This window comes from Oncorhynchus tshawytscha, linkage group LG10 (genome assembly GCF_018296145.1).
Source record: "Oncorhynchus tshawytscha isolate Ot180627B linkage group LG10, Otsh_v2.0, whole genome shotgun sequence".
NCBI classification, from domain to species: domain Eukaryota; kingdom Metazoa; phylum Chordata; class Actinopteri; order Salmoniformes; family Salmonidae; genus Oncorhynchus; species Oncorhynchus tshawytscha.
This window is the reverse complement of record NC_056438.1, coordinates 15,837,297-15,904,759: the sequence shown is the minus strand read 5'-3', so window position 1 is coordinate 15,904,759 and position 67,463 is coordinate 15,837,297. Positions and strand designations below refer to the sequence as shown.

General features: G+C 43.2%; 1 protein-coding gene across 1 annotated transcript; it reads left to right on the top strand.

The window, feature by feature from the left end:
- Nucleotides 1-8,550: 8,550 nt before the first annotated feature.
- LOC112259832 (protein NDRG2-like) lies at nt 8,551-50,672 on the top strand. The gene is made up of 16 exons (XM_042329502.1): nt 8,551-9,013; nt 36,745-36,838; nt 38,859-38,900; nt 39,130-39,235; nt 39,509-39,629; nt 39,713-39,775; nt 40,286-40,346; nt 42,467-42,553; nt 43,526-43,582; nt 45,143-45,246; nt 45,745-45,783; nt 45,912-45,963; nt 46,070-46,117; nt 46,696-46,731; nt 46,847-46,898; nt 47,342-50,672. The coding sequence occupies exons 2-16, from the start codon at nt 36,764-36,766 to the stop codon at nt 47,503-47,505; spliced, it is 1,107 nt and encodes a 368-aa protein (XP_042185436.1). The 5' UTR covers nt 8,551-9,013; nt 36,745-36,763; the 3' UTR covers nt 47,506-50,672.
- The last annotated feature ends 16,791 nt before the right edge of the window (nt 50,673-67,463 follow it).

The following is a 67,463-nucleotide window of genomic DNA, read 5'->3' as shown; positions in this document are numbered from 1 at the left end:
TGTTTTTCCCTTTCTGTGGAACTACAGATGCAGGATCTTAATTTGATCACTCTTATGTTGCTGAGAATTTACCTGCCCGGCAGGAAAAGCAAATGTATAGTGTATTTAGTTTACAAAAATGCCACTAAAGTTTGTAATTTCGACTTTGCAATTCCAGACTTGATTTGCCCTAATGAAAAATACATCAACTCCCTCCATTCATTATAATCCACATAATAATTCACATTTCCTGTTGCTGCAGGATTATTTTCCTTCTTTAGCAAACTGGCTCAAATGAAGATCCTACATCTGTACATTAACCCCGTTTCTCTGTAACAAGGACAGCAGGAACAGAGTGAAGCACGGGGAGGTTAAATGGCGATGGGGTAGGATGGAGCCGAGGGAGGTGGGCAAGGGGTGGTAGCGGGGTTAAACTAAACAGATTAACAGGAGCCTGCAGTTGATCAGGGGCATCAGAGAATGAGGGGAGCAAAGCAATCAGTCTGAAACACCACATCCAGAACATCTTCATCAACAATCCTTTGAGGTAGAGGAGGCAATATTCTGAAGATCTAAGAAACCATCAGGGCAAAAACACCAGGAGAGAGGGAGAGGGAGAGAGAGAGAGAAACGACCAAGACGGGAAAATTAGGAGTCAGTTAAACGGATTGAACTGGGACCTTGCAACAAGATCAGGGATCAAGTGGAGCAAAGCTCAGAGTAAAAGAAGAGGCAATATTCAAACACAATGATGATGAAGGAGATTGTCACGCTTAGGCCCAAAGTCCTGGTGATCGTCATGTGGAACAAAGAATCAGAATTCACTGACTTTGAGTTTGCTGTGATCATCTGAAGGACGAAAGAGAGAGAGAGAGAGAGAGAGGGTGTGAGTGAGAACTTTTGTGAGTGTAATGTTTACTGTACATTTGTTATTGTTTATTTCACTTTGGCTTTTTATCTATTACACTTGCTTGGCAATGTAAACATATGTTTCCCATGCCAATAAAGCCCCTTAAATTAAAATGTAATTGAGGGAGAGAGAGAGAGAGAGAGAGAGAGAGAGAGAGAGAGAGAGAGAGAGAGAGAGACTGGAAGGATATCTGCCTGAAAGACTGGGATGGAGGGACATTGTCAACAGCTGGGATGAGATTTCTGACTATTCACTTGGCAGAAGAAGGACATGTTGTTATGAGGCTGGGTTAGATGGAAACATATATCATCAGTCAGACTGAAACAGGACTCTTCTTTGTTAGACAGAAGTCTAACAACAGCTCCAATCTCATCATCACTACACTATAATTGACTACAGCCCTGTCCAGCAGGCAAACCTGGGTTCAAATAGTATTCATAATATTTCAAAATGCTTTGAGTGTTGGATTAATCTGGAATGACAGACGTGCGGGTGGATGATTTTCACTTTTGGGAATGTTACATTGGTTCCACTTTGCCAGGTAAAGCTTTATCAAGCACAGAGGAGAATTTGTACGATTTCTAATACTGTTTGAACCAATGTCTGGTGGATCAATACTGTGTGAGGACTGTTATTTGTTCAGCACACATTCAGATAATGAAGTGGGGAGGTTGGTGGTTGGGGAAATGAACTACATGGACATATGGATGGACTGCTCAAAAAGCTAACAGTTGAATAATCGATCAACGGTTTGATGTTTTTTAAAGTCCCGCACATGATTTTTAAAGCCAAGCACGCATGCACACACACACACTTTTCTCGTTATATATTGCTGTACTGTCGGAACTAGAAGCACAAGCATTTCGCTACACTCGCAATAACATCTGCTAACCATGTGTATGTGACCAATCAAAATTGATTTGAAGCACACAGTGCTTGCTTCTCAGTGCCAAAACAATTCCTACATTGTTCCATTTTCACTTCAGGTGGCTTTGTTCCCGGCTCAACAGTTGGTCTGCGACATCCTTATCAACAAAATAAATAAAACACCTTTTATTTCCCTGCTCTAAAGCCAACGGCTGTTCCTGTTTTTCATTGTGTGATTAAGTAAGCTATGGTACCTCGTCAAATTGGACTGTTGATGATAATGTATTATTTTCTTGACTGTAACTAACACGGCTCATTTGTTGACATGAAGAGTTATACACTGACTTGGCAAACTGCGCTCTAAACTGAACTGGCATGTTTTCCATTGGGAGTTTCCATGGTTGACTTTCAAACCGTTTCCTGTGAATGATATATGACCTGTCCATGTCATAGTGACCTCTGTGGGATGGGACTCTAAAAACCACCTTCTGACACACGGTCAAGGTCACTGCATTCATTTTGATGGGATGTTGAACGGTTCGAAAGGATTTAGGTTTCCACTATCTGTGTGTCCTACGCTTCAAGGTCGATCACGTTAACTGCCTGCAAATTCTAATGCATTGATATGTCTCATGGATGTCACTGTTAAAATGAAGGATGGATAAGGCAGTCTATTTCCCAATCTTAATCGACCCCTAAGCCCTTTCAACCGAATTGTGGCTGCTTGAGGCTGATAAGACCAGTTGAATGGTTCTTGTGAGTTTACAACTGTAAATGACTGTGTGTTAGATGTTTTTTATAGCTTTTTTTTTGTTTTTTTGAGAACTGAAATTATGTCTCATCAGATGCTGCTGTTGACTGGAGTTGGAGGTAACTGGAGGGAGACTGGGAGAGGTGTTTGTGGTGCGTCATGGCAACAGAAATGAGTCTGTGGTGTGTCACTGTAACTTAATGGGGATCTGTGTGTGTGTGAGAGAGAGACCGAGAGAGAGGGAGAGAGAGAGACCGAGAGAGAGAGAGGGCAACACAATTAGACCCAACCAAATCAAGAGAAAGCAAAAAGATCATTACTTGACAAATTGGCAAGAATTAACCAAAAAACTGAACAAACTGGAATGCTATTTCGACCTAAACAGAGTACACAGTGGCAGAATACCTGACCACCGTGACTGACCCAAAATGAAAAAAAGCTTTTACTATGTACAGACTCAGTGAGAATATCCCTGCTATTGAGAGGCCGCCGTAGGCAGACCTGGCTCTCAAGAGAAGACAGGCTACGTGCACACTGCCCACAAAATGTATGACCATATAAGATACACATATTTCCCTCAGATTACACAGACCAACAAAGAAATTGAAAACAAATCGAATTTTGATAAACTCCCATATCTATTGGGTGAAATATCACAGTGTGCCATCATAGCAGCAAGATGTGTGACTTTCCACCTTAAGAAAAGTTGCCTGGCTACCCAGACTCCTTGCTCCGGCCACGCCCACAGACGTTAGTTTCTTCTCCGCAATGAGTCTGGATCTGATTCCCTCCCTGACCCTTCACCGAATTCGAACCCATTCGGGGCCATCTGATTGGTCCAGACACCATTGGGTTGGGCCAGAGCCAGACCACACGTGGAAGCATCAGTGACTAGATCAATAGAAAAGTGGTCAGATGAAGCAGATGCTAAGCTACAGGACTGTTTTGCTAGCACAGACTGGAATATGTACCGGGATTCCTCCAATGGCATTGAGGAGCACACCACATCGATGATATCGTCCCCACAGTGACCGTTCGTACATACCCCAACCAGAAGCCATGGATTACAGGAAGCATCCACACTGAGCTAAAGGCTAGAACTGCTGCTTTCAAGAAGCTTATAAGAAATCCCGCTATGCCCTCTGACAAACCATCAAACAGGCAAAGCATCAATACAGGACAAAGATCGAGTCGTACTACACTGGCTCCGATGCTCGTCGGATGTAGCAGGGCCTGCAAACCATTACAGACTACAAAGGGAAGCACAGCCGAGAGCTGCCCAGTGACATGAGCCTACCCGAAGAGCTTAACTACTTCTATGCTCGCCTCGAGGCAAATAACACTGAGAGTACCAGCTGTATCGGAAGACTGTGTGATCACGCTCTCCGCAGCCGATGTGAGTAAGACCTTTAGACAGGTCAACATTCACAAGGCCGCAGGACCAGACGGATTACAAGGACGGTGACCAACTGGCAAGTGTCTTCACTGACATTTTCAACCTCTCCCTGTCCGAGTCTGTAGTACCTACATGTTTTAAGCAGACCCCCATAGTGCCTGTGCCCAAGAACACTAAGGTAACCTGCCTAAATGACTACCGACCCATAGCACTCACGTCTGTAGCCATGAAGTGCTTTGAAAGGCTAGTCATGGCTCATATCAACACCATCATCCCAGAAACCCTAGACCCACACCAATTTGCATACCGCCCCAACCGATCCACAGATGATGCAGTCTCTATTGCACTCCACACTGCCCTTTCCCACCTGGACAAAAGGAACACCTATGTGAGAATGCTATTCATTGACAACAGCTCAGCGTTCAACACCATAGTGCCCTCAAAGCTCATCACTAAACTAAGGACCCTGGGACTAAACACCTCCCTCTGCAACTGGATCCTGGACTTCCTGACGGGCCACCCCCAGGTGGTAAGGGTAAGTAACAACACATCCACCACGCTGATCCTCAACAAGGGGCCCCTCAGGGGTGCGTGCTCAGCCCCCTCCTGTACTCCCTGTTCACTCATGACTGCACAGCCAGACACGACTCCAACACCATCATTAAATTTGCCGATGACACAACAGTGGTAGGCCTGATCACCGACAACAACGAGACAGCCTATAGGGAGGAGGTCAGAGACCTGGCCGTGTGGTGCCAGGACAACAACCTCTCCCTCAACGTGATTAAGACAAAGGAGATGATTGTGGACTACAGGAAAAAGAGGACCGAGCATGCCCCCATTCTCATCGACATGGAGCAGGTTGAGAGCTTCAAGTTCCTTGGTGTCCACATCACCAACAAACTAACATGGTCCAAGCATACCATGACAGTCGTGAAGCGGACACAACAAAACCTATTCCCCCTCGGGAGACTGAAAAGATTTGGCATGGGTCCTCAGATCCTTAAAAGATTCTACAGCTACACCATCCTGACTGTTTGCATCACTGCCTGGTTTGGCAACTGCTCGGCCTCCGACCGCAAGGCACTACAGAGGGTAGTGCGAACAGCCCAGTACATCACTGGGGCCAAGCTTCCTGTCATCCAGGAACTCTATACCAGGCAGTGTCAGAGGAAGGCCCTAAATATGGTCAAATACTCCAGCCACCCTAATCATAGACTGTTCTCTCTGCTACCACAAGGCAAGCGGTACCAGAGCGCCAAGTCTAGGTCCAAGAGGCTTCTAAACAGCTTCTACCCCCAAGCCATAAGACTGAACATCTAATCAAATGGCTACCCAGACTATTCGCATCCCCCCTCCCCACCACTGCCACTCTCTGTTGTCATAATTGCATAGTCACTTTAACTTTACCTACATGTACATACTACCTCAACTAACTGGTGCTCCCACACATTGTACCGGTACTGGTACCCCCGCACATATGGACCTTGCATTGTGCACGGGGGCATTGTCATGCTAATAGAGGAAAGGGCCTTCCCCAAACTCTTGTCTCAAAGTTGGAAGCACAGAATCATCTAGAATGTCATTGTATGCTATAAACCTTCTTAGGGATTAGGTATCCTGTCAACAGGATGGTAGGTAGCCTAGTGGTTAGAGAGTTGGACTAGTAACCGGAAGGTTGCAAGATCGAATCCCTAAGCTGACAAGGTAAAAATCTGTTGTTCTGCCCCTGAACAAAGCAGTTAACACACTGTTCCTAGGCTGTCATTGTAAATAAGAACTTGTTCTTAACTGACTTTCCTAGTTGAGTGAAGGTAAAAACAGGACAGTTGTAAATCATGCAGCGCTGTGTCGTGATCGCAAATTTTACAGAAACAACAATGTCGGTACATATACGTGTCTTACATTGGCTGAAAGCTTAACTTATTGTTAATTTAACTGCACTGTCCAATTTACAGTAGCTATTACTGTGAAAAAATGCCATACTATTGTTTGTAGGAGAGCTCCTAACAACAAAACACTTTTTTATTAGCGATAGGTTTGATAAATTTACCTCTGAAGGTGAAACGTGTACTTACATTCTGAAATCTTGCTCTGATTTATTATCCAAAGGGTCCCAGAAAAAACATGAAGTTTCGTTTTGTTTGATAAAATCATTTTTCATATCATAAAAAGGTCCATATAGCATGCAAGATCGATTTTGTATTTCCACTCGTTCAATTTGCAAAGAAAGGAATATGTGAAAATCTAACCCTAAACGTTGTTTCAACCAGTCAAATCACGTTCGTATTTATTCCTCAGAGATCCTAAAACGTAACAAGACTTCACTATATCATTAGGATTGTAGTGTATATCCTATAGGACACCAAATTTGGTCAGAGAGTGACGCCTTCATGGAGTGCCGATGACGCGGGCTGTCTTCACTTGATTAACTTTGTCAAATAAGCAACAATCGGGGTCAAACAAAGCTAGCTAGATAGCCAATGAGCTGGGCTTTACGGGAGTAAACATTCGCTAACCTTGTGCGACAGTAAGCCTTTTTGTTTTGGAAAAAAATTACAAGAATAAGGAGACGTATGAAGTTATGAAAACTGGGTGTTTTGCAAATGTTGAACTTACAATATGGCTACTAATACTGGAAAAGTCCAAGTATACAGATTTGACGATATTCTTGTAGAAAAATGTCATGTAAATGTCTCCTTCACGATTTGCCCAAATGTACCTGGGTGACTTCACACTAAATGTCATGTAGCTTGCTCATACTTCAAGTTATCAGTCTGAAACTTTGCACATCCACTTTGTGGACACCATCGGAATTACAACCAGAGTGGTAGCTAGATTTGGGACTTTTTTGTTGCATTTCAAAGATGGTGTTTTAAAAAAAAAGTTGTCTGTCTTATATACTCCTACATTCAATTCACATTTCCACAAACTTCAAAATGTTTCCTTTCAAATGGTACCAAGAACATGCATATCCTTGCAACAGGGCCGGAGCTACAGGCAGTTAGATTTGGGTATGTCATTTTCGGCGAAAATTGAAAAAAAGGGGGCTATCCCTAAGAGGTTTTAAGATTTGCCTTCACTGGAACTAAGGGGCATGGCTAGAACCATGACAAACATCCCCAGATCATTATTCCTCATCCACCAAACTTTACAGTTGGTACTATGCTTTGGGGCAGGTTGAGTTCTCCTGGCATCTGCCAAACCCAGATTCGTCTGTTGGATTGCCAGATGGTGAAGCGTGATTCATCACTCCAGAGAACGCTTTTCCACTGATCCAGAGTCCAATGGTGGTGAGCTTTACACCATTCCAGCTGACACTTGGCATTGCACATGGTAATCTTAGGCTTGTGTGCAGCTGCTTGGCCATGGAAACCCATTTCACAAAGCTCCCGATGAACAGTTCTTATGCTGACATTGCTTCCAGAAGCAGTTTGGAAGTCGGTAGTGAGTGTTGCAACCAAGGATAGACGATTTTTACGCTCCACGTGCTTCATCATTCTACGGTCCAGTTTTGTGAGCTTACCACCTCGTGGCTGAGCCGATGTTACTCCTAGACGTTTCCACTTCACAATAACAGCACTTACAGTTGACCAGGGCAGCTGTAGCAGGGTAGAAATTTGACAAACTGACTTGTTGGAAAGGTGGCATCCTATGACAGTGGCACGTTGAAAGTCACTGACCTCTTCAGTTAGGCCATTCTCCTGACAATGTTTGTCTATGGAGATTGCATGGCGGTGTACCCGATTTTATACACCGGTCAGCAACAGGTGTGCCTGAAATAGCTGAATCAACAAATGTATTGGGGTTTCCACATACTTTGTATATATAGTGTATATTATGAAATTGCAATGTAAAAATGTACAATTAAATCCTGTGTAGCACCTTTAAAAATTGTGAAATTCTCAGACTTAAGTATGTAGAGCAAGACAGAGCAGCAGAAGAATTGTGCGACTTGTCAAGCTACAAGAAAATGGCAACCAGTGAGGCACAAACACCATTGTATATACAACCCAAATGTATCTGTTTATTTTTTCCGTTTTGTAATTCAACATTGTTACAACACTGTACACAGCCATTTCAAATGTCTCTTCTTTTAAAAGTTGTTTAGTGTAATGTTTACTTGTCGTTTTTTTCACCTTTGTTTATTATCCATTTCACTTGCTTTGGCAACGTAAACATATGTGAATTGAGATTGGGAGAGAGAAAGATTTATTGGGTATTGTATACCCAACATGTCACACCCCAATCACATAAAATCGAACAAAACAAAAAGTCCTCCAAAAATAGCGTCATGTTTTAACTCTCCAATGATCGATAAGTTTAGTAGCCTTCAGTAAATCCGTTTATCTCAAACCATTCCGACACAACACTTCTGTACTAAGCTTTCTAGGACCCAAACACCATTCCCTGCCTCGCTTTCCTACCCGGTAGCATACCCCTTTGACATCCTTCACAAAAACATCCTTTGCCATTTCTCTGTTTTACTTTGTATATTTGTTATATTTGCACATCCCCAAAGGCACTGTTTTTCGAATCATCGTATCTACCTCAAAGCTGTAACCAGAACCTTGGAATGCGTGGGCGTTTTGTTCCACAAGCTATTTCAACAACGGGCGCCTACCATCACCCGTGAGAGGGGGGGGAGCCGAGAGTTAGACGAAGAGCTTTCGCCAATATCACATCGCCATTTAGTCGTTAGATAACCATTGTAGTTGTCAGTTTAGGATAGTTTTGCTATTTGAACGCTTTTATTAAATATATGCGAAATATTGACCTCCTAACGGATACTTTACATAAAAGCATAGTTGTCCCTCCCCTAAATCGTAGTAAAGTAACGTTATCCGTGTCTCTTGATTGACGGGTCCATATTTATTTTCCTGAAAGAACGGTAAAAAACATTTTTTTTTAAATAAAGCCCTGTGAAACTGAAGAACGGTCAGCGAAAAATAACGGAGGTGGAAGAAATTGAAATATCAAGAAAGATTGTTGGGAGCATCCGAGGGACAAGTGTGAAAACAAGAAATCACTGAAAAAGAGACAAGAGTTGTGTCTTTTGCATATTTCTTTAGACGTCCTTATTTTGTCAGAATTTGTTTGTTGACTTAGGGTGAGTACACTATTGTTATTTCACTAAATAATTGTTAATAACATAGTGTTAGTGTTTCGTTTTCTCGTGTCATTTTAGGCAAGTCTTTTGTCATCATTTTCAAATAACCTCAACAGTCGTGCAGCAATGCAAGTAAAAAACAACACGTTTAGAACAAAAGATTTTGATGGGCAGAGTGAGAACATGCCATTTATTCACCAAATTCGTACATAAATGCATATTATTTTACATTCTGCAACAGTGTGCATGATGAGAATAGTGTTAGTTTGTTATGATCATTTGAGCGGTGACCCCAGTCTTTACCCCGCTGAGTCAAAACATCCACTGGTAATAGGCCAGCAAATGCAAATAAAAAACAACCATTTAGGACAAAAGGTTTTGATGGACGGAGCGAGAACATGCCATTTATTCACCAAATTCGGGTATATAAATGCATTTTTTTTTCCTATTCTGCAACAGTGTGCATGCTGAGAACAATGTTACAGTTTGTTATGATCATTTGAGCTGTGACCCCAGTCTTTACCCCGCTGAGTCAAAACATGCACTGGTATAGGCTACTTGTAAACAGTGCCTGGTTTAACATGGCGCTCTGTTTATTTTCACAAACAAAGGGATATAGGGATAAATATGTCATATTTTCACGACGGCTAGAAGGGATAGGTGTGTGTGTGTGTGTGTGTGCGCGCGCGCGCACTTGTGGCGCTGCCATTGACGGTCTTTGTTCAGTGTTTTCACTCCCCAGACAGAAATAACCCCCACCCCTCCCCCCCATATAATATGGTTATACCTTCTGTTTTTGTCTGTGTATTTGTGTGTCTCGGGCTGGGGGATGGGGATAGACCCGCGCGAGGCTCTATGCGCGCGGTGTGTGCGCGAACCACGGGGGAAATGTGTGTCAATGTCAAATGGAGGTGTGTCGCGCTCTGCTCCCCCAGCATGAAGACTCATGTGCGTTTATGTTAATTTTCGGACCTTTCAGAGATTTGACATAGTTAGATTACAGCAAATGAATATATATGTGCTGCAGCCACAAACCATTGCATTGGCATGACGAAAATCAAAGTGTTTTGATTCAAAGAATGACACAGGCAATAGGACAGGCTTCAGCTGTGCGTGCACATCTAGGCCTATAGGCTGCCTCCTTGCTCTGCTCACGGCAGCCACAGCACAGGCTTCCACAAGCACACACACACACACACACACACACACACACACAGACACACAATGAGTCATACAGCATTTAAAGACATATTCAATGTTGTTCACACACACACCACACACACACTTGCTTGCAAACATATTTGGCATAGAGATATTGAGACATTGGCATTCCCAGCAGTGTGTAGTGGGTGGGGTAGGTAGGCTACCTAAGGTCCATTTGGAGTGACTTATTTTTGTCTATATCGGGGTAGGCTATGTGTCTAGATCGGGGTAGGCTATGTGTCTAGATCGGGGTAAGGCTATGTGTCTAGATCGGGGTAGGCTATGCGTCTAGATCGGGGTAGGCTATGCGTCTAGATCGGGGTAGGCTATGCGTCTAGATCTGGGTAGGCTATGCGTCTAGATCTGGGTAGGCTATGCGTCTAGATCGGGGTAGGCTATGCGTCTAGATCGGGGTAGGCTATGCGTCTAGATCGGGGTAGGCTATGCGTCTAGATCGGGGGTAGGCTATGCGTCTAGATCGGGGTAGGCTATGCGTCTAGATCGGGGTAGGCTATGCGTCTAGATCGGGGTAGGCTATGCGTCTAGATCGGGGTAGGCTATGCGTCTAGATCGGGGTAGGCTATGCGTCTAGATCGGGGTAGGCTATGCGTCTAGATCGGGGTAGGCTATGCGTCTAGATCGGGGTAGGCTATGCGTCTAGATCGGGGTAGGCTATGCGTCTAGATCGGGGTAGGCTATGTGTCTAGATCGGGGTGTTGACTGTGTCAGTGTACATTAACTGTCTCTTAACTGTGTTCCCTGCTAGCTGTGTTGACAGTCAGTGAGTTTTCTGTCTGTATCCATGTGCAGTAGTGAATATCTCAGTATTTACACTGTGTTCCCTGTGGCCCAGGGCCAGACACAGATAGGCCAACCAGTATAATACCCTGTCTGTTCACACACACACACACACACACACACACGCTGCTCTTACAGCCACTCAACACAATCCTATTTATAACCATCACAACCCACCATGCTTCCCTCCTTCATTCATGTTTCCCGTGCTGGGTCCATTTGGCTATGGGTTGTAGGGTTGGACCTTGTGTTGTTTTGGTGCTGCCCTCAGGTGTGTGTGAGGGGGAGAGGGTGAGAGTGTGTATGTGTGTTAGGGGGAGAGAGTGTGTGTGTGTGAGAGAGAGAGAGAGAGAGAGAGAGAGAGAGAGAGACACGTGGTGTTTGTGTGGGACTGAGGCTGGTGTGTGTGTGTGTGGTGTGTGTGGATCCATTTTAGACCCCCCCCAATGTATCTAATGATCTCTTTCACAACTCCTATTGACTCATGTTTTGTAATCCAGTCTCAACATGTCATGGCATTTTGAAAACACCATCACAGTTTAACTAAGGTTTTTTACAATATAGCACCACATTAGGCTGCTGTAACAACACCCATTAGTTCCTGTATGGATGCATCCCAAAGAGCACACTAAGAGTTCCCTACACAGTCCCACAGGGCTCTGGTCAAAGGTATGGGATGTGTTATATGAGTTTTGGTACTCCAGCCACACAATCTGTTATTCAGACAATCATATCTCCTTTTCATTTACGTGTCATTTTACATAACCAACCCATCTCCAGCACATGAATCTCTGTATTGTTAATTTAAAGGCTTTACTGGTAATTGGTGTCCATAACCACACACACACACACACACACACACACACACACACACACACACACACACACGACTGGTTGAATTAACAGCATGAATGTAGATGGTTGCCATCCAGAACAAGACAACAACAGCAACTCAGTATTCCAACTCCCCGAACTAAAGCGTTCAGAGAGTACTCTGTGTGAAAGTAAAACAGGTGTTGTCGGTGCCTCTGCTAGTCTATAGACAATAAGGCAAAATGAGAAAGGGAGACACCTTCCTATTTAGAGAACAGTAATATGTTCCACATATCCTCTCAGAAAAAAGGATGCATCGGCTAACAAATTACTCTGATTTAAAATTAAATAAAATGTTATTTGTCACATGCGCTGAATACAACAGGTGTAGACCTTACAGTGAAATGCTTACTTACATGCCCTTAACCAACAATGCAGTTTGAAGAAAAATACTAACACAAAAAAATTAAATAAAAGTAAAAATAATTAAATAGCAGCAGTAAAATTAAAATAGCAAGGCTATGTATAGGGGGTACCGGTACAGAGTCAATGTGCGGGGGCACCGGTTAATCGAGGTAATATGTACATGTAGGTAAAGTTATTAAAGTGACTATGCATAGATAATAAAACAGAGAGTAGCAGCAGCATAAAAGAGGGGGGTGCAAATAGTCTGGGTAGTCATTTGATTAGATATTCAGGAGTCTTATGGCTTGGGGCTAGAAGCTATTTAGAAGCATCTTGGACCTAGACTTGACTTTCCGGTACTGCTTGCCTTGCTGTAGAAGATTGAACAGTCTATGACTAGGGTGGCTGGAGTCTTTGACATTTTTTTAGGGCCTTCCTCTGACACCTCCTGGTATAGAGGTCCTGGATGGCAGGGAGGTTGGCCCAAGTGATGTATTGGGCTGTTTGCACTACCCTCTGTAGTGCCTTGCGATCGGAGGCCGAGCAGTTGCCATACCAGGCAGTGATGCTCTCGATGGTGCAGCTGTAGAACTTTTTGAGGATTCGATGTCCAGATAAGCTCTCTATTTATTCTCTACGTGCATGGTGGATACCCTACGCTCCTGTGACCGTCCGGGATTCGAACCCCGGTCCTGTGTTGGCCCACTGAGCAAAGCCTCCCATCAGTTTTCTCAATGTACTACCAGTCCATAATCACAGCTCTCTACATTTTTTTTACTGTCTAGTCAGTAGCTATCAAGCCCTATCAGTAGATTACAGATCACATTGCCGTTGCTCATTTCTGAAAACGTTGTTGTGATGCCACTGTCTGATGTAAGCTACAGTCAAATTTGTAGAGATCTGATGGAAATTGTGGTTTAAAGGTAAATGGTTTCTGTTGCGATCAGCTATATATATATATATATATATATACAATATTTATAAGCGATTGGACTTCACGGTGTTCTTTACACTGTAGGTATTAAGTATTAATGTCAAGCTTTCATAACAATTGGTAATCGGCATTTTTGGACACCGATCATGGCCGATTACATTGCACTCCACGAGGAGACTGCGTGGCAGGCTGACTACCTGTTATGCGAGTGCAGCAAGGAGCCAAGGTAAGGTGCTAGCTAGCATTAAACTTCTCTTATAAAAAACATTAAATCTTAACATAATCACTAGTTAACTACACATGCTTGATGATATTACTAGTTTATCCAGCTTGTCCTGCGTTGCATATAATCGATGCGGTGACTGTTAATTTATCATTGAATCACACCCTACTTCGCCAAACGGGCTAGGGGGCAGTATTCGGAAGTTTGGGTGACTGAGGTGCCCAAAGTAAACTGCCTGTTACTCAGGCCCAGAACCTAGGATATGCATATGCATGGTAGTATTGGATAAAAAACACTCTAAAGTTTCTATAAAAGAATGTCTGTGAGTATAAAATAATTGATTTGGCAGGCAAAACCCAGAGGACAATCCATCCAGGAACTTTTCTTTTTGAGGTCATTGGACTTTTCAATGCTTTTCTATGGGAAAGTCTAATAATTAGGACCCAAATTGCAGTTCCTATGGCTTCCAATAGATGTCAACAGTCTTTAGAAATTGTTTCATGCTTGTTTTTTGAAAAATGAAGAAGTATTCTTTCTAAGTTTCTCTCAGAAGGACTCTTGTCTATTGGCGTGCATGAATGAGTGCGCGCTCCTCGTTCTTTTTCTCCTGGATTGAACACCGTATATTCCGTCTTAAATTTGATCGATTATTTACATATTAGGGTACCTGAGGTTGGATTAGAAACGTTGTTTGAATTGTTTGGACGAAGTTTACAGGTAACTTTTTAGATTCCTTTGTAGGCATGTTGGGCGAGTTGGGACAGGTGGATTTATAAATCACACACCAAATAAACTGACATTTTTGGGATATAAAGAATGACTTTATCGAACAAAACAACCATTCATTGCGTAACTGGGACCCTTTGGATTGCAAAAAGATAAAGATCTTCAAAGGTAAGTGATTTACTTTATCACTATTTTTGAGTTTTGCGACACCTGTGCAGTTTATGAATTCATGTTAATGCAGGAAGTGGGTGAGGCTCTGTCCTCAGATGATCAAATGCTGTGATTTCGCCGTAAAGCCTAGTGTAAATCGGACTAAGAGGTTCGATTACCAAGATTCTAAGCTAAAGAATGGTGTATAACACTTATATTTTTATGAATGTTTAATAATACTACTTTTGTATTTTGAATTTCGCACTCTGCAATTTCACCGTATGTTGTTGAGGTGGGACGCTAGCCTCCCAATGATCCGAATGAAGTTAAACGTTAGCTTTTTTACATGGCACATATTGCACTTTTACTTTCTTCTCCGACACTTTGTTTTTGCATTATTTAAATTGAACATGTTTCCATATTTATTTGAGACTAAATTGATTTTATTGATGTATTATATTAAATTGAAATAAGTGTTCATTCAATCTCTCTCTATATATATATCTCTCAGCCAAAAAATATCAGCCGATTTATCGGTATCAGCTTTTTTTGGTCCTCCAATAATCGGTATCGGCGTGGAAAAATCATAATCAGTCGACCTCTAATAGGTATGGTTTACTGTATATTGGGTTGGTATCATTCACTCTCTCACTATTGTCAACCACATAACATTATACAAGCACGATGTGCATTTGATTTGTAGAGACTAATTTAGATTCAATTTGACATTCACACTGAAGTTAGGTGTTTGATTTATTTTTGCTTTGCTGACTTACTCACTATCTGGCAGCGTGGTGGCCTCCTATAGCTACTGTTCATATCTGGCTATCTGGATCGGCTACAGATGCAAGACTTTAATTTGATCACTCTTTTTTTTTTTTTTGATGATGAGAATTTTCCTGCATGGCAGGAAATGCAAACAGGTCTATTTGAGTTTTAAAAAGGCTTCTGAAGTTTGTAATTCCACTTACATTTTTAGACTTGATTTGCTCTAACGAATAATGTGTCAATCCCTACAAAAATGTGAATTATTTATAATCCACATAATCATTCACATCATTCACACTTCCTGTTGCTGCGTGATTATTTTCCTGCTGTAGCAAACTGTCTCAAATTAAGATCCTACATCTGTATAGCAATATCCCCTAACGTGAAGGTCAAATATGTTTGTGTGTGTGTTTGGAGGGAAGGGGTGGGGGTCTGCCTGTGTGTGTGTGTGTGTGTGTGTGTGTGTTGTGTGTGTGTGTTTGGAGGGAAGGGGGTGGGGCGTCTGCCTGTGTGTGTGTGTGTGTGTGTGTGTGTGTGTTGGAGGGAAAGGGGTGTGTGTGTTTGGAGGGAAGGGGGTGGGGGTCTGCCTGTGTGTGTTTGTCAAGGAAGTGTTTGTAGCACTGTGGTTAGCCCTGGTTTGAATCATTGTAAATGAGTGATATTCATGAACAGGTTCACCATAACGGTCTCACAGAAATGAAAAGAAAACCGTGTGAAGACTTGAGTGACACACAGAAAAGATTGATATTGAGAGAGAGAGTGGAGGGAGAGATAGCAGTCCTTTTCTACAGTTTTTCCTTTAGAAGCATAGGCAAACTACATTTCCGAGAGAGAGCGGGAGAGAGAGCGAGCTTTGGCACCTCTCAATATCTCCATGGTGGCTAGAGTCGCTTGTTCTATTCCTTTAGACATTTTGTCCTTCTTTCTCTCTCTCTCTCTCTCTCTCTTTGTTTTGCCTCTTCTCAAAGGCATACTTGTTCAGAACCGAACAGATCTTTACTCTCACACGCTTGCAGACACAGAAAAGCTTATACAGACACACAGTATGGAAGACAAAGAGCAGGTTGCTTTATCTGTGTCAGCTGGAGACCACTCTGCAGAGCTGCCTCCAGGGCAAGATTCATGACAATAAATGACAACCTGCAAACACATAGCGGACGTGTTGGAAAAACAACAACCCCCTGAATACTGAAGACTGAGATTTGAAGCAATATCTTCATTATAATGATCCAATATACAGTATATCCATGTAGTAATCTCAATTACTGTGTGTGTTTTAACCCTTCACTTCTGCTTAGATGTTTGTGCTATTCTTAGAAGATCAGCACAGCTGAGGAATTATTTTGGGAGAGAGCTCTGTTTATTATGGGCAGTAAAGATGTAGGATCAGATCTCCATAACTTCCGGCAACGACAGAGATGGCCGCCTCGTTTCGCTTTCCTAGGAAACTATGCAGTATTTTGTTGGCTCACTCGAGACACGCTATCGGAGTCGGTACAGCCAGCTGGTTTCTTCACGCATCGCGCCGACAGAAACCAGCATCTTTCTGGTAAGAAGAGGGGCGGGGGGGTATGCCTTATGATTAACGAGACGTGTGATCATAACAACATACAGGAACTCAAGTCCTTCTGTTCACCTGACTTAGAATTCCTCACAATCAAATGTTGACCGTATTATCTACCAAGAGAATTCTCTTCGATTATAATCACAGCAGCAAATACCCCCCCCAAAGAAGACACATCAATGGCCCTGAACAAACTTTATTTGACTATGTAAACTGGAAACCACATGTCCTGAGGATGCATTCATTGTAGCTGGGGATTTTAACCAGGCTAATCTGAAAACAAGACTCCCTAAATTCTGTCGATTGTGCTACCAGGGCTGGTAAAACCCTGGATCATTGTTATTCTAACTTCCGCAACGCATATAAGGCCCTCCCCCGCCCTCCTTTCGGAAAAGCTGTCCACGACTCCATTTTGTTGTTCCCAGCTTATAGATAGAGACTAAAACATGAAGCTCCCGTGCTCAGGTCTGTTCAATGCTGGTCCGACCAATCTGATTCCACGCTTCAAGATTGCTTCAATCACGTGGACTGGGAAATGTTCCGTATTGCGTCAAACAACAACATTGACGAATACGCTGATTCGGTGAGCGAGTTTATTAGCAAGTGCATCGGTGATGTCGTACCCACAGCAACTATTAAAACATTCCCAAACCAGAAACCATGGATTGATGGCAGCATTCGCGCGAAACTGAAAGCACGAACCACAGCTTTTAATCAGGGCAAGGTGACCGGAAACATGACCGAATACAAACAGTGTAGCTATTCCCTCCGCAAGGCAATCAAACAAGCTAAGCGTCAGTATAGAGACAAAGTAGAGTCGCAACTCAACGTCTCAGACACGAGGTATGTGGCAGGGTCTAGAGTTAATCACGGATTAAAAAAAGAAAACCAGCCCCGTCGCGGACCAGGATGTCTTGCTCCCAGACAGAATAAACAACTTCTTTGCTCGCTTTGAGGACAATACAGTGCCACTGACATGGCCCGCTACCAAAACCTGCGGACTCTGCTTCACTGCAGCCAACGTGAGAAAACATTTAAACGTGTTAACCCTCGCAAGGCTGCAGGCCCTAATGGCATCCCCAGCCTCGTCTTCAGAGCATGCGCAGACCAGCTGGCTGGTGTGTTTACGGACATATTCAATCAATCCTTGTCCCAGTCTGCTGTTCCCACATGTTTCAAGAGGGCCACCATTGTTCCTGTTCCCAATAAAACTAAGGTAACTGAGCTAAACGCCAACCGCCCCGTAGCACTCACTTCCGTCATCATGAAGTGCTTTGAGAGACTAGTCAAGGACCATATCACCTCCACCCTACCTGACACCCGAGACCCACTCCAATTTGCTTACCGCCCCAACAGGTCCACAGATGACGCAATTGCAACCACACTGCACACTGCCCTAATCCATCTGGACAAGAGGAATACCTATGTGAGAATGCTGTTCATCGACTACAGCTCAGTATTTAACACCATAGTACCCTCCAAACTCGTCATCAAGCTTGAGACCCTGGCTCTCTACCCCGCCCTGTGCAACTCTGTACTGGACATCCTGATGGGCTGCCACCAGGTGGTGAGGGTAGGTAACAACATCTCCACCCCGCTGATCCTCAAAACTGGGGCCCCACAAGGGTGCGTTCTCAGCCCTCTCCTGTACTCCCTGTTCACCCACTACTGCTTGGCCATGCACGCCTCCAACTCAATCATCAAGTTTGCAGACAACACTACAGTGGTAGGCTTGATTACCAACAACGACGAGACGGCCTACAGGGAGGAGGTGAGGGCCCTTGGAGTGTGGTGTCAGGTAAATAACATCAAACTCAACGTCAACAAAACAAAGGAGATGATTGTGGACTTCAGGAAACAGCAGAGGGAGCATCCCCCTATCCACATTGACGGGATAGTAGTGGAGAGGGTAGTAAGTTTTAAGTTCCTCTGTGTATACATCATTGACAAACTGAATTGTCCACCCACGCAGACAGCGTGGTGAAGAAGTCGCAGCAGCGCCTTTTCAACCTCAGGAGGCTGAAGATATTCCGCTTGTCACCAAAAGCACTCACAAATCTTTACAGATGCACAATCGAGAGCATCCTGTCGGGCTGTATCACCACCTGGTATGGCAACTGCTCCGCCCACAACCGTAAGGCTCTCCAGAAGGTAGTGAGAAGAGGTCGACCGATTTATGATTTTTCAACGCCGATACCGATTATTGGAGGACCAAAAAAGCCAATACCGATTTAATCGCTGATTTTTAAAATGTATTTGTAATAATGACAAACACAACAATACTGAATGAACACTTATTTTAACTTAATATAATACATCAATAAAATCAATTTAGCCTCAAATAAATAATGAAACATGTTCAATTTGGTTTAAATAATGCAAAAACAAAGTGTTGGAGAAGAAAGTAAAAGTGCAATATGTGCCATGTAAGAAAGCTAACGTTTAAGTTCCTTGCTCAGAACATGAAAACATATGAAAGCTGGTGGTTCCTTTTAACAGGAGTCTTCAATATTCCCAGGTAAGAAATTTTAGGTTGTAGTTATTATAGGAATTATAGGACTATTTCTCTCTATACCATTTGAATTTCATATACCTTTGACTATTGGATGTTCTTATAGGCACTTTAGTATTGCCAGTGCAACAGTATAGCTTCCGTACCTCTCCTCGCTCCTACCTGGGCTCGAATCAGGAACACAACGACAACAGCCACCCTCGAAGCAGCGTTACCCATGCAGAACAAGGGGAACATCCACTCCAAGTCTCAGAACGGGTGACGTTTGAAATGCTATTAGTGCGCACCCCGCTAACTAGCTAGCCATTTCACATCACATCGTTACACCAGCCTAATCTCGGGAGTTGATAGGCTTGAAGTCATAAACAGCAGAGCTGCTGGCAAAACGCACGAAAGTGCTGTTTGAATTAATGCTTATGAGCCTGCTGGTGCCTACCATCGCTCAGTCAGACTGCTCTATCAAATCATAGACTTAATTATAACATAATAACACACAGAAATGCGAGCCTTAGGTCATTAATATGGTCGAATCCGGAAACTATCATCTCGAAAACAAGACGTTTATTCTTTCAGTGAAATACCGAACCGTTCCGTATTTTATCTAATGGGTGGCATCCATCAGTCTAAATATTCCTGTTACATTGCACAACCTTCAATGTTATGTCATAATTACGTACATTTCTGGCAAATTAGTTCGCAATGAGCCAGGTGGCCCAAACTGTTGCATATACCCTGACTCTGCGTGCAATGAACGTAAGAGAAGTGACACAATTTCACCTGGTTAATATTGCCTGCTAACCTGGATTTCTTTTAGCTAAATATGCAGCTTTAAAAAATATATACTTCTGTGTATTGATTTTAAGAAAGGTATTGGTGTTTATGGTTAGGTACACGTTGACGCAACGACAGTCCTTTTTTGCGAATGCGCACTGCATCGATTTATATGCAACACAGGACACGCTAGATAAACTAGTAATATCATCAACCATGTGTAGTTATAACTAGTGATTATGATTGATTAATTTTAATGCTAGCTAGCAACCAAATACTTATTTTCCACCATAATTTGCAAATAAATTCATAAAAAAATCCTACAATGTGATTTTCTGGATTTTTTTCTTCTCATTTTGTCTGTCATAGTTGAAGTGTACCTATGATGAAAATTACAGGCCTCTCTCATATTTTTAAGTGGGAGAACTGGCACAATTGGTGGCTGACTAAATACTTTTTTGCCTCACTGTACATTGAAGCAACATCTCAAGACATCAGTCAGGAAGTTAAAGCTTGGTTGCAAATGGGTCTTCCAAATAGACATGACCCCAAGCATACTTCCAAAGTTTTGGCAAAATAGCTTAAGGACAACAAAGTCAAATTATTGGAGTGGCCATCACAAAGCCCTGACCTCAAACCTATAGAAAATGTGTGGGCAGAACTGAAAAAGCGTATGCGAGCAAGGAGGCCTACAAACCTGACTCTGTTACACCAGTACTGTCAGGAGGAATGGGTCAAAATTCACCCAACTTATTGTGGGAAGATTGTGGAAGGCTACCCAAAATGTTTGACCCAAATTATACAATTTAAAGGCAATGCTACCAAGTACTAATTGAGTGTGTGTAAACTTCTGACCCACTGGGAATGTGATGAAAGAAACAAAAGATTAAATAAATAATTCTGACATTTCACATTCTTAAAATAAAGTGGTTATCCTAACTGACCTAAAACATGGCATTTTTACTTGGATTAAATGTCAGCAATTGTGAACAACTGAGTTGGAATGTTTTTGGCTAAGGTGTATGTAAACTTCTGACTTCAACTGTATATAACCGGCCATGTATTCTTTGAAGCACAGCCCTTCCTTTGCGTTGTATAACAAAGTTGAACCTGGAAGAACTGTCTGAGATTCTCTGAGTCGCCCTCACTCCCTCTACAAATCTAAAATCTTATTTAGCTATTAATACCCCTCATGTTGCATACCCTTGAGAACAAACACACACACACACTACACAGCAAACAGTTTAACCTTTAACATCTCAACCTTTCACCCTAAATTCCAAATTTAGACTACCTCAGTGTATGTTGTTTGTCAGACTCATAGGCAGTAGAGAAAGAGAAGCCAGATGAGAAAGGGGAGCCCCTGCCAACGTGATTGTTTACCCTGCTTTCCATTACACTGGAAGCTTGTTGTTGGATGAAGAGAGGGAGGGAGAGAAAGGGATAGACGAAAATGAGCTGGAGAGGGAGGGAAATGGAGCGATAGGGAGGGGGAATAACAAGGGAGCAAGGGGTGAAGAATAGGGGGTTAGTAATAAAATACAGAGAGAGAAGGTGACAAAGGTGGAGAGAGAGTGAAAACAGACAGATAGACAAAGGTATTAGAGAGGGGGAAAAGAAAGACGGATGCAGAGGGCAAGAGAGAGAGCTAGAGAAAAAAAATATATATTATTGCGAAAAGAGAGCGTGAGATCCAGGTGCTCTGATAGTTATTCAGCTCATGTCTGACTGCAGGTGTTTTAGAGACTGACTGGCCTCTCAGAGGGGTTGAACAATGCAGGGTGAGTAAGCCACACACACTTCCACACACACCTGGGTGTGTGAGCTGTATCTGTACAGTCGTGTTATCAGCACCCAGCAGACACATAGCAGTACAGGGACACGCCTCAGTGAACAGCAGGACGTATAGATCAATGTAGAGACCGAATATCCTGGATCCACCCAGAAATAAGTTAAAATAATGGAAAAGTAATGTACGACTCCAACTCTGATATTCTCCCACAGGGATTCACTTACTGTAACAGTGCTTTTTCATAGAAAAAAATACACAAAATAAAAAATAATAATTCTTGATTTCGTTCGGCAGATACCTCTGTTAGGGTAATTCTATTAGAATGGATGGCCATAACTCTGGTCCTTGAGGGCTGTAGAGTCCACAGGTTTTCATCAGGCTCTGTTCACTATGGCCTATAATAGCCTATGTTTGTCGTCTGTTGACTACAGGCCAGGGGTATGTCGTCTGTTGACTACAGGCCAGGGGAATGCTGTCTGTTGTCTAAAGGCCATGGTAATGCTGTCTGTTGTCTAAAGGCCAGGGGAATGCTGTCTGTTGACTAAAGGCCAGGTGTGTGGAGTTGGCTCTCTAGCCAGTCAGTCAATGATTGATCAATGAAGGGTGAACAGAGAACCAACAGAGACCGGGAAGGGACACAGCAGATCTCAAGGGCACTGACCTGTATTACCTTGTATCAAAGCAATATTTACTGTAGCCACATAATACCATCTACTCCACAACAGAAAGATGTGATTTCTGGAAAGCTAAAGAATTGCATCCACTTGAGGAAGATGGGACTCTGTGTAGGGAAAAACAGCCACTTGAGGAAGATGGGACTCTGTGTAGGGAAAAGCATCCACTTGAGGAAGATGGGACTCTGTGTAGGGAAAAGCATCCAGAAAGATGGGACTCTGTGTAGGGAAAAGCATCCGAAAGATGGGACTCTGTGTAGGGAAAAGCATCCAGAAAGATGGGACTCTGTGTAGGGAAAAGCATCCAGAAAGATGGGACTCTGTGTAGGGAAAAGCATCCAGAAAGATGGGACTCTGTGTAGGGAAAAGCATCCAGAAAGATGGGACTCTGTGCAGGGAAAAGCATCCAGAAAGATGTGTTTCCTCAGATTACTTACTGATCTTTTAGCTGTGTTTCTGTGTTCTTCTCTTCTGATTCATGATCCTCTTCTATTGGCAGAACCAATCGAGAGATCAGGGCTCATATTTGTCAAGCGTCTCAGAGAAAAAATGCTTTGCTTATCTAGGATCAGTTTTGCGATTTAGATCATAATGAATCAAATTATTATGGACAGGGAGGACCTGATCCTAGATCCGTTTATCTACTCTGAGACGCTTGATGATCACAGGCCCATATCTGTGTCACTACTGTTGTAGCACTTGGTAGTCTCTGTAGTGGAAGAAGTCTATCCAGTTGGCAGAGTACTGAGGTAGAAATGGTCCAAAAGGTTGTTGACATTTCGCATATTGGTCCAAGGCTGCCTGATAGCAGTTCAAAGACCTGGCACCGTGGCAGTCGAAGCTCACTTGAGAGAGCTGAACTATTTTATCACTGAGTAATATTGTAGTCCTTGATGGTGAATCAATAAGTGTTTACTTCACTGAAGCTACACTTACAGTATTCCTCATACCTGCGTTGCATTCACTGGAGAGCATAATAATAGAAATATCAGATAGATCAGAGAGAAATATACTATGTAGAACAGATATGCTTCTATGGAGTGAGCATATGGAATTGGCCATTGTTACCTTGTGTTGATTTTATAGTGTACAATTTCTAGTGTTGATTCAGGTGTTAAATTAACACTAATTTGTGTAAAATAACCCCAGTGTTGGTAAGACAACCAGCGTTAAATCAAACCACGCCCGTCATTCTCATATTTTCCAGCATGCTCTATTAGTTAGATTTTTGAATTCTTTCTTTCAATATCTATACTTATTGCACCCGTTACTGAAATGGTTGTTCCAGTTTAGATACTTTAGGGCATGGTTTTCCAAACTAAGTCATGGAGACCCCAAGGCGTGCACGTTTTGGTTTTTGCCCTGGCCGTCATATTGAAAGCTCAGAGCCAACTTTGCTATTTTATGATTTTGTCTATTTTCACAAAAGGTATCCGCTATCATTTCTTACAACCAATTTGCCAATGTACAGCCACTTGATAATAAAATGGATGACCTCCGATCACGGATTTTCTACCAACCGGACTCTCGAAACTGCAATAGTCTCTGCTTTTCTGAAACATGCCTCTTGAACAAGATAAAACTCGATGGCCTCCCCATTCACCGTGCGGACAGGACAGTGCAGTTGGGAAATTGAGGGGAGGAGGGGTTTGCCTGTTCATCAACAACAGCTGGTCTGCTAACTCGTTCACCCGTCTTGGAATACCTGATGGCCAAATGCAGACTCTTTTACCTCCCGAGGGAGTTTTCAGCTGTTATCGTGACTTTTGTATACATTCCACCTCAGGACAAGAAAAATAACAAGCTGGCATTTAACGAACTTACCAGGCTATAACCACGCAGTTATAGCCTGCACATTGACGTCGGTCGCCAGTTTACGGTGTTTCTTCCGACACATTGGTGCAGCTGGCTTCCGGGTTAAGTGAGTACTGTGTCAAGAAGCAGTGCAGCTTGGCAGGGTCGTGTTTCGGTGGACGCATGGCTCTCGACCTCTGCCTCTCCCGAGTCCGTGCGGGAGTTGCAGCGATGGGACAAGACTGTACCTACCAATTGGGGAGAAAAAGGTGTACAAAGTAAAAAATAAAATGATTTAAAAAAAATATATATATATATATATATATTTTTTTTTATATGAAATATGAAAACATTTACAAAAAACAACTTATATCCAGAGGCTGCTATTCTGGTTGCCGGTGAATTTAATTCCACGTCGTTAAGAAACGTGATACCCAATTTACATCAACATGTCTCCCTCACCACTAGGGGCGATAAAGTCCTAGGACACTGTTATTCTACCCACAAGCAAGCATGCAAGGCCCTCCCTTGTCGGCCATTCGGCAAATCAGATCATGACTCCGTACTTCTGATTCCTGTTTACAAGCAGAAGCTCAAACAGGAATTACCTGTCACTCGCTCTGTTGTGAAATGGTCTCCAGAATCCTAGATTATGCTACAGGATTATGCTGATTATACTGATTGGAATATGTTTCGGGACTCTGCCGATTACATCAATGTGCTAACCACTTCCATCACCGGCTTCATTAGGAAATGCATTACCGACATTGTCCCCACAGTGAAGGTTCGCTGCTTCCCCAATCAAAAGCTCTGGATTAACACTGAGGTTGGCGATAAACTAAAGGATAGGGCTGCCGCACACAGGGCTGTCGCAGGCAACCTTGAGGCTACGGCTGAGGACAGAAACGTAAAGTACACAATATGACCTCCGCAGCGCAAAAGGTCAATATAGGAATTAGGTGGAATCATACTACATAGGCTCTGATGCCCGCTGCATGGGGCAGGAGCTACAGTCATTACGGATTACGAAGGAAGACCCAGCCATGATCTGCCCAATGATGCCTTTCTACCAGACAAACTCAATGCATAATATGCACACTTTGACAATAACAAGATCGTGCCGGATGTGAGGGCCGCCACTGACTCAGAAGATTGGATGATCTCGCTCTGAGGCCGACGTAAGTGAAGTCTTTAATCAGGTCAACCGATGGTATTCCAGGGCGCGTTCTCAGGAGCATGTGCAGAACAGCTGGCAGACATATTCACGGTAATTTTCAACCTCTTGTCCCCGTCTATAATCCACACATTCATGTCCCCATTCTTGTCCCCCAGAACACCATTGTCCCCTCCAAACTCGTCACCAAGCTTAGGAACCTGGGACTGAACACCTCCCTCTGCAACTGGATCCTGTACTTCCTTCCAGGCCAACCCCAGGTGGTGAGGGTAGGTCACATCAACTCCGCCATGCTGACCCTCAGGAGTGTGTGCTGAGTCCCCTCCTGTACTCACTGTTCACCCACGACTGTCTGGCCACGCATGACTCCAACACCGTCATCATGTTAGTTAACGAAACGACGGTGGTAGGTCCTGATCACCGGCGACAATGAGACAGCCTACAGGGAGGAGGTCAGTGACTGGAACAACAACCTCTCCCTCAATCTCAGTATGACCAAGAAGCTGATAGTGGACTACAGAAAACGGGGGTCGAGAACGCCCCCTTCCACATCGACAGGACTACAGAAAACGGGGGTCGAGAACGCCCCCTTCCACATCGACAGGACTACAGAAAACGGGGGTCGAGAACGCCCCCTTCCACATCGACAGGACTACAGAAAACGGGGGTCGAGAACGCCCCCTTCCACATCGACAGGACTACAGAAAACGGGGGTCGAGAACGCCCCCTTCCACATCGACAGGACTACAGTGGTGCAAGTCGAAAGTTTCAAGTTCCTTTGTGTCTAAATCACTAGGAACTTAAAATGGTCCACACACACGCTTACAGTCGTGAAGAAGGCGCGACAACGCCTCTTCCCCCTCAGGAGGTTGAAAAGGTTTGGCATGGGCCCTCAAATCCTCAAAAAGTTATAGAGCTGTACCATTGAGAGCATCTTGACTGGCAGCATCACTGCTTGGTATGGAAGTAGCACCACCCACGATCGCATAACGCTACAGAGGGTGGTGCGGACAGCCCGGTACAGACCGGGCTGCTTGCCATCCAGGACCTCTATACTGACTACACACATGCACAACAACTCACATACAATCATCATGTACGCACGCTTCTGCTACTCTGTTTATCATATATCCTGATGTCTAGTCACCTTACCCCTATACATATCTATCCATCCAGTATCCCTGCCCATTGTAAATATGGTATTGGAGCTGACCGTGTATATAGCTTACTTCATTGTGTTCTTCTTATTTTATAACTTGTGTTTTTGTTCTACCTTGTTATTTTTAGTATTACATTGTTATTGATTACTGCATTGTTGGGGTTTGAGCTTACAAGAAAGGCATTTCACTGTACTTGTGCATGTGACATTGAAACTTGAATTACACATCACTTTGCAAGTCAGGATAATGTGACTTGGAGGTCTGATGTTGCCTGTAAATCATGAGTTTCAGGCCACTCTATTAGGGTAAAACTAGGCCCTCAAAATAAGTCCTTATGAAATATGTGTTGTATTGTGTTAAACAATCATTAAAATGAAAGGATTTTTCTTTTTTTTCGTTTGGAAAAGTTTTATTGTTGCATTTCCTTTAAAACAGCTCCTATTTTTGCACAATTTTATACACATAAAAAACGGCATAAGTATAAAACACAGTATTTGAATTTTACATTTGTTAAAAAGTACATGTTGTTAAAAACAATAGAAACAACCGTGTATAAAAGTACTTTTTCTTGTAAAAAAAACATTAAATTCTGTAAAAGCCATTTAAAATGTGTACAAATGATTTAACAAAGGTAAAACATTTTTAAGACATGAAAAACATGTCAAAAAGTCACTTTGTTAAAAGGCTCTCTTCGTTCCTTTGCCAGGAACAGGGTGAGTCCTTATCAAACTTGCCTCCTGCTCCTCCGAATCAATTACCGCCCTGTCTGTCGGTGCCCAGAGGAGATCCCTCTCCAAGGCGCTGCAGCGCTGTCAGGCCTTGGCCGCCGGGGCCTTGGGTATTGTGGGGAACCCTTCGCTTGGGGTCGAGGCCCCCTTTCTTCTGTACCACCCCAGGGTTTCCGTGGCTACCATGGCCACTGCCTGGGGGGTGGTCTCTACTCGTTTCGCTACCAGCAGGTTGCGGGAGGACCACAGTGCATCGTTCAGACACGTGAGGATAGGCCAGAGCTTGGTGAAGGCCTTCGGCGGAATAGGCCTTCGGCCCACCCCATATAAGCACGAGCTGGGGTGTTAGATCCTCCCCTCCTGGCAGAAACAGGGAGACCAGGGGGCCTGCTTCCTTCCACAGGTCCCTGGCGGCTGACCCCTGGTCGGGGGCATGCGGGTGTCCTCACCGTGCCCTGGGAGTGCAAAACGGCCCTGACCGGGAGGATCTCATGGGCAACCATCCAGGACAGGTCCCGATGCCGGTTCAGCAGAGCAAGATGGGCCACTTGGCGCCAAACCGTTGTGGTCTTGGCTGTAGCAAGCCCGTGCACTGGACACTGGTTCCCGCTCCTGCACAAGAGAGAGAAGAGAGCGGTGTTTAGTTAAATCCGTGACTGGCTCTTTTTCCAGTTTAAAATTTCTTAAGAACTTTTGGAGCTGGATGTAGTGTGTGGAGAGCAGGAAAGAGACTGGGGCTCGGAGGTCGACCGGGATCATCCTCAGGGTTCTGAGGTAAGATCCCATCCAGAACTGCGCGAGGGCCTGGGTCTTGTTGTTGACCGGGGAGGTGGCAAGAGTGAGATGTAACGCTGTGTAGCGGCTGCCCAGGAACAAGTAGAGGTCAGGCAAGCCTTAATGATAAAATATTTGATAAGGATCTTACTTAGTGAAGGTCACAGTACTGAAAATGGATGAATGCAACAACAAAATCTCTCTTCACTAATAAATACAGTCATGGGTGGTAATGATACAATTCACTCGAAAGGCAAGGCACTCTGGGGAAATATTCAAATAAGGCTTTACACAAAGCAATGTGTTAATTTAACACTGAAAAGTGTGGACCTGTATAGATACTGGACCAGTTTTATACTTGACACTCTGTGTGTATTTAACACTGGAGTATTTGCTGTGCAGGGTGCAACATTTCTATCTCACGATTTTTAAACTGAACACATTTAGTTACATATGGCAGCTGTACTGACTACTCCACCGACCGGTCAGATTATATCCAAAGCCTGTGTAAACACAATTATCCAGGGAGAGCTATTTCCTGATGCGTAAAAGCTGATTTTGCGTGTCAGGCTACCAAGCGCTTCAGGACCGATAACGCAAGCTAAGCAGCTGTTGAATAACATCCATAATACAAAGAGCAAACTGTTGAGAGCTAGAGACAGAGATAGAGGGGGGGGGGGTGTTCAGTTCCCCCATAGCTCTCTCCCTCTCTCCATCTCTATGTAGTGACAGACGGTCCCTCCTGTGCAGTTTAACCATTTTTACACGCTCTAGAACACACTGACTCACACACAGGGAGAAAGATAGATTGAGAGGGGGAGAGAGTGTGATTGAGAGGGGGAGAGAGTGTGATTGAGAGGGGGAGAGAGTGTGATTGAGAGGGGGAGAGAGAGAGAGAGGGCAAGAGAGGAAAAAAGAGAGAGAGAGAGATAAAGAGGGGCGGACAGAAAGAAAGAGGAGGGTGGGAGCAAAAGAGAAAGAAACAGAGATAGCAAATGACAAATTGGCTGTATATACATACAGTGCCTTAAAGTATTCATATCCCTTGAATTGTTTTAAAAATTACGATTGTTTTGTCACTGGCCCAGACCAAATTAAAAGTGGAATGATGTTTTTCAATAGTTTTACAAATGAATTACAAATGACAAGCTGAAATGTCTTGAATCAATAAGTATTCAACCCCTTTATGGCACCCCTAAATAAATTCAAGAGTAAAAATGAACTTAACAGGTTACCTAATATGTTGCATGGACTCACTCTGTGTGCAATGATACTGTTAACATTATTTTTTTATGACTACCTCATCTCTGTACCCAACTCATTAAATGATCTGTAAGGTCCCTCAGTTGAGCATCGAGATTCAACCACAAAGACCAGGAAGGTTTTTTTAATGCCTCGCAAAGTTGGGCACCCACCATGAGGCCAATGTTAACTTTAAAACAGTTAAAGAGTTTAATGGTTGTGATGAGAGAGAGAGAGAGAGAGAGGCTAATACATAATCAACCTACCCGCTAGTCGCATGACTGAATGATTGCAGCATTCCAGTCAATAGCTAACCAACTATCTCTGGCACATGACACATTGTGGCTGATCATTTTGTGAAACAGTGTGATGCAATGCTGCTGCCTGTGTAGAGCTCCGGTCTGAAGTAGTGCACTATATAGGGAATTTGGGATGATGTCACTGTTTGTTGATTTGCAGAGAGCTGAATCATATTGTTATCCATGGCTTGTATTGTAATTTAATTACTTGTGTACAACCAAATTGTACCGGGTGATTGTCTCTCGGAATAATTATCAGTTACCATTCCATAAAATTACTTTCATGTCATGTGGCATTAGATTGGACATCTAGTCGCTCGCTATTAAAATGTTAATTTCAGTATTTGAAAGTAATAATATTATGAAGGCGATAAAATATCTTCTACATTCTGAATAATAGAGTGGAATAAAGACACTTGTGAAGTGGTAGCATTGCCGCCTCCGGCTCGCGTATCTATGCTGTCAGCAAGGGTTGGAATCCAGCCAACTGTCCTTTAAAACAACCTCTCTATATCTTCACCCACTGTCATCCTCTCTCTCTAAAAATGGAAAATGTCATACAAATCTATATATGTGACCCAGCACCCCTTTTCAGTCTTATGTAGCAACATTTGAAATGGTGTTTTTCACATTGGATAAAAGTTGAGATTCTACAAAAACACTGCAGTTGAGCAATGTCAGGAAAGTAGTCCTGCTTTGAAAGGTGATAAACTTGTAACCCTACTTTTGACAAAATTGGCTTTGAATGTTTTGGTACACATACTGGAGAGCTCTTCTTTGCCTACACCCATTCAGCATTGTTCACACCCTCTTAAGCCTTAGCCTCACCCATCTCTTTAAGGATTCACATGTGTAACCATGTGCTTAGCAGAGAGAGCAAGGTAGTGTAGTAAACAACCAAAGATTTCAAGAGTAAAAGTGGTGAAGATGGTAGCCTACAATAAGGGAAACCTCCAGGTAAATATACACTTTATCTAGTCTTTGGCCTGTATCCTAATCTGACTTTGGTATAGGTCATGTTGTTCTTCACATTACCGTCTTTGGTAAACACACACTATATCAAATAATTCTGTTTATTTGTCACATGCACAGGATACAGAAGGTGTCTTTTTGAACATGTTAAATGGTTACTGGCATAGTCGCAATATCAAAAACAGAAAGTGTCCAGATAAATATTTTCTCATTATTAGATGATGCTTACCCAGACACACTTGCCAAAATTGATGGGTCATGTGAAAGAGATGCTATAGCCATCCCCACATCTAGCTACGTGGATGGGTCTCAATTGTCTACACTTGTTCACATGTTCATGAAATAAAATAAATGGCCGTAATCACCCCAAGACACACCTGGCTAACTTGATAGGCCATGTACTCATCTGGTGAAGTGGAGTCTTGCTTGGACATGTAAATTAGCTGCTAAACAATGAACCATAATGCAGTACTAGCAATACAAATGGATGGTCATATCGTAGCACCCCGTATTATCGGCATATTCAACAGCTTTTAAGACATATATTACCTTCAACACTGTTATCTTGTGATCAAGCCATCAATGTTTTGTGATTATTGGTGTTTTTTTAATTTATTATTATTATTATTATTTTTTCACCTTTATTTAACCAGGTAGGCTAGTTGAGAACAAGTTCTCATTTGCAACTGCGACCTGGCCAAGATAAAGCATAGCAGTGTGAGCAGACAACACAGAGTTACACATGGAATAAACAATTAACAAGTCAATAACACAGTAGAAAACAAAGGGGGGAGTCTATATACAATGTGTGCAAAAGGCATGAGGAGGTAGGCGAATAATTACAATTTTGCAGATTAACACTGGAGTGATAAATGATCAGATGGTCATGTACAGGTAGAGATATTGGTGTGCAAAAGAGCAGAAAAGTAAATAAATAAAAACAGTATGGGGATGAGGTAGGTGAAAATGGGTGGGCTATTTACCAATAGACTATGTACAGCTGCAGCGATCGGTTAGCTGCTCAGATAGCTGATGTTTGAAGTTGGTGAGGGAGATAAAAGTCTCCAACTTCAGCGATTTTTGCAATTCGTTCCAGTCACAGGCAGCAGAGTACTGGAACGAAAGGCGGCCAAATGAGGTGTTGGCTTTAGGGATGATCAGTGAGATACACCTGCTGGAGCGCGTGCTACGGATGGGTGTTGCCATCGTGACCAGTGAACTGAGATAAGGCGGAGCTTTACCTAGCATGGACTTGTAGATGACCTGGAGCCAGTGGGTCTGGCGACGAATATGTAACGAGGGCCAGCCGACTAGAGCATACAAGTCGCAGTGGTGGGTGGTATAAGGTGCTTTAGTGACAAAACGGATGGCACTGTGATAGACTGCATCCAGTTTTCTGAGGAGAGTGTTGGAAGCCATTTTGTAGATGACATCGCCGAAGTCGAGGATCGGTAGGATAGTCAGTTTTATTAGGGTAAGCTTGGCGGCGTGAGTGAAGGAGGCTTTGTTGCGGAATAGAAAGCCGACTCTTGATTTGATTTTCGATTGGAGATGTTTGATATGAGTCTGGAAGGAGAGTTTGCAGTCTAGCCAGACACCTAGGTACTTATAGATGTCCACATATTCAAGGTCAGAACCATCCAGGGTGGTGATGCTAGTCGGGCATGCGGGTGCAGGCAGCGATCGGTTGAAAAGCATGCATTTGGTTTTTCTAGCGTTTAAGAGCAGTTGGAGGCCACGGAAGGAGTGTTGTATGGCATTGAAGCTTGTCTGGAGGTTAGATAGCACAGTGTCCAATGACGGGCCGAAAGTATATAGAATGGTGTCGTCTGCGTAGAGGTGGATCAGGGAATCGCCCGCAGCAAGAGCAACATCATTGATATATACAGAGAAAAGCGTCTGCAAAGTAATTGGTGAACCAGGCAAGGCAGTCATCCGAAAAACCGAGGCTACTGAGTCTGCCGATAAGAATATGGTGATTGACAGAGTCGAAAGCCTTGGCAAGGTCAATGAAGACGGCTGCACAGTACTGTCTTTTATCGATGGCGGTTATGATATCGTTTAGTACCTTGAGTGTGGCTGAGGTGCACCCGTGACCGGCTCGGAAACCAGATTGCACAGCGGAGAAGGTACGGTGGGATTCGAGATGGTCAGTGACCTGTTTGTTGACTTGGCTTTCGAAGACCTTAGATAGGCAGGGCAGGATGGATATAGGTCTGTAACAGTTTGGGTCCAGGGTGTCTCCCCCTTTGAAGAGGGGGATGACTGCGGCAGCTTTCCAATCCTTGGGGATCTCAGACGATATGAAAGAGAGGTTGAACAGGCTGGTAATAGGGGTTGCGACAATGGCGGCGGATAGTTTCAGAAATAGGGGGTCCAGATTGTCAAGCCCAGCTGATTTGTACGGGTCCAGGTTTTGCAGCTCTTTCAGAACATCTGCTATCTGGATTTGGGTAAAGGAGAACCTGGAGAGGCTTGGGCGAGGAGCTGCCGGGGGCGGAGCTGTTGGCCGAGGTTGGAGTAGCCAGGCGGAAGGCATGGCCAGCCGTTGAGAAATGCTTATTGAAGTTTTCGATAATCATGGATTTATCGGTGGTGACCGTGTTACCTAGCCTCAGTGCAGTGGGCAGCTGGGAGGAGGTGCTCTTGTTCTCCATGGACTTCACAGTGTCCCAGAACTTTTGGAGTTGGAGCTACAGGATGCAAACTTCTGCCTGAAGAAGCTGGCCTTAGCTTTCCTGACTGACTGCGTGTATTGGTTCCGGACTTCCCTGAACAGTTGCATATCACGGGGACTATTCGATGCTATTGCAGTCCGCCACAGGATGTTTTTGTGCTGGTCGAGGGCCTCTGGGGTGAACCAAGGACTGTATCTGTTCTTAGTTCTGCATTTTTTGAACGGAGCATGCTTATCTAAAATGGTGAGGAAGTTACTTTTAAAGAATGACCAGGCATCCTCAACTGACGGGATGAGGTCAATGTCCTTCCAGGATACCCGGGCCAGGTCGATTAGAAAGGCCTGCTCACAGAAGTGTTTTAGGGAGCGTTTGACAGTGATGAGGGGTGGTCGTTTGACTGCAGCTCCGTAGCGGATACAGGCAATGAGGCAGTGATCGCTGAGATCCTGGTTGAAGACAGCTGAGGTGTATTTGGAGGGCCAGTTGGTCAGGATGACGTCTATGAGGGTGCCCTTGTTTACAGAGTTAGGGTTGTACCTGGTGGGTTCCTTGATGATTTGTGTGAGATTGAGGGCATCTAGCTTAGATTGTAGGACTGGCGGGGTGTTAAGCATATCCCAGTTTAGGTCACCTAACAGAACAAACTCTGAAGCTAGATGGGGGGCGATCAATTCACAAATGGTGTCCAGGGCACAGCTGGGAGCTGAGGGGGGTCGGTAGCAGGCGGCAACAGTGAGAGACTTATTTCTGGAGAGAGTAATTTTCAAAATTAGTAGTTCGAACTGTTTGGGTATGGACCTGGAAAGTATGACATTACTTTGCAGGCTATCTCTGCAGTAGACTGCAACTCCTCCCCCTTTGGCAGTTCTATCTTGACAGAAGATGTTATAGTTGGGTATGGAAATCTCTGAATTTTTGGTGGCCTTCCTGAGCCAGGATTCAGACACAGCAAGGACATCAGGGTTAGCAGAGTGTGCTAGAGCAGTGAGTAAAACAAACTTAGGGAGGAGGCTTCTGATGTTGACATGCATGAAACCAAGGCTTTTTCGATCACAGAAGTCAACAAATGAGGGTGCCCTGCAGTTGATGGCGGTGCAATTACCGTACCAGGCGGTGATACAGCCCGACAGGATGCTCCACTGTGCATCTGTAAAAGTTTGTAAGGGTTTTTACGTGCCATGCCACATTTCCTCTTCCTCCTGACTTTGAAGAGGCGCTGTTGCACCTCGTTTCCTTCTCCACTGTGCTCCAGTCGATGTGGATAGGGGGCTGCTCCCTCTGCTGTTTCCTGAAGTCCACGATCAGCTCCTTTGTTTTGTTGACATTGGGTGAGGTTATTATCCTCGTACCACACTCTCAAGGCCCTCACCTCCTCCCTGTAGGCTGTCTTGTCATTGTTGGTAATCAGGCCTACTACTGTTGTGTCGTCTGCAAACTTGATGATTGAGTTGGAGGCGTGCGTGGCCACGCAGTCATGGGTGAACAGGGAGTACAGGAGAGGGCTGAGCACGCATCCTTGTGGGGCCCCAGTGTTGAGGATCAGCGAATTGGAGGTGTGCGTTTCCTACCTTCACCACCTGGGAGTGGCCCGTCAGGAAGTCCAGAACCCAGTTGCACAGGGCAGGGTTCAGACCCAGGGCCGCGAGCTTAATGATGAGCTTGGAGGGTACTATGGTGTTGAATGCTGAGCTGTAGGAAATGAACAGCATTCTTATATAAGTATTCCTCTTGTCCAGATGGGCTAGGGCAGTGTGATGGCGATTGCATCGTCTGTGGATCTATTTGGGTGCTAAGCATATTGCAGTGGGAATAGGGTGTCAGGTAAGGTAGAGATCCTTGACTAGTCTCTCAAAGCACTTCTTGATGTCAGAAGTGAGTGCTACAAGTCGATAGTCATTTCGTTCAGTTACCTTTGCTTTCTTGGGTACAGGAACAATGGTGGACATCTTGAAGCAACATCAGAAGACTACAATGTCTGGTTCCTTTTTATTGATTTTTTTTATACCTAAATCAGGGATTTCCACATCGTCTCGTTCATTTTCGAAGTCAGAGAGAGTCAGTATGCACGATCGTCCGGAAAGTAGTCCATCACAACTTTTTCGCACTGATCTTTGTCAATAGCACCTGCTAAATTCAGGGCAGCAATGTTGTTGAGAGCAGTAGTAACACTTTTGCAGTTCTCCATGATATCTTTCAAAAAAGCTGCGGTAGCAAGGATTATCTGCACATACTGAGAAGCTCATGTTATAGACTGTCACGCCCTGACCTTAGTCTTTTTATTTCTCTATTTGGTTAGTCGGGGTGTGATTTGGGTGGGCATTCTAGTTTTTCTATTTCTTTGTTGGCCGGGTATGGTTCCGAATCAGAGGCAGCTGTCTATCATTGTCTCTGATTGGGGATCATACTTAGGCAGCCTTTTTTCCCACCTTAGTTTGTGGAATCTTGTTTTCGTGTAGTGCCTGTGAGCACGCCAGTCGTTACGTCTCGTTTGCTGTTTATTGTTTTTGTTACGGAGTTTCATTTTAATAAACATGTGGAACTCTATGCACGCTGCGCCTTGGTCCGCTCATTTCAATGAACGTGACATAGACAGAAGCATGCTACATGGCAGACCAATCCGAACTCATCTCATGGGCATGTCCAGTCCATCCATGGCTAGCGGGATGGTTCTTGTATTTTTTTGTGGCTGAACCAACTAGGCTCGTAATTTAACATTTTTATTTGTATTTACAGATGTCATACAAGTTTGTTATTAAGGCACATGAAACTTCACATGTTCCAAGAGGCGTTTCTGCCAAAAAACACATATTGATGAGAATGATTAATTTCCTGAAATGGGTAACATCTTTAAAAATGTAACCTTCTTCTCTGAGGGATATCCTGTCCCTAAATTGCAACAGCCTGACGGAATAGAAAACACACATCTAGGGAAGGGTGTGCCAATGGTTAGCCACAAGCCAAGCTACAGCCCGCCATGTCATCATTCATCAGCCTTCAATGTGCACTTCCTCATTTCAGACAGGCTACTGTTTTGGGCATGGTCAATTTGATATGTAAAGAATACAAAAACAGGCTATATTATTAGGCTCACAAGTTGATGTGGTATTTATCAAACAGGTGACAGTGATGATTATATTAAGACGATTCAGGAGTACTCAACCTCCATGTCGCTGTCGAGAGAGATATGTAGGGGGGAGATAGGGAGAGATGGGCAGAGTGTCGAGGGATGTTCTCTGTGTTTGAGACACACAGAGACACAGGCACCTTAGGGGCCACACACACACACTGGGATTACAGTTGAATAATGTCACCTTGGCACTGCATTCTGCCTAAAGTGGCCTATGTACATCCCTCTCTGCTTGTTCTGTTTCTCTCTCTCGCTATCCCTCCATCATCCCTTATTCTTCCCAGTTAATTATGTTGCAAACTTTAATTAGTGAATCACTTCCATGAAGTCGTGCGGAACTGCGAAAGTCCCAGTGGATTAAGGCAGAGTGTGTGCGTGTGTGCGTGCGTGCACGTGAGAGACGCTTGAATTGTAATGCGTTTTCATTCATAACGTGTGTATCTTCTCTAGGGCTTGAACAAGTGACGCCATGACGACGGAGATGCAGGAGATCGCCATCACAGAGGAAAAACCTTTACTTCCTGGTCAGCCCGATCCTACAAAGGTACACACAGGCACATACACACACATACATACACACTGCCACATGCAGGCTGACACATCCAGACTTCAGAAAGTATTTACACCACTTGATTTCTTCCACATTTTGTTGTTACATGGTGGGATTAAAATGGATTGAATTGTCTTTTTTTGTTGTCAACGATCTACACAGAATACTCTGTAATGTCAAAGTGGAAGTAAAAGTATAAGATTTGTAAAATAAAAAATACTAATATATCTTGATTTTGATAAGTATTCATCCCCCTGAGTCAATACATGTCAGAATCCCCTTTGACAGTGATTACAGCTGTGAGTCTTTCTGGGTACATTTCTAAACGCTTTGCACACGTGGATTGTACAATATTTGCACATTATTTAAAAAAAATTCAAGCTCTGTCAAGTTGGTTTTTGATCATTGATACACAGCCATTTTCAAGTCTTACAATAGATTTTCAAGCTAATTTAAGTCCGTACTAGGCCACTCAGGAACATTCAATGCCGTCTTGGTAAGCAACTCCAGTGTACATTTGACCTTGTGTTTTAGGTTATTTTCCCGCTGAAAGGTGTTGGAAAGCAGACTGAACCAGGTTTTCCTCTAGGATTTTTCCTATGCTTATCTCTGTTCCGTTTATTTTTATCACAAAAAAAACGAGTCCTTGCCGAAGACAAGCATACCCATAACATGATGCAGCCACCACCATGCTTGAAAATATGAAAAGTGGTACTCAGTAATGTGTTGGATTTGCCCCAAACATAACACTTTGTATTCAGGACATGAAGTACATTTCTTTGCCACATCTTTTGCAGTTTTAACTTAAGTGCCTTATTTCAAACAGGATGCATGTTTTGGAATCTTTTTATTCTGTACATGCTTCCTTCTTTTCACTCTGTCAGTTAGGTTCGTATTGTGCAGTAACTACAATGTTGTTGATCCATCTTCCGTTGTCTCCTATCAGCGCCGTTAAACTGTAGCTGTTTTAAAGTCATGGTGAAATCTCCTTCATTTCCGGCAACTGAGTTAGGAAGGACGCCCATATCTTTGTAGTGACAGGGTGTATTGATACACCATCCATAGTGTTATTAATAACTTCCCCATGCTCAAAGGGATATTCAATGTCTGCTTATTTCTTTTTTTGCCATCTACCATTAGGTGTCCTTCTTTGAGTGGCGTTGGAAAACCTCCCTGGTCTTTGTGGTTGATTTTGTGTTTGAAATTCACTGCCCGACTGAGGGACCATACAGAAAATTGTATGTGTGGGGTACAGAGATCAAAAATCATGTTACACACCATTATTGCACACTGTTAGCCCATGCAACCTATTATGTGACTTGTTAAGCACATTTTTACTCCTGAACATATTTAGCCTTGCCATAACAAAGGGGTTGAATACTTATTGACTCAAGACATTTTAAATCGGCAACAAAATGTGGACAAAGTCAAGGGGTGTGTCTTTGTGTGTGTGACTGCATGTGTTCTCGTGTGTGTACTTGTGTAGTTGCTGGGCTAGGCTGGCTCAGACATGAGAGCTTGGTTGATGTCATAGCCCTGAGGGTGTGTAAGATGAGAAGCTCTTCTGTTGTTGTGCAGAACAGAGCTGAAGAGGAGGGTTGAGATGTGTTGTCTCACTGCTGCCATCTGCTGAAGGTGGACTGTTAGGGGAATTACAGACTCAAATGCATGAACCAGGAGCATATTCCAAGAGTGTCTCAGATTAGGAGTGCTAATCTAAGATATCAGGTCCGCCGTGTCCAGAATCATAATACATTGATCTTATTCATTATGATGTAAAAGATAGAAACTGACCCTACTTTGTGAATACGGGCACACGACTCATGTTAGTGGGTTGATACTGTGAAAAGTATTTTCCAATGAACAGCTGTCCATATTCATTTCACAATTATCTTCCCAGAGAGGTTCCCAGATGTATTTCACAATGATATTGTGTGTCAGAAATATGTCTGGTTCTGCCTACTGTTGTACCCAAAACCAATAGAGACCTGAACAGTTTTCTCCATCTTTGTAGGATGTTGAGGCTGCAGCTCGGATACTGTTGGACCAGGGCCAGGTAACACTGTTTCTGAATAAATGGCTGTGTGTGTGTATGTGTCGTGTTTGTGTCAGTGAAAGTATGTTTGTTCAACATATGTTTGTGTGTGTATGGTTTTATTTCGATATGTGGAAGAATGTTCACTGTGTGTGTGTGTGTGTGTGTGTGTGTGTGTGTGTGTGTGTGTGTGTGTGTGTGTAGCTTAGTGTTATGGTAGTATATGTGTGTAACTCTCTCTCCCTCTCAGGAACACAGTATTGAGACTCCACATGGTCTCCTCCACGTGACTCTCCATGGAACCTCCAACACACGCCGTCCTGCCATCCTGACCTTCCATGATGTGGGCCTGGACAGTGAGTCTCTGTCTCTCTCTTTCTCTCTCTCTCTCTCTCCTCTCTCTCTCCTTCTATTACTCTGTCTTTACCTTTCATCTCTGCTTTGTTTCCCTTTCCTCAGTCATCCCCTACAGCAATATGCCTTTTTAATTTGTAGTTTCTCTTCAGTTCTGCGACTGCCCTTCAGTTTTTTCTTTTTTATGGTGAATGATTCATGCTTTTCAAGTTCTGACTTTCACTATTTCTTTCTCTCTCGTTCCCATTCTCTTTCTCCTAATCTCTCTCTCCCAGGTAAAAGCTGCTTCTCTCCTCTGTTTAAGTTTGAGGAGATGCAGGAGATAGTGAAGAACTTTACCCTGGTCCACATCGATGCTCCAGGCCAAGAGGAGGGGGCTACCGCCTATCCTATGGGGTGTGTGTGTGTGTGTGTGTGTGTGTGTGTGCGCGTGTGTGTTTAATTGTTCATATAAACATGTTCTCGCTCATGTGTTTTAGATACCAATATCCGTCCATGGAGCAAATTGCAGAGATGATCCCTGCTGTCCTGACATATTTCAAGTGAGTCAGACTTATTTCATCTTCATTACATAATACTTGCTTGTTTACTGTCTTGTCCACCACAAAAAAAATGTATTACTTAGTATTCTCAAACGTCTACTGGCATTCACAAGAGACGTGGTCACTATCAGAAACTCTGCCACTAAGCCGGTACTCTGTACTGAAATACAGATGTATATTACAGTCCAGACATGTCTATCCATGTTGTCACTATCAGAAACTCTGCCACTAAGCCGGTACTCTGTACTGAAATACAGATGTATATTACAGTCCAGACATGTCTATCCATGTTGTCACTATCAGAAACTCTGCCACTAAGCCGGTACTCTGTACTGAAATACAGATGTATATTACAGTCCAGACATGTCTATCCATGTTGTCACTATCAGAAACTCTGCCACTAAGCCGGTACTCTGTACTGAAATACAGATGTATATTACAGTCCAGACATGTCTATCCATGTTGTCACTATCAGAAACTCTGCCACTAAGTCTGTACTCCCTGTTCTAGTTTCCGTACTGTCATCGGAATTGGAGTGGGATCTGGTTCTTACATTCTCTCCAGGTTCACAGTGAGTGTGTTCTTATCATGTTACTTCCCCCTGTATCAGTTCATACAGCTGCCCTGCCATAAATCACATTATAAACATGGTAGTTCCAGCACTGAATGCTGATTGGCTGAAAGGCGTGGTATATCAGACCGTATACCACAGGTATTACCAAAAATGACCTTTTTACTGCTCTAATTAAGTTGCTAACCAGTTTATAATAGCAATAACAACAATAGTAATATTGCTTAAGTATACCATGCTGTTAGTTATGTTATGTAGTCTCTTGGTACTAGTCTGTGCATTGAAATAACATGGGTTAGTGTAGTGGGGTAATGTTTATCATATAACCATATTATATATACCCCATATTAGACCCTTAATAAGACTAAGCAATTAATGGACAAAGTCTATTAGAAAGTATATCTGACTCCATTTAACATTCTAGTAGTAAACCCTCAAATGTGATCCGTAGTAAGACTAAGCTATTAGCCCATGAAATGAATTATCTGTCTCCATAAGATGAATCACAATAGGCCAGAGCCTAAAGTTGAACCAGGTGCAATCAGCTCTTATGGGTTTAGCTGGCTAAGATCAAGGAATGGTAATGAGAAGTGAATATCAAATCAAGTATTATTTGAATAACTTTGTAAAATGAATGGATTCACATACAAGGTATAAAGCTCAAGTTTACAAACCATTAACAAGCATGTCTAATGGTGAGAATTAGCATCAAACAATATTTAAAAAAGCATTTTTTTTATTGTGTTTGGTTGCTATATTATGTCCATGTTCTCCAACAACAGGTCATAAGAGCAATTTCTAATTGATTTCTATTAGAGCAGAGGGTCTTCAAAATAAACATGTTAAAGTGTGTTTAGACCCAATCAGGAAGCAGAGACTTGACTGCATCTTTAAACATGGATGAAACGGTATATGACTAAATCACTGTTCTGTCTCGAGAGACAGAGCTGTCAACAAAATGTATTTCAAACCTGACAAAATCACATTCAAAGATCAGTTTAAAACTATCTTTAGCAGGTCGCCTTCTATCAGATGAGGATGACAGCAAGTTTCAGAATAAAACATGTGAGATCTGAAGCTCACCCACTGCTTGTGTGAATCAAATATGATTTACACAAGTTTGTAAACACAGTCTGAGCAGCGAGAACATAGTTTAGGTTGAGCCTGCATTAGCAAAATCTTGCTATGTGGTTATCTCCTCAGTGTATCCCAGTGCTTGCTTCTTTTTGTCAATTCATACAATTCAGCAGTATAAACATACCCAGTGCTTGCTGTTAACTATTGTCGTGGAAATTCAGTACTGAGAAAGACTTGGTAATTTCTTCAATCATCTTTATTTAATATCGATTAATTATTGCAATAATGAGGCTTGTCGATCCCCCCCCCCCTTTTTAGCTGCCTTCTGGCAAACTCCAAGCGAGTTGTTATGTGCCTTTTACTGAGGAGTGGCTTCCGTCTGGCCACTCTACCAGAAAAGCCTGATTGGTGGAGTGCTGCAGAGATGGTTGTTCTCCCATTTTCACAGAGGAACTCTAGAGCTCTGTCAGAGTGACCATCGGGTTCTTAGTCAGCTCCGTGACCAAGGCCCTTCTCCCCCGATTGCTCAGTTTGGTCGGGCGGCCAGCTCTATTAATTTTTATTATTATATTTTGTTTATATTTTTTTATATAACTAGGCAAGTCAGTTAAGAACAAATTCTTATTTAGAATGACAGCCTTGGTGGTTCCGAACTTCTTTCATTTAAGAATGATGGAGGCCACTGTGTTCTTGGGGACCTTCAATGCTGCACCTGATCTCAATTTTGGGTCTCATAGCAAATGGTCTGAATACTTTCGTAAATAAGGTATTTCTGTGTATCTAAAAACCTGTTTTCGCTTTGTCATTATGGGGTATTATGTGGAGATTGCTAAAAAAAGAGAAGATTTAATCCATTTAAGAATAAGGCTGTAGTGTAACAAACTGGAGAAGTCAAAGGGTCTGAATACTTTCCAAAGACACTGTTAATACTGACAAATGTTTTACTCTTGCTTTTGTTTTCTCTCTCTCTTTTATTCTCCCTCTCTCTTTTATTCTCTCTCTCTCTCTCTCTCTCTTTCCTTCTTTCCTTCTTTCCTTCTCAGATGGCCCATCCAGACTCAGTTGAAGGTCTGGTTCTCATCAACATGGATCCTGAGACCAGAGGGTGGATGGACTGGGCGGCCCAGAAGGTTACTGTCCATTTAATATGTTTAAAAATATATATTTTAAAGTCTTTTGTATTAAATATTATCATTACTCAGAAGCCCAGAAGGTTCTTTTGTATTTATTATGGATCCCATTTGCAACTACACTTCCTGGGGTCCAGCAAAATAAAGGCAGTATATACCATTTTAAAGACATTTAATTCACAGCACATTAAGTGTGTGCCTTCAGACCACTACTCACCACATATCTACAACACAAAATCTATGTGTGTGTATAGTGCGTATGTTATCATGTGTCTGTGCCTATGTTTGTGTTGCTTCACAGTCCCCACTGTTCCATGAGGTGTATTTTTTTATCTGTTTTTTAAATCTCATTTTACTGCTTGCATCAGTTACTTGATGTGGAATAGAGTTTACCAAATCCCCTAGATTTGGTGGTCTATGTGGAATAGACCACCAAATCCCCTAGATTCAGACTCCTAATTATCCTTACCCCTCTGAAGACTCCATACCAACTTCCACGCCAGTCAGAACTGACGTGTTTTTATCTCTGAACACTAAATATTGGTTTCTCCATGACTGTAGGATAAGGGGAACAGGGGGTGTCTTCATGAATGTTTATATGTTCATGAATACTAGCAGCATTTCCATCAATTTGACTATTAGATCAAATATCAGTCCAAGATCTTATTCAATTTGATAATTTCTCTTCTGTGTTCTTGTTGTGTTCCTTTTAAAATTAAAATAGAAACTCAATTATCACCAGAAATGTAAAAATTGCTCTCATAAACAGCCATTACGTTCTTGGACAATGGAGTATTTTGATGAATATTGTTATTGTGAAATGACAATTTGATAAATGAGCGTTTAGAGGAGGATAACAGCTAGTGGAATTGTATTCATGGTGGTTGTACTGTGCTGTATGATATTGACTAAGCTGTTATTACTTTGTCTTATGTCTCTCTCTTTCTGTCTCCTCTGTCTGTCTGTCTCTAGATCACTACCCTGACCTCCTCCATCACAGAGCAGATCCTGAGTCATCTCTTCAGCCAGGTGTGTGTGTGTGTGTGTGTGTGTGTGTGTGTGTGTGTGTGTGTGAAAAAATACTGTGTTATTATAGAATGTAACCTGATGTGTTTTTTTTTACTATTGAACTATCTATCTTTATCCTATAAAACACAAAATATTTGACATAGTAAGAACATAAACTCAGCAAAAAAAGAAACGTCCATTTTTCAGGACCCTGTCTGTCAAAGATAATTAGTAAAAATCCAAATAACTTCACAGATCTTCATTGTAAAAGGGTTTAAACACTGTTTCCAATGCTTGTTCAATGAACCATAAACAATTAATGAACATGCACCTGTGGAACGGTCGCTAAGACACTAACAGCTTAACAGACGGTAGGCAATTAAGGTCACTGTTATGAAAACTTAGAACACTAAAGAGGCCTTTCTACTGAAAACACCAAAATAAAAGATGCCTAGGGTCCCTGCTCATATGCGTGAACGTACCTTGGGTATGCTGCAAGGAGGCATGAGGACTGCAGATGTGGCCAGGGCAATAAATTGCACTGTCCGTACTGTGAGATGCCTAAGACAGCACTACAGGGAGACAGGACAGACAGCTGATCATCCTCGCAGTGGCAGACCACGTGTAACAACACCTGCACTGGATTGGTACATCCGAACATCACACATGCAGGACAGGTACATGATGGCAACAACAACTGCCCGAGTTACACCAGGAACACACAATCCCTCCATCAGTGCTCAGACTGTCCACAATAGGCTGAGAGAGGCTGGACTGAGGGCTTGTAGGCCTGTTGTAAGGCAGGTCCTCACCAGGCATCACCTGCAACAACGTCGCCTATGGGCACAAACCCACCATCGCTGGACCAGACAGGACTGGCAAAAAGTGCTCTTCACTGACGAGTCGCGGTTTTGTCTCAACAGGTATGATGGTTGGATTCGTATTTATCGTCAACGGACTGAGTTTGTTGTCATTTCAGGCAATCTCAATGCTGTGCGTTACAGGGAAGACATCCTCCTCCCTCATGTGGTACTCTTCCTGCAGGCTCATCCTGACATGACCCTCCAGCATGACAATGCCACCAGCCATACTGCTCATTCTGTGTGTGATTTCCTTCAAGATAGGAATGTCAGTGTTCTGCCATGGCCAGCGAAGAGCCCGGATCTCAATCCCATGGAGCACGTCTGGGACCTGTTGGATCGGAGGGTGAGGGCTAGGGCCATTCCCCGCTGAAATGTCCGGGAACTTGCAGGTGCCTTGGTGGAAGAGTGGGGTAACATCTCACAGCAAGAACTGGAAAATCTGGTGCAGTCCATGAGGAGGAGATGCACAGCAGTACTTAATGCAGCTGGTGACCACACCAGATACTGACTGTTACTTTTGATTTTTACCCCCCCCCCTCTACATGTCTGCAGAACTTGTTCAGTTTATGTCTCAGTTTTTGAATCTCATTATGTTCATTCAAATATTTACACGTTAATTTGTCTGAAAATAAACACAGTTGACAGTGAGAGGACGTTTCTTTTTTTGCTGATTTTAGTAAGGACAATACTGTTGTGTAATTTCTGTCTTGGTTTATAGGAGGAGATGTCAGCAAATGCAGACCTGGTGAGGTCACACAGAGATCGCATCTCTAAAGCCCCCAACCTCATCAACATTGAGCTGTTCTGGAGAAGCTACAACAGGTACACACATAAACAGTTCCATTCAAAATCCTTTTTTCCCTAAGCCCTAACCTGTGCTCTTTCACTAACCTTAACATGTGGGGGCGGCAGTGTAGCCTAGTGGTTAGAGCGTTGGACTAGTAACCGAAAGGTTGCAAGTTCGAATCCCCAAGGTACAAATCTGTCGTTCTGCTCCCGAACAAGGCAGTTAACCCACTGTTCCTAGGCCGTAATTGAAAGTAAGAATTTGTTCATAACTGACTTGCCTAGTTAAATAAAGGTATTTAAAAAAAAAAAATGTAATACCCCCCCCCATAAAGAAAACCTACCCTGGCTTCTAAACCTAATTCTAACCCTAAACCCCTAGAAATAGCATTTGACTGTGTGGGGATCAACTAAATGTCCCCAGTTGGTCAAATGTTGTTTTATTTACCAGAAGTCCCCACAAGAATAAACACACAAACACACACACAAACCTACACTAGTGTAACCTCCCCTTCCTCCTTTCCTCTCTTACAGCCGCAGGGATCTGATCATTGACCGTAACAGCAACTTCAAGTAAGTTTTTTTTACCCCTTAAATCAGCTGTGACAACAGGGTGGAATATGTCTCTCACTCTCTCTCTCTTTTTCTCTCTCTTTCTCCCTCTGTCTTGCGCTCTCTCTCTCTCTCTCTCTCTCTCTCAGGTGTCCCGTGATGCTGGTGGTTGGGGATCAGGCACCTCATGAGGAGGCTGCTGTAAGTCTTCTACATACGTTAGACCTACAATGTAACCATCGAATACAGTTAATGTGAATGTAGTGGTGTGATTTAATAAACATGTTTTTCTGTTCTTGTCCACCAGGTGGAGTGCAACAGCAAACTGGACCCAACAACAACCTCATTCCTCAAGGTACTCAAGCTCTACTCATCCCTTTGGTCTGGCATAATAGTCTTGTTTATACTTGCTGCTGACATGCATCGTTTGTTCTGATCTTGTCCACATTCTGATTGTGCCCACGTTTTCAGAAGTATGGTCTTAAAATGTGTCTCATATCCGGCCACTGTCTACATTGCCACCAGATTTCCTGGTCCCTCCCTATATGCATATATTTTTTTACAGCTATTCTGTCAAAATAATGTTGATTTTAAGAAACATATTGATGCCATAAGTCAACGGTGCCACCAGTCAATGATTTTAGAAGGCAGGATAATTATGATTGAAATAGTTTCACTGTCCATATCCGTCTCCACTTGTAAGATATCCAGACACAATGCATGCCTGACTCCCCCGGAGGTGGTCAGGAAGATGTGATCACAATCGGATCACAATGTGTCTTTAATCGTCTACACCTGTCTGAAAATTTGGGCACAATCAGAATGAGGACAACATTAGGGCTTTAGTTGCTGCCACATAGCTCTGGCGTCGGTATCAGACCTCTCTGTCAATGCAATACATCCCAACTTTTCTGTCATCCTCTTCTTCCTCAGATGGCCGATGCTGGTGGTCTTCCCCAACTCACCCAGGTAACACATTTCACACTTAACTGTGTTATGATTCAGATACACCACACAATATTTATCTAAACATTACATATACATTAAGTACAATATAATGTATCTTCTTATTGTCTGCTTACAGCCCAGCAAACTGACTGAGGCGTTCAAGTACTTCATCCAGGGGATGGGCTACAGTAAGTTCTCCTCCGTTTCTAATCTGTGGCAATGAGGAACTGCTGTGAACTATAGTGCTACTGTCTCTCTATATCAATCTAATAATCCTCTCTCTCTCTCCCCTACTCTCTGTGTCCCCTCTCTCTTTTTCATCATCTCCCACTTCTCTCTCTTATTCCCTCTCTTTTACCCTCTCTCCCTCTCTTTTACCCCCTCCCCTCTTTTACCCGCTCCCTCTCTTTTTACCCGCTCCCTCTCTCTTTTACCCGCTCCCTCTCTCTTTTACCCCCTCCCTCTCTCTTTTACCCCCTCCCTCTCTCTTTTACCCCTCCCTCTCTCTTTTACCCCCTCCCTCTCTCTTTTACCCCCTCCCTCTCTCTTTTACCCCCTCCCTCGCTCTTTTATGCTCTCCCTCGCTCTTTTACCCCCTCCCTCTCTCTTTTACCCCCTCCCTCTCCCACAGTGGCATCGTCCATTATGACGCGTCTGTCTCGTTCGCGCACCGCCTCACTGTCTTCCTCCTACTCCATGGATGGGGAGCGTCAGCGTTCTCGTACCCTGTCTCAGAGCTCTCAGGGTGGGCAGATGCCCCCCAGCCCCTCCCATACCATGGAGGTGTCCTGCTGAAGAGCGAGTGAGCGAGAGAGAGAGAGAGCGAGAGAGGGGGAGAGAGAGAGATGGATGGAGAGCTAGAGGGATGGAGAGCTAGATGTATGGGTGGTGGGTGAGAGTGGGACGATAGCATTTGTCACTAACCCACTCCCACATCTCTTAAACCTGTCATTCCCTCAGACCAGCTAACAAAGAGACAGAGAGACAGAGGGAGAGATATGCAAAAGTAGATATAGTAAAAGTAGAGAGACAGAGGGAAAATGTAAGACCGTTAATGAAACACTGTCCTCCCACAATTCATCTCATTCTAAAACTGTCCTCCCACAATTCATCTCAACCTCACCTATTCATCTCTTTAGAGAGAAAGAGAGAGAGAGATCTTCACCTATACAGCGAAGGATAGAGGGAATGGATAAATGAAAATAGGGAATGGAAGAAAGGGAGAATTTAGGAACAAGGGAATATAGAAAAAGGGTAGCAAGGAAAGGGCATTTTAGGGGTGTCGGCCAGTCCTCTCTCCCTCCCTCTATCGGAAAGTCTGTCAGCCAATAGAGCCCTTTAACCTATGGAGTGGGAAGGGTCTGTAGTGACCTCACCGTAGTGTTAACTAATAGTAATAATTATGATAATGAGAAATATGACTATGATATTAATGCTATTAATAATTATACTGACAATGATGTAATAGTAACGTTATAACAATTTTTCTCTTTAATTTTAAAGTTTGAAATATTATGAAATAGAAGAAAAGACGTTAGCAGAAATACTTATAATGAAAATGTGTGTGTGTCAACTCCTCTAATCAATTTGTTATGATTTTTTGTATTGTTGCTTTTTGTAACCTGCCACAGTGAAGGGGTGAGGCTTCTCATTGGTCATGTGAACCTTAACCATAGCAACAGCCAATGAAAGTCTACTTCCGCCTCGCTGTTGCCGGGTAGATCATGTCTTCCATTAGCCCTGTTCAAGTGACACATTTTTGTTCTCATGAGGGGATTGGGGTGGGCGGGTAAGGGGGGTGTGGTTATTTGACTGTGTGGAGCATCTGCATGCCGGATCTGATTTCAGCCAATGTGAATATAGACGGAATGTTTCCTTTTCTTTTGTATGCAAATATGGGTTTGTTTGTGTGTGTGTGTGTGTGTGTGTGTGTGTGCACATGTGTGTTTGTTATTAAGCTTTTGGGCAAAGATTAGCAGATGACGATGATGAGGATGGATGAAGAAGAGTGACATTGTTAGTGAGTTAACGCCTACACTAGTAAATCAGTAACAAGTGCTTCCAATGCTGCTGGCAGTCCCAGACTCGACCAGCAGGGGTCACTGTGTTTGTCCAATAGTCTTTATGACGACATACATACATGTACCTGCATGCTATGGAGTGAAGTTTCCCTCTAGCTACAGATCTAGGATACGCTTCCCCTCCACCAATCCTAACCTTAACCATTAGTGAAGAAAATGCTGAACTGACCCAAGATCATCATCTGTGGGACAACTTCCCCCTATTCCAGCCTGCATATACCTCACTACTAACATACTTTAGTCTTCATCAAAGAGATAAGATAGCAAATTCCTTGTTGAACAAGCACTCTGTACATGTTGTGTGATAGCTAGATGTAGGCATTACATAGCCCTATAGTGATGCACTCACCGATCATGACTGACAGCTCAGAGCACCAATACCAAGTCTATGACTTTGACTGACAGCGCAGCGAACCAATAGCATGTCTGTCTGTTTGACTGTCAGCTGAGAGAACCAATAGCATGTCTCTCTGAAGTCAGGAGGTATGTGGAGTGGACAGTACTGGACTAGAGTATAGAGGTATCCGTATAGAGTAGGGAGTGTGAAATAAGGCATTATTGTGTGGCTCTTTGTGTTCCAGGGTGTTTGTGCGCGTTTGTGACTGTGTTTATGTGCCGTGCAAGTGTGTGTGCATTTGAAAGCTCTCATACCTTCTAAGCACAATTTAAGAGACAAGATGAGGAAAGGATAGAACCCATCCCCTCCCATTGGACCTTATAAATCAACAATGAACCAGCCCCTACACTGCCAACTCCTTAACCCTTACGCTACACCCTAACCCTAGACCTAGAGGATGACTGTCCACACTCAAGTCATACTATAGGAACCCTTCTCTGTATGGATCTCAGAACAGTTAGAAGTGTTGTAGACTTGTCATATACTTCAAAGTCAAAGCTAAAAACAGTTTTATAGGATTGTTTTATAAGATTGTAATACACTTTCAGTGAAAACTGAATGTTAAATTGTCAATGTGATCTGCATATAGTAAAAGGTCATAGACTAAAGGTACATCCATGTGAAGCTTAACACTGCCCTGATCCTAACCAATGGACTGAACACACTGTTATTCGACCCAATTACAGAAAACACTTGGAGAGCTGTGTGTATGTTTTCGAGTGTGTGAATGTGTGTGCGTGCAATGTGTGTGTTTGGTTTCCGTAGTTCCGTGCAATCATTAATATGGCTTATATAACGTTTTAAAAGTATTACTTTCAATTTGAGAAACCTGTTTGCTCGTTTCTTTCCGATTCTCTTCAGAGTTCCGCCCCCTTCCTCTCTTTTAATAGTAGTCTGGTTGGATGGTTGTTGATGGAGATACTGAGGATAGGTCGGTTAAGGGTATTTTGATGATGGTGATGATGATGTTCCTAGATAATAATTGGAACATTAAGTTAATGATATTTAGGCTCCTCCTAGTCTTGCATTGAGAATCAACCAATCTGGAATGGGAGCCTCGACTAACAAAGGGGAAATGGGTGGAGCCTAATAGTTTACCAATAAAGGGAAAGGGGGGGGCTTACTGTTTGAGTTGAATGGGCTGGGCTGTGTGAATGTATGCTTGTCCATTTCTTCTTTTTATTTTTACCCTCATTTTTTCCTTCAATCATACTCTTTTATTTTCCTATTTTGTTGTTGACCATTTAGTTTTATTAAGTGAAGTGTTAGTTTACCGCCTCAGTGTGCTCACAAGTTAGACAAGAGTGTTTGTTCTTGTGTAACTTTTTTTAGCAACAGCACTAAACAAAAGGGAGAATAATATAAATGATTTTAAAACAAACAGAACACAATCAAATGTACTTGTGTGGCTAATTTGTCTGTGTAATAAAATAAACAACCTAAAACATTAATGAGTAGTAATAAAAGACAAGAAGAAATCTTGACTGTTCTTTTCTTTATTAGTCCAATTTGTGATATTCAAAATGACATTGAGTGAGTTTACATCAGAGAGGAGATTGGGAATTGCTTGTACAAACGTGTATATGAATGTCTAAGCTATGTTTTTGTTTGAGAACGGCTTCAACCAATCAGGCGTCTTCTGCTGTACTTATCCATATACTTGTTATGTTGCCATGGTTCACCTCGTTGCTAACCGACACAACCCACCACACGCTGCATTTTCCTACAGAGAACAGTAGTACTTCCTGGCATAGCAAGAGAAACCCAACTCCTCTCTCTGTAAAACCGGTTATCAGTGGCGGTTCTAGAAGAAAAAGGAACACACACCTATTTAGGCGAGGTGCTGGCCAGCGGAGTAGAAAACATGAAAATAAAGGAGAGCCGCACACTCTAGGAGCTCAGATGCAAAAATGTAACGTAAACTCGTACATCGCCTTGGTCCGTACAATTGCCCTTATTTTAGCGCCCCCAAAACGTAATGCTTCCAGATCAACTGTAATGTCAATACCAGTGTAAAGCACAGTTTCTCCCCTTTCCAACAGAATCTATTACATGACCTAAACGCTGCCCGTTTCTGCATAATTCAAGCAGGCAATGAGCCCTGTTGGGTCTTTTTAAAAATGGCGGGTGGGGAAGCGAAACTAATGCGTGATAGTGATGTTGTGTGGGATTTTTTTTTTTTTTTTCACTCGATCTGTCCAACCTATCGCCTCTAAAATGTAAATAAAACACTATAAAGAGTTTATAAAATGTGTCATTACATACCTATTTGAAGGTTTGTGTCGAATTTGAATCGGGTTTTTAGGGCGGTGCTAAAGTGATCTTAGAAGTAAACAGCTGCTTTGACAATGACGATCGCATGCAATGATGACGCAAAAAATGACTAGGTATCCTCCCCTTACCACCGTCACTGTCCATTTCTTGTTTTTAAATGAGAGAAGTGCTACACCTGGTGGAGAGAGATTGTAAGGCAGAAATAGTTGCTTTATGCGTGCTGTACGTTTCGACACGCCACGATGAAACGGAGGGTCCGTTTTTTTCAACTTTTCTCCAATACTATAGAGTCATTACCATGCCGATCAACTCTTGAATAGAAGTTCACACCCCCCGATTTTGAAGTCACTACATTCCCATTTGTTTTCTTTGTAGCCTCGTTTGAATGTCAGTTACGCACATTTATACGGAATGGGGAGAGTTTACGTTAATATCCAATGTTTCGACAGACGTGCTGTCTTCATCAGGGTCTAATCACAAACATTGCGGGATGACTCGTTTATATAGTGTCAAAAGACACACAGGTGTCTGTAATCTTGGCCAAGTATGGCCTAATATCATTGGTTAATTCTCAAATATTAAAATGGCATACAAAGAACAGCATATAAAAAACAAATGGATAGCATACGATCATAGGTTCATTTTAGACTACACAAGCTTACAAACAATTACAATGGCAAAGTCACAATAATCACAAGAATGGCTTCAGATCAAAGTCTACGTTGAGACCGAAGGGAACAAGGGTCTTTAAATTAAAGATCCAGGCAGCCTCTCGTTTTAACAATAATTATCAAGGTCACCCCCTATCCTAGGGAGGGGGACCTGTTCGATGCCAATATAATGCAGAGACGAAATCGAGTGGTTTGCTTCCAAAAAGTGGGCCGCAACTGGGTAAGTCAAGTTTTTGCACCTAATGGTGATACATACTTTTAATTCACACTTTGTTTTACCCACATCATTTAAACCACAAGGACAAGTTATAAGATAAATTACTGCCTTATTACGTGCTCCACTGACACCTTTTGATTGGGATCGATTTCCCTGTTTGTGGGTGTTTGAAGGATCTACATTTATAAGTGCCATTGCATTGAGCACAGCCATTACAATTGTAATTTCCATCCAGTAGGGGCGCAAATAGACGTTGTTCAGGAATATCTTGGGGTGGTAAATCAGAGTGTACCAATTGGTCTCTCAGATTTCTGCCCCGCTAGAATACGACCAAGGGAAGTCTCGGTAATGTGTTTTCGGACCCATCATTGGATTTTAGATTGTGCCAAAGTTCAGTGGCGGTTCTAGCTTATATGGCTCCCTGGGCCAAAAAAGCACCAGTCAAATCAAATCACATTTTATTGGTCACATACATGTAGCGAAATGCATGTGCTTCTAGTTCCGACAGCGCAGGAATATCTAACAAGTAATCTAACAATTTAACAACAACAATCTTATACATTCACACACAAGTGTAAAGGGATGAATAAGAATATGTGCATATGTGGATGAGTGATGGCCGTGTGGCATAGGCAATATGCAGTAGATAGTATAGAGAACAGTATATACATATGAGATGAGTAATGTAGGGTATGTAATCATTATTTAAAGTGGCATCATTTAAAGTGACTAGTGATACATTTATTACATCCAATTATTAAAATGGCTAGAGATTTGAGTCAGTTTGTTGGCAGCAGCCACTCAATGTTAGTGATGGCTGATTAACAGTCTGATGGCCTTGAGATTGAAAAACAGCTTCTGTCTCTCGGTCCCAGCTTTGATGCACCTGTACTGACGTCACCTTCTGGATGATAACGGGGTGAACAGGCAGTGGCTCGGGTGGATGTTGTCCTTGAAGATCTTTTTGGTCTTCCTGTGACATCGGGTAATGTAGATGTCCTGGAGGGCAGACCACACTACCCTCTGGAGAGCCTTACGGTTGTGGGCGGAGCAGTTGCTGTACCAGGCAGTAATACAGCCCAACAGGATGATCTCGATTGTGCATCTGTAAAAGTTTGGGAGTATTTTCGGTGACGAGTCAAATTTCTTCAGCCTCCTGAGGTTGCACCTTCTTCACCACGCTGTCTGTGTGGTTGGACCATTTCAGTTTGTCTGTGATGTGTACGCCGAGGAACTTAACTTTCCACCTTCTCCACTACTGTCCCGTCGATGTGGATAGGGGGGGTGCTCCATCTGCTGTTTCCTGAAGTCTACGATAATCTCCTTTGTTTTGTTGATGTGGAGTGTGAGGTTATTTTCCTGACACCACACTCCGAGGGCCCTCACCTCATCCCTGTAGGCCGTCTCATCATTGTTGCTAATCAAGCCTACCACTGTAGTGTCGTCTGCAAACTTGATAATTGAGTTGGAAGCGTGCATGGCCACGCAGTCATGGGTGAACAGGGAGTACAGGAGGGGGCTGAGCACGCACCCTTGTGGGGCCCCAGTGTTGAGGATCAGCGTGGTGGAGATGTTCTTTCCTACCCTCACCACCTGGGGGCGACTCGTCAGAAAGTTGAGGACCCAGTTTCACAGGGTGGGGTCGAGTCCCAGGATCTCGAGCTTAATGACGAGTTGAGGGTATATGGTGTTAAATGCTGAGCTGTCGTCAATGAACAGCATTCATACATAAGTATTCCTCTTGTCCAGATGGGATAGGGCAGTGTGCAATGTGATTGCGATTGTGTCGTCTGTGGACCTGTTGGGGCTGTAAGCATATTGGAGTGGGTCTAGGGTGTCAGGTAGGGTGGAGGTGATATGATCCATGACTGGTCTCTCAAAGCACTTCATGATTCCAGAAGTGAGTGCTACGTGGCGATAGTCGTTTAGCTCAGTTACTTTAGCTGTCTTGGGGACAGGAACAATGGTTTTCCTCTTGAAGCATGTGGGCACAGCAGACTGGGATAGGGATTGATTGAATATGTCCGTAAACACACCACCCAGCTGGTCTGCGCATGCTCTGAGGACGCGGCTAGGGATGCCGTCTGGCTAGGGATATACACGGCTGTGATTACAATCGAAGATACTTTTTTTGGTAGATAATGCGGTCGGCATTTGATTAAGGAATTCTAGGTCAGGTGAACAAAAGGACTTGAGTTCCTGTATGTTGTTATGATCACACCATGAGTCGTTAATCATAAGGCATACACCTCCACTGTCAGCTTGATGGATGTAGCTGGTGTATAAAGTCAGGCGCAGGAGAGCAGAGATGAGTTGAAACAACGCACTTTACTCAACAGCACAAAGTAAACAATTTACAAAATGCAAAAAGTATGGTTGGTAGCCTAGTGGTTAAAGTGTTGGACTAGTAACCGGAAGGTTGCAAGATTGAATCTCCGAGCTGACAAGGTACAAATCTGTTGTTCTGCCCCTGACAATGCAGTTCCTAGGCTGTCATTGAAAATAAGAATTTGTTCTTAACCTTTCTGGCGCAGGCGTTCCACTAGCGACCCACCTCGACAACACCAGGTAAAATACAGAAATAGTCACAATAAAAATTCATAAAAAATACAAGTGTTATACGTAGGTTTAAAGATTAACTCCTTGTTAATCCAGCCGCTTTGTCAGATTTCGAAAAGGCTTTACGGCGAAAGCATACCATGCGATTATCAGAGGACAGTGCCCCACATACAAAAACATGGAAGACATTTTCCAACCAAACAGATGCGTCACGAAAGTCAGAAATAGCGATAAAATAAATCGCTTACCTTTGAAGATCTTCATCTTTTTACAATCCAAAAGGTCAGTTACACAATGAATGGTCATTTTGTTCGATAAAGTCCTTCTTTATATCCCAAAAATGTCAGTTTATTTGGCGCGTTTGATTCAGAAATACACCGGTTCCAACACGCCCAACATGCCTACAAAGGATCTAATAAGTTACCTGTAAACTTGGTCCAAACATTTCAAACAATGTTTCTTATCCAACCTCAGGTACCCGAAAATGTAAATAATCGATCAAATTTAAGACGGAATAAACTCTTTCCAATACCGGAGAAAAACAACACGGAGCGTGCTCTCATTCACGCGCACCAAAAGACTAGAGTCCTCCTGAGTGACAGTTAGAAAGAATATGACTACTTCTTAATTTAAAAAATATATATATATATTGAACAATTTCTAAAGACTGTTGACATCTAGTGGAAGACATAGGAACTGCAATCTGGTCCTAATAATTCCGCTTCCCCATAGAAATGTATTGGAAAATCCAATGACCTCAAAAAGAACTGGATGGATTGTCCCTGGGTTTCGCCTACAAAATCAGTTCTGTTATACTCACAGACATTATTTTAACGGTTTTAGAAACTTTAGAATGTTTTCTATCCAATACTACCATGCATATCTAGCTTCTGGGCCTGAGTAACTTCCAAATACTGCCCCCTATTAACTGACTTGCCTTGTTAATAACGGTAAATAGTATCATTGAATTTCCAGGCACTTGACAATGCAGAATATATAGACCTATAATTAAAAATACATATCTGTAGAAATGTTTTAAAACCAGGTAACTTTCCCCAAATTCCCAGATATGCCAGAACTCCTGGTTGGAAGATTCTACATTTCCTGCTTATTCCTGCTTATTCTGGGAATTACAACCAGGATTCTGGAGAACCTGGGATTTTTTTTTAATTACCAGATTTTTGCAACCCTAACAATACATGAAACCTTTAGAGACCAAGAATACATACAATAATTTACTCAGGTTTGTTCATAAGACATTCATAACATTGTTAAGGGCACTATAGAAATTCTTATTGTATTTTTGGTCACTTTTCAAGATGGGGCGTTTGTTGTTTTCATAATTGTTCTACTCTGCCGGTGAGCATACACCTGTAAAAAGAAAACCACCACTACAACAGCCACTACTACAACCTCCATCTCTCCTACTACAACCTCCATCTCTTCTACCAGAATCTCCATCTCTCCTACTACAACCTCCATCTTTCCTACTACATCTTCACCTCTCCTACTACAACCTCCATCTCTCCTACTACAACCTCCATCTCTCCTACTACAACCTCCATCTCTCCTACTACAACCTCCATCTTTCCTACTACATCTTCACCTCTCCTACTACAACCTCCATCTCTCCTACTACAACCTCCATCTCTCCTACTACAACCTCCATCTCTCCTACTACAACCTCCATCTCTCCTACTACAACCTCCATCTCTCCTACTACAACCTCCATCTCCCCTACTACAACCTCCATCTCTCCTACTACAACCTCCACTTCAATTACAAGAGAGATTACAACCATGGGTATGAAATTACTTCTACACAAAACTTGAACATGTCACCTAAATTGTTTCAACAACCACACCGTTTACCACCACTACAACAACAGTATGTCTATATCTATAGAAACAGTTACTACATTCATATCTGTAACTACAGCAACAAGTACAAACACCATCTCTCCATTTTCAACCATGTCTGATGAGACAACCACCACAGAGGATACAGCTGCATACGTAAATGCAACGGCCAACTCAAGAGTTACAACTTCCCATGTTGTGACACCCATATCAACAGCTACAACAAGAGCAACGACTGAATCTAGTGTAACAACCACAGCTGTCACTATGGCAACAACAAACACTATTCCTCTAACAACATTCAAAACGGGTAATTTATTTACATGGCCAGTTTATACTACGATCAAGACTACATCTACTGGTAGGAGTACCACTTTATCAACTACCCAACGTCTCAAAGAAAACAGCTTTAACTAGTACTCTAATGATGGAGCAGAGATGAGATGTCAACTTTACAGGCAATACTCAACTCCTCCAGTCTCCAAGAATCTCAACCTACTCTTACTGGTGAGTGGTTGTTGACAGTTTGAGTGCATTTGTTTTAAGAACTCACTTATAAATTCCTTCTCTGTCTCTCTCTCACACCATCTCTCTCTCTGCTATTGGAATAATCCATAGTATATTGTGAACTACACTGTGATCAACATTTGGCATCGAAGGAGAAACACCTCTCCAGCAGAAACTAAACGTAGCCTATATATTCTCACTCAGACACAAATGTTACACATATTTCAGTTAAAGTAGGTGTTCAATCACCTGTGCATCATACAGATGTTAGGCACCACAGCATTGACAAATGAGAGCAGTTTGTTCAATCAAGAAGAAACGGACCAGCAATAATTCCTCCTTTTTTTAATGCAGAATGAGCATTATTAGGCAAATAATGGGGGCCTCAAGATAAAAAAATAAAAAATGGGCCAGTGTGTGGGCCCCAAGGAGAATAGTCTGGTGTGTTAGAAATGCCAGATCTGATTTCAGTCCCATTGAGTCCCTGGTCTCTTTATTCTCACATCTATCACGACCTGATTGTTTTCAGTTTCTAGAAGCTTCTAAGCAATCTGACAACTTGTCAAATTCTCCTGTCATTTCTTTAAAGTAATTTATACTCTGACACATCGCAGCTGATGTTCTGATCTTCTAAACAAACTCTCTTTCAAGAGCATCATCCTTACGTATCCTGAAGATGTAAGGGTTTTCCTGTGGTGAAGGAGAAGCGGACCAAAATGCGCGTGGTGGTTATTCATGTTCTTTAATAAAGGAACTAGACATGAAATAACTAACAAAACAATAAATGTGTGAAAACCTAAACAGTCCTATCTGGTGCAAACACAGAGACAGGAACAATCACCCACAAACACACAGTGAAACCCAAAAGCCGCAAAACCTTGACCTATAGGGGAGGGTCTGGGTGGGCGTCTGTCCGCTCTGGCGCGGGACGCGGACCCCACTTCACCATTGTCTTAGTCCGCCTCATTGTCCACCTCCGTGGCTCTCTAACCATGGCAACCCCTGTCCCGAGCAGGTGCGGCTGCTCGGGACAGAGGGCCTCTGGCGGCCTCTGGCGGCCTCTGGCGGCCTCTGGCGGCCTCTGGCGGCCTCTGGCGGCCTCTGGCGGCCTCTGGCGGCCTCTGGCGGCCTCTGGCGGCCTCTGGCGGCCTCTGGCGGCCTCTGGCGGCCTCTGGCGGCCTCTGGCGGCCTCTGGCGGCCTCTGGGGCTCTGGCGGCCTCTGGGGCTCTGGCGGCCTCTGGGGCTGAGGGGCTCTGGCGGCCTCTGGGGCTGGGGCTCTGGCGGCCTCTGGGGCTCTGGCGGCCTCTGGGGCTCTGGCGGCCTCTGGGGCTCTGGCGGGGGCTCTGGCGGCCTCTGGGGCTGAGGGGCTCTGGCGGCCTCTGGGGCTGAGGGGCTCTGGCGGCCTCTGGGGCTGAGGGGCTCTGGCGGCCTCTGGGGCTGAGGGGCTCTGGCGGCCTCTGGGGCTGAGGGGCTCTGGCGGCCTCTGGGGCTGAGGGGCTCTGGCGGCCTCTGGGGCTCTGGCGGCCTCTGGGGCTGAGGGGCTCTGGCGGCCCCTGGCTGACTGGAGGCTCAGGCGGCGCCGGGCAGACGGGCGGCTCAGGCTACGCCGGGCAGACGGGCGGCTCAGGCGGCGCCGGGCAGACGGGAGGCTCCGGCGGCGCCGAACAGGCGGGAGGCTCCGGCTGTGCCGGGCAGACGGGCGGCTCAGGCGGCGCCGGGCAGACGGGAGGCTCCGGCGGCGCCGAACAGGCGGGAGGCTCCGGCTGTGCCGGAGAGGAGGAAGGCTCCGACAGCGCTGGAGAGGAGGAAGGCTCCGGCAGCGCTGGACAGGCGGGAGCCCCTGTAAGGATGAGCCGGAGAGACAGCCTGGTGCGGGGGGCTTCCACCGGAGGGCTGGTGCGTGGAGGTGGTGACCGATAGACCGGACCGTGCAGGCGCCCTGGAGCTCTTGAGCACCGAGCCTGCCCAACCCTACCTGGTTGCATGCTCCCGGTCGCCCTGCCAGTGCAGCGAGGTGGAATAGCCCGCACTGGGCTATGCAGGCGAACCGGGGACACCATGCGCAAGGCTGGTGCCATGTAAGCCGGCCCAAGGAGACCAGATGCGTAGAGCCGGCTTCATGGCACTTGGCTCGATGCCCACTCTAGCCCGGCCGATACGTGGAGCTGGAATGTATCGCACCGGGCTATGCACCCGCACTGGGGACACCGTGCGCTTCACAGCATAACACGGTGCCTGCCCGGTCTCTCCAGCCCCCCGGTAAGCACAGGAAGTTGGCGCAGGTCTCCTACCTGGCTTCGCCACACTTCCTGTGTGCCCCCCCCAAGAAATTGACCACTTCCTGTGGTGAAGTAGAGGCGGACCAAAATGCAGCGTGGTGGTTATTCATGTTCTTTAATGAAGGAACTATACATGAAATAACTAACAAAACAATAAATGTGCAAAAACCTAAACAGTCCTATCTGGCGCAAACACAGAGACAGGAACAATCACCCACAAACACACAGTGAAACCCAGGCTACCTAAATATGGTACCCAATCAGAGACAATGACTAACACCTGCCTCTGATTGAGAACCATATCAGGCCAGACATAGAAATAGACAAACAAGACATCCAACATAGAATGCCCACTCAGATCACACCCTGACCAACCAAAACATAGAAACATACAAAGCAAACTATGGTCAGGGTGTGACAGAAGATGGCCAAGAGCATATCAAGAATACGTTGGAGAGTAACTAACACCACATTCAATTCTTCATCTCGATGCCCAATTATGCCACTCAGTTCAGCCACTCTCTCAAGCAGACAGATGACTTTTTTCTGCCCCACTCAGACCTCCAGCTCCCGTCATGGATGTGCTGGAGGACATTTCCTCTAATGCTTTAATATTTATTTTGATTTGTTTCAGGCATTCAACAATTTGTTGAATACTATCTTGGAATTCTTATACAACTTTCTTAACATCGTCAATGTTGACTAAGAACGGAAATGATCTCCACCAGCTGCAACCAACACAGTTGGGCCACTGCTCCAGTAAAGGGGGCTAGACATACTGCCACTAAGCCACTTACCCCAATTCCAACCCCAGCCTTCCTGACAGTAGAAGCATTCTCCTGAATGTTTTCAACATCATCGGTTGTCGTTTTAAACTCATCCGATATTTTTTGTAAATATTTTGTTGTTGAGTTTCTTGAATGATGTTATGCTGTCATTGAGTTTTCATTGATCGTCAGATAGTGAAAAACAGAAGATGTAGTCAGACAGTATCATCCAGAGGAAAAACATAAACCCACAAACAATAAGTTTGATTTCCTGAACTTGAAGCCTACATTAACATGCACCATATCTTTCATTTTAATCAACTTTTAACATTTCAGGTAGTGTTGAAAAATATTTTTATTTAACTAGGCTTCTGCCTACACATTATACAACATTACTCTTAATCATGTATTTAAAGAGAATAATAGTTTCTTTTTTTTCATAGTCAAATGTTTTATTAAGGAAATAAATATTACTTACTAAGGGGGTCTCCATGCTCCCTTTCCTTGCACCAGTTGCCATATCTGACTTTGCTAAGTTGTGTTCCTGTAAGACGGTTCACCAGACTGAAGCTGCAGCACTTAGTTGTGTTCTGGAGAGAGAGGAAGCAGATGCTATTGCTCAGTGATAAAGCTTTTAATCATGCAGCGAGACATTGTGAAGGTGTGTGTTCTAATGTCTATTGATTACAGTTAGATATCAATGACCCCTTTATCTGAGGATTAAGCAGCTAAATATGAACTTTTAGGTCCGCACTACGCCTGTGGTCCTGGAAGTGAAAGTAACTTGATCAGGGTGAAATGTCATAGAAACAGTACTTGTTTTCAAAAGTACAGTCAAATACATGTTTAGGCACATACATTTTTACTGTGAGTATTGTAATTATATTGTAATTATATGTTACAGTCTGCTTAATACATTTCTTAGATTTTGGCTTACTAAAGGTACCGAACTAGCACAGTCAACTCATCTAAGAGTGACTCTCCCCTCCCACCACTCTACCAACAATACTGTAGTACCACTTGACACCACAGAGGGGCAGCAACAAAGAGTAGGGAACAAAGTATTCTTGTATTTCTTGCTTCCTTGTAATTAACCTGATAGTATGTTTTTATTATCCTGTCATTGTTCTAAAGTCAAGTGATCTAGATTTGAGTTATGTAATAATGTAAAGAAAACTGGGTAGAGTGTGGCCTGGCACAAAAACTTTAGGACATTGGCACACACACACACAGAGGATATTTCTAAAAACAAATATTTCACCTTTATTTAACCAGGTAGGCTAGTTGAAAACAAGTTCTCATTTGCAACTGCGACCTGGCCAAGATAAAGCGTAGCAATTCGACACATACAACAACACAGAGTTACACATGGAATAAACAAAACATACAGTCAATAATACAGTAGGACAAAAGAAAACAAAAAGTCTACATACAGTGAGTGCAAATGAGGTAAGGTAAGGAAATAAATAGGCCAGGGTGGCGAAGTAATTACAATATAGCAATTAAACACTGGAATGGTAGATCGGCAGAAGATGGATGTGCAAGTAGAGATACTGGGGTGCAAAGGAGCAAAATAAATAAATAAATACCCGTATGGGGATGAGGTAGGTAGATAGATGGGCTGTTTACAGATGGGCTGTGTACAGGTGCAGTGATCTGTGAGCTGCTCTGACAGCTGGTGCTTAAAGCTAGTGAGGGAAATGTGAGTCTCCAGCTTCAGAGATTTTTGCAATTCGTTCCAGTCATGGAACAGCAGAGACCTGGAAGGAAAGACGACCAAAGGAGGAATTGGCTTTGGGGGTGACCAGTGAGATATACCTGCTGGAGCGCGTGCTACGAGTGGGTGCTACTATGGTGACCAGTGAGCTGAGATAAGGCGGGGCTTTACCGAGAAGAGACTTGTAGATAACCTGTAACAAGTGGGTTTAGTGACGAGTATGAAGCGAGGGCCAACCAACGAGAGCGTACAGGTCGCAATGGTGGGTAGTGTATGGGGCTTTGGTGACAAAACAGATGGCACTGTGATAGACTGCATCCAGTTTGTTGAGTAGAGTGTTAGAGGCTATTTTATAGATGACATCACCGAAGTCGAGGATCGGTAGGATGGTCAGTTTTACGAGGGTATATTTGGCAGCATGAGTGAAGGATGCTTTGTTGCGATATAGGAAGCCGATTCTAGATTTAATTTTGGATTGGAGATGCTTAATGTGAGTCTGGAAGGAGAGTTTACAGTCCAACCAGAAACCCAGGTATTTGTAGTTGTCCACGTATTCTAAGTCAGAGCCGTCCAGAGTAGTGATGCTGGACGGGCAAGCAGGTGCGGGCAGTGATCGATTGAATAGCATGCATTTAGTTTTGCTTGCGTTTAAGAGCAGTTGGAGGCCACGGAAGGAGAGTTGTATGGCATTGAAGCTCGTCTGGAGGTTAGTTAACACAGTGTCCAAAGAGGGGCCAGAAGTATACAGAATGGTGTCATCTGCGTAGAGGTGGATCAGAGAATCACCAGCAGCAAGAGCAACATCACTTATGTATACAGAAAAGAGAGTCAGCCCGAGAATTGAACCCTATGGCACACCCATAAAGACTGTCAGAGGTCCGGACAACAGGCCCTCCGATTTGACACACTGAACTCTATCAGAGAAGTAGTTGGTAAACCAGGCGAGGCAATCATTTGAGAAACCAAGGCTGTCGAGTCTGCCAATAAGAACGTTGTGATTGACAGAGTCGAAGGCCTTGGCCAGGTCGATGAATACGGCTGCACAGTAATGGTCAGTAGCACATTTATTTCAACAAATTCAGTTCAAAGTATTTACCAAATAACATTATAAAAGGTAAGAAAGATCAAACACTGTTTCTGTACAAATATAAAATCAAGATAGACCATATGTCATGGATAATACCACCATGTATCTTGATATGTCCATATACATAGTTCATACACTACAATTCTAAACCCAGGATACAGTTACCTTGTCGAATGCATTATCTAATCTGAACATAATGATAATCAGACCCCTTTCAAGCAGTATAATCTGATTAAGAGAAAAATACGAAAACAATGTTTTTTTCAGTTCATTCTTTTTCAAGTTCTTCCTTTGCCTGTTTAAACATGTCAAGAGCCTGTGTATACTGTTCAGCCATGTCCCTGATTGTCTTAATAAACATTATGTCAAGAGCCTGTGTATACTGTTCAGCCATGTCCCTGATTGTCTTAATAAACATTATGTCAAGAGCCTGTGTATACTGTTCAGCCATGTCCCTGATTGTCTTAATAAACATTATGTCAAGAGCCTGTGTATACTGTTCAGCCATGTCCCTGATTGTCTTAATAAACATTATGTCAAGAGCCTGTGTATACTGTTCAGCCATGTCCCTGATTGTCTTAATAAACATTATGTCAAGAGCCTGTGTATACTGTTCAGCCATGTCCCTGATTGTCTTAATAAACATTATGTCAAGAGCCTGTGTATACTGTTCAGCCATGTCCCTGATTGTCTTAATAAACATTATGTCAAGAGCCTGTGTATACTGTTCAGCCATGTCCCTGATTGTCTTAATAAACATTATGTCAAGAGCCTGTGTATACTGTTCAGCCATGTCCCTGATTGTCTTAATAAACATTATGTCAAGAGCCTGTGTATACTGTTCAGCCATGTCCCTGATTGTCTTAATAAACATTATGTCAAGAGCCTGTGTATACTGTTCAGCCATGTCCCTGATTGTCTTAATAAACATTATGTCAAGAGCCTGTGTATACTGTTCAGCCATGTCCCTGATTGTCTTAATAAACATTATGTCAAGAGCCTGTGTATACTGTTCAGCCATGTCCCTGATTGTCTTAATAAACATTATGTCAAGAGCCTGTGTATACTGTTCAGCCATGTCCCTGATTGTCTTAATAAACATTATGTCAAGAGCCTGTGTATACTGTTCAGCCATGTCCCTGATTGTCTTAATAAACATTATGTCAAGAGCCTGTGTATACTGTTCAGCCATGTCCCTGATTGTCTTAATAAACATTATGTCAAGAGCCTGTGTATACTGTTCAGCCATGTCCCTGATTGTCTTAATAAACATTATGTCAAGAGCCTGTGTATACTGTTCAGCCATGTCCCTGATTGTCTTAATAAACATTATGTCAAGAGCCTGTGTATACTGTTCAGCCATGTCCCTGATTGTCTTAATAAACATTATGTCAAGAGCCTGTGTATACTGTTCAGCCATGTCCCTGATTGTCTTAATAAACATTATGTCAAGAGCCTGTGTATACTGTTCAGCCATGTCCCTGATTGTCTTAATAAACATTATGTCAAGAGCCTGTGTATACTGTTCAGCCATGTCCCTGATTGTCTTAATAACGCCACTGTGTCAGACTGACTTTGGTTTCCTTTTCCCATTACCATGTCCCTGATTGTCTTAAATAAACATTATGTCAAGAGCCTGTGTATACTGTTCAGCCATGTCCCTGATTGTCTTAATAAACCACATTATGTCAGAGCCTGAGTTTGTTTCCCATGTCCCTGATTGCATCAAGTCTTAACGTAAATAAACATTATGTCAAGAGCCTGTGTATACTGTTCAGCCATGTCCCTGATTGTCTTAATAAACATTATGTCAGACTGTTTGTTTACTTTTCCCAGCCATGTCCCTGATTGTCTTAATAAACATTATGTCAAGAGCCTGTGTATACTGTTCAGCCATGTCCCTGATTGTCTTAATAAACTGTGTCAGACTGAGTTTGGTTTCCTTTTCCCATAACATCAAGTTCCTTAACGTCCTTGACAATAAACATTATGTCAAGAGCCTGTGTATACTGTTCAGCCATGTCCCTGATTGTCTTAATAAACATTATGTCAAGAGTTTGGTTTACTTTCCCATTGCCATGTCCCTGATTGTCTTAATAAACATTATGTCAAGAGCCTGTGTATACTGTTCAGCCATGTCCCTGATTGTCTTAATAACGCCACTGTGTCAGACTGAGTTTGGTTTCCTTTTCCCATTACATCAAGTTCCTTAACGTCCTTGACAATAAACATTATGTCAAGAGCCTGTGTATACTGTTCAGCCATGTCCCTGATTGTCTTAATAAACATTATGTCAAGAGCCTGTTTGGTTTACTGTTCAGCCATGTCCCTGATTGTCTTAATAAACATTATGTCAAGAGCCTGTGTATACTGTTCAGCCATGTCCCTGATTGTCTTAATAAACATTACATCAAGTTCCTTAACGCCCTGACAATAAACATTATGTCAAGAGCCTGTGTATACTGTTCAGCCATGTCCCTGATTGTCTTAATAAACATTATGTCAGACTGAGTTTGGTTTCCCTTTCCCAGCCATGTCCCTGATTGTCTTGACAATAAACATTATGTCAAGAGCCTGTGTATACTGTTCAGCCATGTCCCTGATTGTCTTAATAACGCCACTGTGTCAGACTGAGTTTGGTTTCCTTTTCCCATTACATCAAGTTCCTTAACGTCTTAATAAACATTATGTCAAGAGCCTGTGTATACTGTTCAGCCATGTCCCTGATTGTCTTAATAACGCCACTGTGTCAAACATTACATCAAGTTCCTTAACGTCAAATAAACATTATGTCAGAGCCTGTGTATACTGTTCAGCCATGTCCCTGATTGTCTTAATAACGCCACTGTGTCAGACTGAGTTTGGTTTCCTTTTCCCATTACATCAAGTTCCTTAACGTCCTTGACAATAAACATTATGTCAAGAGCCTGTGTATACTGTTCAGCCATGTCCCTGATTGTCTTAATAAACATTGTGTCAGACTGAGTTTGGTTTACTTTTCCCATTACATCATGTTCCTGATTGTCTTGACAATAAACATTATGTCAAGAGCCTGTGTATACTGTTCAGCCATGTCCCTGATTGTCTTAATAACGCCACTTGTCAGACTGAGTTTGGTTTCCTTTTCCCATTACATCAAACGTCCTTGACAATAAACATTATGTCAAGAGCCTGTGTATACTGTTCAGCCATGTCCCTGATTGTCTTAATAAACGCCACTGTGTCAGACTGAGTTTGGTTTCCTTTTCCCATTACATCAAGTTCAGCGTCCTTGACAATAAACATTATGTCAAGAGCCTGTGTATACTGTTCAGCCATGTCCCTGATTGTCTTAATAACGCCACTGTGTCAGACTGAGTTTGGTTTCCTTTTCCCATTACATCAAGTTCCTTAACGTCCTTGACAATAAACATTATGTCAAGAGCCTGTGTATACTGTTCAGCCATGTCCCTGATTGTCTTAATAACGCCACTGTGTCAGACTGAGTTTGGTTTCCTTTTCCCATTACATCAAGTTCCTTAACGTCCTTGACAATAAACATTATGTCAAGAGCCTGTGTATACTGTTCAGCCATGTCCCTGATTGTCTTAATAACGCCACTGTGTCAGACTGAGTTTGGTTTCATTGCATCAAGTTCCTTAACGTCCTTGACAATAAACATTATGTCAGAGCCTGTGTATACTGTTCAGCCATGTCCCTGATTGTCTTAATAAACATTATGTCAAGAGCCCCATTACATCAAGTTCCTTAACGTCCTTGACAATAAACATTATGTCAAGAGCCTGTGTATACTGTTCAGCCATGTCCCTGATTGTCTTAATAACGCCACTGTGTCAGACTGAATTACATCAAGTTCCTTAACGTCCTTGAAATAAACATTATGTCAAGAGCCTGTGTATACTGTTCAGCCATGTCCCTGATTGTCTTAATAAACATTACTGTGTCAGACTGAGTTTGGTTTCCCATTCCCATGATCAAGTTCTTAATAAACATTATGTCAAGAGCCTGTGTATACTGTTCAGCCATGTCCCTGATTGTCTTAATAACGCCACTGTGTCAGACTGAGTTTGGTTTCCTTTCCCATTACATCAAGTTCAACGTCCTTGACAATAAACATTATGTCAAGAGCCTGTGTATACTGTTCAGCCATGTCCCTGATTGTCTTAATAAACTGTGTCAGACTGAGTTTGGTTTCCTTTTCCCATTACATCAAGTTCCTTAACGTCCTTGACAATAAACATTATGTCAAGAGCCTGTGTATACTGTTCAGCCATGTCCCTGATTGTCTTAATAAACTGTGTCAGACTGAGTTTGGTTTCCTTTTCCCATTACATCAAG

What these genes read in the sequence shown, in the direction of transcription:
- LOC112259832 (XM_042329502.1), top strand. Translation starts at nt 36,764, where the DNA reads ATGACGACGGAGATGCAGGAGATCGCCATCACAGAGGAAAAACCTTTA. An exon ending in GCTACCGCCTATCCTATGGG is followed by an intron (nt 39,630 to 39,712) that starts GTGTGTGTGTGT and finishes CATGTGTTTTAG; the next exon opens with ATACCAATATCCGTCCATGG. An exon ending in CATCCAGGGGATGGGCTACA is followed by an intron (nt 46,899 to 47,341) that starts GTAAGTTCTCCT and finishes CCTCTCCCACAG; the next exon opens with TGGCATCGTCCATTATGACG.